This window comes from Uloborus diversus, chromosome 5 (assembly GCF_026930045.1).
Source record: "Uloborus diversus isolate 005 chromosome 5, Udiv.v.3.1, whole genome shotgun sequence".
NCBI lineage: Eukaryota > Metazoa > Arthropoda > Arachnida > Araneae > Uloboridae > Uloborus > Uloborus diversus.
Window position 1 is genome coordinate 142,129,508 of NC_072735.1, and position 72,089 is coordinate 142,201,596.

A 72,089-nucleotide genomic window follows, 5' to 3' on the forward strand; every position below is an offset into this window, starting at 1 on the left:
CCACCACTGTAGTGCATAGTTCTGCTGTGTTAAAACAAAAATTCAACCATATGTAACAAAATGTTAAAAATAAAGGAGGGGTGCGCCTACTTTCGGACCACTCTGTATATATTTAAATACGTTTAATACATATTTGAATTTTAAAACAAATGGAAAAATTTTGTGATCTGAACTTTTTCTGATTTTTGATAGTTTTCCGATGAGTATCGACCGTTTTTGGGAACTAAACTCTGAGGGTTCCGCGTTCGGCTGATCATCTAATCCAAACATCTGCCTTGCTCCCCAAAACCATAGGTCAGGAAAACTGAGATGGCCACAGTTTGAATTGAACTTTTTTTTTCTTCAGCAGAAACCAAACAAACAAGCTTGAGAAATTTAATAAAATTCAATAGATGACAAAAGTGCAAAAGAATGAGCATTGAAAAATTTTCATTTAGTGCCCTTTACCTCCCCCAGCAGTATATATCTCAATCTACCTTCATTTATCGAATATCCAAGAGTTAAGTGTCATAGATGCGTCTAGCATAGCTGCAGCTCAAATAGCTTCTTTATAACGACATCAACAAGGTAAATTGTTGAAATTTTACCGCAGTTATTGATAAGTAAACAAGTTTCCCTTAATATAAAGAGCCTGAAAACGTCGGAAATTGAATTTGTTAGTGGAAAATAACGACTTTTTACTTCGATAAGCGAAACAGGAAGAAGCAATAAGTAAGCGAGCTGATGTGTGCATCACATGACTTCCTTTTACACCAATTTAACGCTATTTCCTCCATTACTGGCAATTTTAATTTGATTCAATAGTAAACTCTCTAATAACACCAACAATGGCCAAATTAAAACCGGATTTAGAAAAAAAATTTGCCAAATTTGTCGCCAAGTTAGCGGCAAAACTCGGCGAACAAAAGACTAGTGATATATCACCAAGTGTCAGCCAAATTATAACACCTCTCGAGTTTTTATCGAAATTAACAATGATTTCCCCCTAAAAAAGTGCAGAAGAACCCTTTAAAACACCCGAATGCAACCAAAAGGTGAGGTGCACAACTAGACTCCTCTAGGAGGACCACTCCACTAGGATCTACCGTTCTTGAGTTAGGAGACATACATACGCACATAAGTACATACGCACATACATACGTACATACGGACGTCACGAGAAAACTCATTGTAATTAACTTGGGAATCGTCAAAATGGATATTTCGGGCGTCTATATGTTCTTAGGTATATTGCACGTGTGGTCGGGTCTAAAAAAAAACTCAACATTCATTCGAGGGTGAGCAAAATGGAAATTAAGGTCGATTTTTGAGTGAAATTTTTTTCGTGAATGCAATACTTCCTTTTTTGTAAAAGGAAGTAAAAAGTTGTTAGATGTAAATATACCATACAGGGTGACAAGAAATAACTTGAACACACACGTCGCATTATAGTTTTTATGCTAATGAAAATATTATGACTAAACTTTAAGATAAATATGAATACATTATGATCGTCTAATATATTGACAAATTTTCAAAGTGGCTACCTTTAGCCTCAATGCAGAGCTTTAAACATGTCACATAAATTTCGACTGTGGGCCGCAACTCATTTACTGATATTTTATCCAATTTCTTGCATTAGGGTTTCTTTAGAGATGCCAAAGTTTTATGAGGTTTAGCACACAACTTTGCCTCCTAAACCTTCTTGCCTTGTTGAGCGACATCAACCACCACAATCTGTTATAGTTTAGAGTGGGATATGTGCTGGTGGGAAAATACCACTTGTTTTTGTTGATCAAGAGATTAATCTTTACTAATAATAAAGCTGAAAGTCTCTCTGTCCGGATCTCTATCTGTCTGTCAGGATCTCTGCGACGCGCATAGCGCCTAGACCGTTCAGCTGATTTTCATGAAATTTGGCACAGAATTAGTTTGTAGCATGGGGGTGTGCACAACGTAGCGATTTTTCGAAAATTCCATTTTGTTCTTTTTCTATTCCAATTTTAAGAACATTTTCCCGAGAAAAATTATCGTAAGATGAACGAGTAAATTACCAAGTTATCATAACGTGGAACCGTAACATGGGCAAGCCAATTGGCGAGAAATTCACCATACTTTATTTATAAATATACAGGCGAACCAAATAACCTTTTAATTTTCTACTACGGGCAAAGCCGTGCGGGTGCCACTAGTCAAGAAATATAACGCAAACTCATTTTTGAAGATGTTGTCTTAACTTGGTTGCAAACGTTCTTTGGAAACAAAAGATGAAACTTCCAACAGAATTCCGCACCTACACATAGAGCTCAAGGCACTCAAGATTGGTTCAAGACACGTTTTCCGGACTTCATTGGAGATCAAGAATGGCCACCGTAATCCCCAGATTTTAGTCCAATGGATTATTCTGTTTGGTTCATCTTTCAGACAAGGATATCTGCAAAGTCTCATGAAACTTTGGCATCACTAAAGAAATTCTTATGCAAGAAATGGGATAAAACATCAGTTAGCGAGTTGCGGCCCATGGTCGAAAATTTTGTGACACTTTTAAAGCTTTGTATTACTGCTAACTGTAACCACTTTGAAAATTTGTAAATATATTTGAGGAAATATTATATTCATATTTGTTTTGAAGTTTGGTCGTAATATTTTCATTAGCATTCAAATTATAATGTATCATGTGTGTCCAAGTTATAGTGGTGGTAAAAAAAATTGCATCACCCGCGCCTCAAAAAAGATTAATATCATCCCGACTACATTCAACACACACTCAAGCATGCCGTATCCCAGAAAATTTGGGGATGCATTTCTAATCAAGGAGATGTGTGTACGCTTTTATGTACGTATATACAAAATGTATATACAAAAATGTACGCTTTTAACACTTTTATATTACGCGCATCTAGAAGATTTTAAAAAGTCAGAGATTCCTTTTGTGGAACATAAGGTCACCCCGCTAATAACGTCAATAATAACGACAAATTTGTTTTTGTCACATATAGATCGGAGTGAACGGGAATCAGATGGTGCAATGTCAGGTGATTATGGTGAGTGAAGCAGCCCACTACAACTTGTTTACTGTTAAGGGTTCGCCTTGATCAGTGTGGTCCTGCATTATCATGTTTCATTATCACCACTTTTTTTCTGATAACAGTGAAGATATTCTCGCCACAATCAAATCTGATTTCCTCGTAACCAAATCTGATTTTCCTTTCGTCCAAGAACACTTTCTATGAGACAAAAACTTAAAAATTTGGTTTGTATTCAACATGCCATTTTCAGGTATTTTGCTTCAAAAATTAACTGATTTTTATCTATCCGGTATTGAAAATTTGCGTACTAAATGACAAAAGGCTGTTGATAACTAGGGTAATTAAGTAGTTGATTTAAAATAAAAACTTTAAAAAAATTGTTTGAAAAAAACGACATTATTTTCCAGTCCCTCTAATATGATAATATTTTGAAAAAAAAAAACTACTTCTCGATGTCTGGATACAGTTTTCAATTACATTTTTCATGCTGATTCTGATGCTTCAATTAATTCATACCAAACTTAAAGCTACTCCACATTTAATATTATATTTAAAAGAAATTTAACTATTTATAAAGTAAATGTAATTTAAGTTAATTCCTAAAAATATCTTTCTCTCTTTAAATTAATTTTATCATTTTTTTTTTTGAAGTCTAAACGGAAGCTGCTCTCCCTAATTGAAACCAATTAATTAAAGCTCATTCTCTTAATTTTGACTGAAAACGAAGAGAATGTTTCCAATCTTAAAAATTTAACAAGCTTATTTTTTTCAACCCTTTCTTAAGAATTTATTACTTATATAGAATGATTAATTTCTTCCAAGAACTTAATTAAAATTGATTTTTTTTTAAATTTAAATCTCTAGCAACCATTTACTAAACCGTTCATCTTGCTTAAAACATGCGTTTAGGTTAAAAATTTGATTGAGTTGCAATTTCAATACCGTACTTAAATTCTTGCGTTTTTAAATAAAATCAAGTAAATAAGTAATTAGTTAGTGAGATTGAGTTAAAATAAAAACATGTACTGCAAGTTAAATTGTATTTAAACAACACTTTTTAAACATTCACTATTTTCTTTAAATTAATTACTATACTGAAGTAAAACTCTCACCTTTCTTTTTCGTTCTGTTGCACTATTTCTTAGCATCGTAATTAAATTTAGAGTTAATTAAGAGAGAAAAAATGACACTATTTAGGTAAAGTTTTACATTTATTTTACTTTACATTCACACCGTAATTCTATTTGTTGCCATGCAAAATCCCCAAGTTGCAAAAAAAAAAAAAGATTCAGAGATTTTATTTATTTTTTTTTTTTTTTCTTGTTCCACCCCACGATTAAGGTTGTAATTTTGACATTCATTATTTATTTTTTTTTGTTAAAATTTACTCATCTAAAGTCCATTTCACCGATCAAAGATGGAATTTTGTTCCCTTTTTGCTTATAGGTTGTTGTTTTGTAAATCATTGTTCTGAATATGCGTATTCCGAAACCCGCACGAAACAATTGTCCGTTTTTAATGAGAAGGCACTTCGCCACGCCTCCTTGAACGCAGAGTTCCTTTTTACACGGGGGTGATCGGTACGCAATCCACGCGCTTCTAAAGTTGACAACCAGACAGCCTTAACTTGGGCGTGCATTTTAATGTGCAAAAAAGTCATAGTGTTCATTACATCACTTGCTTCATTCGTCTGTTGTCATTTTATTTATTCTTACATTTAAAAAACCGTTGCTTTTACTACAAAATTTTATGATCCGAATATACCTTCTGCCGAAAATAGCAAAGTAGAATCATCGGATACCACGTGACGAGGGAGGAGTCAAGTGCCTCCTTGTGAAAAACGGACAATACTTCGCGTCATTGATTTCATTGAATTGACGTCATAACTCCTCCCTAAAACCGTCTCCACATAAAAAATCCACCAGTGGCGACAGTTTGAGGGAAGAATTGCGACATTAGTCCAAAGAGATTTCGATATGGTGAGTTTTGATTACTGTCATTTGTTTAGCGGCACTTCCAAGGTGAAGACAAATCGATTGACGTAAGAATCATCAAAATTGGTCGTGGTGTTTAGCCGCCACATAGGAACAAACGTACGTACATTGACTCATAAACGCATTACCCTCCTTTGCGTTGCGCACGCGCAGTCGGGTAACAATGTGCAATGTACAAAAGAGATTTTACCCTGCATTATTGCATTTTTAAGTTTAATTTAATGGTAGGATTGAATTCCTAAATTCATTGTATGGTTTTTTTTTAAATGTTAAGCACATGGTAACTGACTGAAAATTATGAAAGTAGTTGGTCCGTAAGTTACTGCAAAAAAAAAAAAAAAAAACTCGTGAAGAAAGGCAATTTGGAGACAGCAGAAGATTAATTCTAGCTTTAAACCTGTTTCCATTTACAAAATTATTACGAACATATGATGTTTTTAACTATATTAATATAATTAAAAACATTTATTCTGTAAAAGGACACACAAATAAGAAAGCAGTTAAAATTTAAGAAGATGCAATGTAGTAAACTTTATTGTTTAGTATGATGCTAAAAAGACAGTAAAAAACATACTTTGTTTCTTGACTTTAAACATAATACGCTTAATTGAAAAAGATATTACTTCATAAAAACAATACTTTACTTTCACATCCAATTGCTTTCAAAATTAATGGCATTTGACAAAATAGAATTATTTATTCTTCCAAAAATTTACTTGTTGGTTTGAAAAAAAACTGAAGTGATAGACTGATTTGTGTCAATTGTAAAAAAAAAAAGCTGTTTCCTGTGATTTTGAAGGATACCGTTTACATACCAAGAGTAAATATGATAAATAAAATTTCTGTAAACCGCCTAAGCGAGGTTCGAATGTTTGAGGTTATGCCGTACATAGGGGAGACTATTGTACCTTGGACCACTTTTAAACTTTTTGATTTTCAAAAAAGATAGTGTGATTTTTATGGTTTTTAGTTATTAAAACTTAATTTCAAGCTTTTTTGCATAAGTAAAAAAATATTTCGAATTATATAAAAATATTTTTTTTTTTTGTATATTTTTCACAAATTTTATGTAGTTTGGACCATGGTACATGATGCTCGTGTTCATTGAGACAGACCTCTTGTACTTGCCTAACTGCATAACTTACGTTGTATTCAAGTTTATTGGACCCACTTTCATTCAACTTTCTTAAATGCCTAGTAATGCTCACTTTGAATACTTTTTCGGTCTCTCTAAAAGTAATTTTTTTGTCAGGATCATTACTTCTTACTGCTTCAATAGCATTTTGCAATGCCTCAACCTCTACTGGAACCCTCTTGATTCCAGTTTTACTTCGAGGCATGATGAAATCCTACCTAAAAAAAGAAAAAACAATTACTACAACATATTGTACCAATAGGTACAATAGGTTGTAGTGATTGCTTGTACCTTGATCCAATGGTTCAAGGTACAAGAGGGTGCATGTTTATACAAAAGTGGCTACCCTAACCTAACAGCTACGTAAAACGTAAGGACTAAATGTTGAATACACTTACCGAGAGATAAGCAATAGTTATAATGGCCAATCAGTTAGGTAACACTAGTCTTTAAATGTCCAATTTCATTTAAGTAACTCTGGAATTATTTAATTTTGTTTGCACAAATCACAAAACAATCACTGTCCACATAAAAGCTGGAGTTTCAACCTACAACTCACCCTGCCAGGTGGAGAGACTGTCATGACTGACATAGTACCGTAATTCTTCACTATGTAAAAACGCTAGCTGATTAGAGTTCATGGCGCAAGGTACACCATGGTCAAGGTACAACAGTCTCCCCTATACAGGGTGTTCCGTTTTAACCTGCAAGACCTTTATTTTCGCAACCGTTAGCCATAGATGTATACTTCCAGTTGCAAAAATGTTCAAAATCAGATGCAGGGTGAAGATTATTCAAGTATGAAGTAAAAATAAAAAAGAGTCAAAAAATTCAAATTTTAACTTTTTATACTGACCCCAGGTCCCCTAACTAATATTTAGAGAAATATTCTCAATTGAAAATTTTGCTGACACAAAAACTTGACATTTGTGCAACCAAAACTCAAGGAGGTATTCCATTCAAAATTTTAGAAACCATATATCAGCGACAGCACCACTGGCAGTAACGACTCGTGCCACCCGGTCTGTAAACGTATAATGTTATGTAAACTTCACTTTATGTAACAAAATTTCCTTCTCTCTAACGGTTTTTGCGTTTTCCTGTGTCAATCTTTGAACCCACGTAGCGCGTCATGATTGCCCATGCAACCCTATGTTCCTATATGATTCTTGTTTATTACTATATGCCTGACCTCCATGCACATTTCTGACACATTGTTCCAAATCACCCCCTCTCTCTCTCTCTCTCTCTCTCTCTCTCTCTCTATATATATATATATATATATATATATATATATATATATATATATATATATATATATATATATATATATATATATATATATATATATATATATATATATATATATATTAATAAAAGTGAAAAATATTGAAAAGACTACACCAAGAGCCCATAGATGCGCAACGCAGCAAAACTAAAAAGTCAAGTAAATATAAGATTAAGCAAACAGAATTGCAAGCATTAAACAAATTATAAATAATTAATGATGAGAAAAAGGAAAATTGCAAACCGCTATTAAGTAGAAAAAGATAAAGTATGAATCCAGAGCTCATCAACCGTGGAGGATTCATTAAATATGGTCAAAAGACCAAAATTTTTTAACTAAGAACTAAAAGAGAATATTTAAGCTCCAGTACATGCAATATAGAGTAACAATGGGCAAAAGCACCACTTGTTAAACTAAAAACAATAAACTAGAGCTCAAACCTAAAACTAAAAGCAGGGGGTTTCGTCTCGACTAATTAGGAAAACAAGTTCCGATAATTAGCCTTCCACGGGACAGTACCTGCCTATAACAAAATTGTCTTACCTTGAAATCCACGTAAACTCAGCCTTAGCAAAACTATTTATCATAGTTCATTAACGCTCAAAAAGACCAGTTCTAATCAAAATAGCTTTAATTTCCTGGATATCAACATACAAATTGACTCAAATTGTTCCACTACAATCTATTAGTCGAGGAGCAAACGGTCAAATATTAGCTCCCGTGCGATTTTTGTGATACAATTATAGCAGTTAGTTTTTCTGAAAGGTATTTGCATGAGGAAAACGAATTCAGATGTTGCCACCCCCCAAAATGGTGCAGGGGGGCTGGGGGGCAGCTATAACTGCCGTGGGGGGCAAGTGATTTCCCGTTCAATTTTTGTGATACAAATGTGTGACTTAGCTTTTCTGAAAGGTATTGGTACGAGAAAACCAAATTTCGATAATGCCAACCCCGAAAATGGTTCAGGGGGCAGGGGGGCGGCTATAACTACATTTGGGGGGGGCAAGCTGTTTCCCGTTCAATTTTTGTGATACAATTATGGGAGTTAGTTTTTCTGAAAGGTATTGACACGAGGAAACCGAATTTGGATGATGCTACCCCCGTAAATGCTGCAGGGGGGCGGAGGGGGGAAGGGATTATAACTGCATTTGGGGGGCAAGCTGTTTCCCGTTCAAATTTTATGATATAATTATGCGAGTTAGTTCTCCTGGAACGTATTGGCACGAGGAAACCGAATTTCGATGCTGCTAACTCCGAAATTGGTGCTGGGGGGCAGGGGGGGGCGGTTATAACTGCGTTGGGGGCATGTAATTTTTCGTTTAATTTTTGTGATACAATTATGGGAGTTAGTTTTTCTGAAAGGTATTGTCACGAGGAAAACAAATTTGGATGTTGTCAACCCCGAAAATGGGGCAGGGGGGCGGGGGGCGGTTATAAATGTGCAGGGGGGCAAGAGGTATTCTGTTCAATTTTTGTGATGCAATCATGGGAGTTGGTTCTGCTGAAAGGTATTGGCACGAGAAAAACGAATTTGGATGTTGCTATCCCCTAAAATGCTGATGGGGGGCAGGGGGGGGGGTATGACTGCAAACATAACACACTTATATATTCAAAATTTCTCGGTTTACAATAAGTTTTCAAAGTTTAATATGCTTAAATCCACTAATAACAACATTAAATGCAAAAAACTCCGAATTAAATTGCTGACACGTGTTTCGAAGTTATTAAGAGCTCCTTTTTCATTGTAAAAGATGTGAGTTTATGAATGAAAATTCATCCGACTAAAGACGATCTTTCCATTGATAATGGGTTCCTGGTAACAAAGTTTATCATTTCAGTAAAAAATATTAGGAGGAAGGGGGGGTCCCCCCCCCCGTTGATTAAAAAAATGCAAAATTGTATTTGTGTACTTTATTATTCTTTGTATATATTTCCTCTTCCGAAATAAATTTGTACCTTTTACCCAGGCCTATCATTTTGGTGGGAGCGCTTGGATGAAATTTCCAACACCATGGTGGTCGTACATTAAAGAAACAAACATATGTCGAAGGAGGTCTTTTTTCTCCTTTCTCCTTTGTACTCATAGAAGCGGAGGACAAAGGCATTGTTACGAGAGCTTAACATGAGTTCCTTGCCGCCGCCTTTAATTTTGCTTATCTCTTCCTTCCCTTTGTATTGCTGCCTAGTGTATCTTCAATTCTTGGTTGGCGGTCAGTTTTTCCAAAAGCAACAATGTCAAAATCTGATCCAGTTCTCACGGAATCGGCATGTCCAGTTTTACAACCTATATGTCTCTAGTTATTCTACAAAGCAACTTGATGGGTCTCATTTTCCTAATCAGATCGTGATAGTATTGGTTTTTTACAATATCTCTTTTCTCTATGAAGCACACCGTATCTTTTTATTCTTCTGAAAGAAAATTCTCACGAACAAGTTTCAGAGAGGGAAGAGCAGATCTCTTTAAATGGTCAAAACAGAAATTTATTGCTGTCACCAGTATTATCTATTTTATTGGACACTTTAATTGGCCACTTTTTCTCTGGAGTCACATGAAATGGAAATTCGTCAACAAGGGAACGTTGTACCATTTATTTTTAAGAAAGAGAGGAGAAGGGATTCTTTTTTTAGTCTAGCTCATTTAAAATAAAAATATTGTATGCAGAAGTTTGACGCACGTCGTTTATTAGTTTAGTAAGCAATTAGTCACTTTCAGATGGATCTCACTGAACCAAATACAAAGCTAAAAATAGGAATTAATTATACATTATGTATTATATGTCAAGAGAAATCCACCGAAGGACTAATCATTAACCCTACCACACATGAAAAGGTTTTAAAGAGTGTGCTAGAAAATGCTAAATATGAAAACGTCAAAATCTAGACCAACTGCAGATCTCAGGGATGCTATATCCAACTTCGAGCTTTCGGTAGTGCCGCGTGCACTCTTCACACCTGAAGGTGACTTGCTTTTACCAAATAGCAAGAGTGGTCTTCTTGCCATTCTTGAATCCCTAATTCAGAATGAAGATTTCGAAGACCCAGAGACGCCCAACCATATGCGTGTTGCAATAATAGACGGAATGGCATTTCTTCAAAGCCTTGATAAGCCACAACATATTAACACATGTGAAGATTTGGCTAATCATTTCCTTAAAAAAGTAAAAGCATATTATAATTCGTACGATGAAGTGCAAGTAGTATTTGATAGATATGACATTCCTCTTTCACTGAAAAATGCAACTCGTCAAAAACGCTGCAATGGAAATGAGTCAATCATTTATCATATCACAGACCAAACAATTATAAAACACATCACAATGAGAAATTTGTTATCAAGTGTGCAAAATAAAGAAAAATTAACCGCCTATTTGGCAAATAAAATAATTTTTCGGTTTTCAGAGTTGAAACTACCAATCATTGTGGCATGGCGAAAAGAAGCGGCAGCAACCCACGTTTCGGTGGAGCATCTACGAAGCTCACACGAAGAAGCAGACACAAAGTTAATTTTACACGCTGCTGATGCAACTTTACGAGGTGCCTCTAGTATACACATTCATTCGCCAGATACGGATGTTGTTGTATTGGCTCTACGGCGATACCCCATGCTATGCTCCAGAACTTCGTGCATTGTAGGGAGCAGTAAAGGGAAGAGACATATTGCTCTCAAACCAATATACGAGGCTTTAGGGAAAGAAAAAGCAAACGCCTTACCTGGCTTTCATGCATTTACTGGATGTGACACTACTGGAGTGTTTGCTGGGAAGGGTAAACTATCTTGTTGGAAAGTCTTGCAGCAATGCGATTCAAATATTTTGCAAGCCTTTGCAAACTTAGGATTGCATTCTACACCCTCTGACGATACGTTTGCTGCATTAGAGCGGTATGTTTGTAAACTTTATATGCCAAACTGCTCTAAATCGGATGTTGGCTCTGTTCGGTTTATTTTATTTCAAAAGAAAATAGCCGAATCAGAGAAAATGCCCCCAACACAATCAGCTCTTCGCTATGCTATTATGAGAGCACACTATCAAGCTATGATTTGGCAAAATGATGTTATTGCGTGCCCAAACATTCCACAGCCAGATGCTGGTTATGGTTGGGAAAAGCACGACAACAGATTTGTTCCCCAGATGACAAACATGGAACCTGCCCCACAGGCGATTTTAGAACTGGTAAAATGCTCATGCAAAAAAAGTAAATGCTCCACACTTTTATGCAAATGCAGGCGCAGTGGATTTCCATGCACGGACATGTGCGAATGTTTAGATCTGGATGATGCAAATTACTGTTTTAACTGGAAAGGGGGAAGCAGTTCCGATGAATCTGACAGTGATACGGATTTTTAATTGCTGTTATTCATTAGTATTGCTTACTTATATATTGCTTACTTATATATTGCTTACTTTTTGTTCAAAATTCTTGATAGCTATATTTTTATGAAATGGTTAAGCATGTAAAAATTTTATTTTAATGGTTAATCTAAATGCATATTTTCTTTCAAACATTGTTAATTAAGTACCTATGCGTTGATATCTGCAAATATAATTCCATAATATTGTTTTTGTTTAACTCTTTTGGTTGCACATGATTGTACCGGAAAGTATGTTGATTTTCTGATCTTTTACCATAAATTTATGATGTTGGCATAGTAAAAAAAAAAGGAAGATCAAATATTCTCCTGAAATGGTTTTGTGTATAAAAAAACTTATTTTAATGGTTAATTTAAAATGTATCTTTTATTTCAAACGTTACCAAATGAGTGTCTATGTGTTGATCTCTGTAAATATAATTCTACATTCTTGTTTCGATTTAAATATTTTGGCAGCACATGATTGTTACGGAAAAAATGAAGTTTTTCTGTTATTTTACCTAAAATTTATAATGTTGGCATAATAAAACAAAAGTCACGGTTTCAATAAATGTTTTGTTTTGTTCAAAAATACTCTTTATATTCTGAAACCGAAAGAAACACCTGTACAAAATATTTGGGGGGGGACCCCCCCCCCTTCCTCCTAATATTTTTTACTGAAATGATAAACTTTGTTACCAGGAACCCATTATCAATGGAAAGATCGTCTTTAGTCGGATGAATTTTCATTCATAAACTCACATCTTTTACAATGAAAAAGGAGCTCTTAATAGCTTCGAAACACGTGTCAGCAATTTAATTCGGAGTTTTTTGCATTTAATGTTGTTATTAGTGGATTTAAGCATATTAAACTTTGAAAACTTGTTGTAAACCGAGAAATTTTGAATATATAAGTGTGTTATGTTTGCAGTCATACCCCCCCCTGCCCCCCCATCAGCATTTTAGGGGATAGCAACATCCAAATTCGTTTTTCTCGTGCCAATACCTTTCAGCAGAACCAACTCCCATGATTGCATCACAAAAATTGAACAGAATACCTCTTGCCCCCCCTGCACATTTATAACCGCCCCCCGCCCCCCTGCCCCATTTTCGGGGTTGACAACATCCAAATTTGTTTTCCTCGTGACAATACCTTTCAGAAAAACTAACTCCCATAATTGTATCACAAAAATTAAACGAAAAATTACATGCCCCCAACGCAGTTATAACCGCCCCCCCTGCCCCCCAGCACCAATTTCGGTGTTAGCAGCATCTAAATTCGGTTTCCTCGTGCCAATACGTTTCAGGAGAACTAACTCGCATAATTATATCATAAAATTTGAACGGGAAACAGCTTGCCCCCCAAATGCAGTTATAATCCCTTCCCCCCTCCGCCCCCCTGCAGCATTTACGGGGGTAGCATCATCCAAATTCGGTTTCCTCGTGTCAATACCTTTCAGAAAAACTAACTCCCATAATTGTATCACAAAAATTGAACGGGAAACAGCTTGCCCCCCCAAATGTAGTTATAGCCGCCCCCCTGCCCCCCTGAACCATTTTCGGGGTTGACGTTATCGAAATTTGGTTTTCTCGTACCAATACCTTTCAGAAAAGCTAAGTCACACAATTGTATCACAAAAATTGAACGGGAAATCACTTGCCCCCCACGGCAATTATAGCTGCCCCCCAGCCCCCCTGCACCATTTTGGGGGGTGGCAACATCTGAATTCGTTTTCCTCATGCAAATACCTTTCAGAAAAACTAACTGCTATAATTGTATCACAAAAATCGCACGGGAAACCATTTGCTCCCGGACTATATGATAAAAGACGCGAATTCAATTTCACAGTTAACAGCTTACAAGATTTTTCCTCCTGCTTAAGTAAAAAGGTTTTTATTGGCATTATTGTTTCGCAAGCTATCAGAATAAAAAGAATTTGCAATACCATTTCTGCATTTAAGCAAGAAATTTCAGTACTCAAAAACTTACTTTTTAATAATAACTTCCCTAAAAATCTAGTTGAAAACATTTGCTTAAGTATAGCCTTCGATGAGCATTTCGCTTCTTTTGAAACTGTTTAACTGTGTAAATGTATGATACAACCGTGACAAACCATTTTTTATGAATCACCGGGGTGGATGAATTTTTTACACGTGGGAAACAGGCGACTCGGTATGTTTATGGATTGATTTCTGGATATGTTTTTATGTTTTTAATGTTACGTTGACAACTGGAATGTATTTTTATCAGGTTGAACAATAGATTGGGCTGAGTTTACGTGGATTTCAAGGTAAGACAATTTTGTTATAGGCAGGTACTGTCCCGTGGAAGGCTAATTATCGAAACTTGTTTTCCTAATTAGTCGAGACGAAACCCCCTGCTTTTAGTTTTAGGTTTGAGCTCTAGTTTATTGTTTTTAGTTTAACAAGTGGTGCTTTTGCCCATTGTTACTCTATATTGCATGTACTGGAGCTTAAACATTCTTTTTTAGTTCTTAGTTAAAAAATTTTGGTCTTTTGACCATATTTAATGAATCCTCCACGGCTGATGTGCTCTGGATTCATACTTTATCTTTTTCTACTTAATAGCTGTTTGCAATTTTCCTTTTTCTCATCATTAATTATTTATAATTTGTTTAATATTTGCAATTCTGTTTGCTTAATCTTATATATATGCATATATATATATATATATATATATATATATATATATATATATATATATATATATATATATATATATATATATATATATACATATATATATATATATACATATATATACATATATATATATATATACAAAATAATAAAAATACCAAATGCCAAAAACTCCTTGATTTGTTCGTATTAAACGTTGTTCGTAACAATCGTAAATATATAAAATTATGGAAAAAAATTAATTAAAACACATCCTTATATTAAAATGAATTTCTGCTACTTTAGTAGTATTACTTTAGCGCACCTTGTAGTAAAATATTTGAATTACTTCTGAAAATTTAGTAATTGAAAATATCCTTTATATTTAGTTGTTTTTAGGTCTATTAAATTTCACCATTCAAACATCTCAGTTTAAAACAAGAAGAGTCATTGTCAAAGTGTATCGAAATTTCTGGCCGCAACTCATAAAATTGTACTAAAATTGTACTCCAGCCCAAAATGAAAGATGTACACTTTTACCTATAACCAAATTTAAATTCCCGCGATTTAAATATGTGCATGGTGTTTAGTCTCTATACAAAAAGATTTACTACACCCTTGTCGATGCCTGTTTGGCGTTCTGAAACCATTGAAAATACTGAATAATTTCGAAAACAACCCTTTTGGCTATCAATCATGAACGTTTTTAGCGACTAGCTCAAAAACTTTTATTCTTAGCCGGTACGTATTATGCGTTAAATTTTTAACTTAACTAAATAATAAACCATACATAGCGATCCAAATGCTCGTTTTAGCTGTGAATTCGTATTAACCGTGGTCATATTAAGAGAGTTCAAATGTATTTATATGTATATTTATTAATGCGCTTTTTTCTCTAAGTCCGAGAAAAAAAATTGAGCAGTTCTTTGAAAAAAGATTTCACTCGAATGTTGGGGCTCAATATAAATAATTTAAACATTATCGTCAGTTTTTCTCATTTAAGTTCAGTTTTTCTGGAACAAAAAAGTAAGAGTCTAAAGACATTTTTTCCAAAAACCTCTCATTATTTTTCTAAAACTTTCTTTAAAAATATTTTTATCCATTACTTTAAACGTGCCATTAATCATTAAGATAAATATGCTTCATCAAACGAATCAATTAACTTAATAACAGTTCTATCCAGCATGTGCTGAAACTTTAATGTCCATTGATTCGTGCAAAAACTTACTTTTTACAAACCTTTTTTTACGTGTGAAACACGTAAATTTTTTTTACTTCTAAAAAAGAAACTTAAAATAATTTCTCGTAAAAACTTTAAAAAAATCAAAAACTTTAATAAATCAAAAACTTTGATACAAAAAAAGTCTTATCTTATAGTGATACAATGATCAATTCTTTTTGAAACTCAAAACTGTTGGTTAAAAACATAATCTCTTTTTCTTTTTGATAGTATTTTTTTGTCATGTGTTATATTGTATTTAATAAATAATGACAATGTATAAATACTCACAGTTTAACATTAATTATGGACTGGGCACAAGATTAGAGAACTTTTTCATCCATTTAGAGAAAGTATTTTAAATGTATTATTACTGTAAAAACTTGAAGACAAAATTGTATATGCGGAGATTTTAAAAACGTCGATATCTTTACTTTTCAAATTTGATAATGTAGTCATAAGTAATTGATGTTTCTCTGTGATAATAAAATAAGATATTCACCAATTTAGAGCTCAAATTTGGAATGAAAATCGTAATCACTTATATTTTTTTATTATTATTATTATTTTTTTTTTTTTTTTTTTTTTGTGGCTACATTACTTTCAAATACCATTAACTTGCAGTCCACATTTTCTTTTTGCCATAACCAGCACTTTTGACTCCATGCAAGTTTTAAAATAAATTTTATAGTTAGAAAATAAGTATTTGTATGCGCTTCGGGCGTGACTTTAAGATCACATCCGCACACGTACAAATCATTACTTTTTAAATACAAGAAAACTTCCTAGAAAGTTGACACTTCGTATCGTGAAACATAATGCTACTTATATTAGAAGACAGTTGATAATATTAGAATACTTATATTAGAATACTCTCGCTACAACGCGATTCAACTTACGTGAAATTGCTATGACGCGAGTTTTTCAGCAGTGATGAATTTTAGAGCTAACGCGAATTCCTCATCCACAACGCAAAAATATTCGGCAAAATAATTTCGGCAGAAGATTAATTCATTACTCTTTCTTGTTCTTCCTCTTCTTCTAACCAGTTTCCTGACGTCCATGCGTTGCCAGAGGAAGACTGATAAAAATCTGACTGCACAGCATAAATCCTCATCATCCTCATATTTTAAGTTATAAATATACAGTCGGATCACGACTTACGCGAGGGATGCGTTCCAAGACCCCTCGCGTAAGTCGGAATTTCGCGTTGTGGAACAACGTACGTTTAGAACATTTTTATAAGCATACCCAATTATTTCAGACATGTGTTAACACCCCTCAAATTGTTTCAAACCATTTTTTAACTATATATTACCGTATCTTTTATAAAGAACTGATTTTTTACTGCATTTTAGAAAAATCGTTACTATTTAACATGATTACTGTTATAAAGCACAAAATCTATGATCAATAAGATACATGTCCTCAAAGAGTAGGTATTTACATTAAGTACATTACTGCATTATAATATCACTGATTAGTAGATATCGTAATTTTAATTATAATTTTTAAAATTATGAAAATGATGGTTTATGCAGTGTGGGAACACTCCTATTTCTGGCCTCGCTTCCATTTTCATGATGTTTGTATTTTGCTCAGACACTACTCTGCAAGCTTCACTGTTAAGACTAAAGTGCTCGTTTGGGAGCCATTCTGTTTTATCAACGTTCATAGTAGAAGGGGAAACAAACCGTTAAGAATTAAAGCGGTTATTTGTATAAACAAAAGCAAAGCGTTGTTTAGACTAATACAGAGCGTGAGCTTCCGCTGTCAATGATGATAAAGGGATGAAAGTCCATTCACGAAACCATAATTTAGTGTCAACGAAGCCCATTCTAACGATCCGCCGCTCCTTTCCAAAAAATTTCATGCTGCAAGCGAGCAATTTGCGCCAGCAATAAAAAATTCATTACTCATGAAAAACTCGCGTTATAGAAATTTCGCGCAAGTCGGATCGCGTTGTAGCGGGATCCGACTGTAATTACTATATCTACTGTACCGTATTTTTATAGTGCTGCCTTTTATTATTACTACGTACTGTACGTACCGTACTGTCTTTTTTCATGTCTCTATCTCCCATTGATCATGGACTTTGTGCATCGTAACCATATTTTATGTTGACTAATAAAATGTTTCATAAATACCGTAAATTTTTACTTCTTTATGTAAGAAATGGTAATGTATGGTTAAGGAATGGTATAAAACAGTCTCTGGTAGTATAAACAGAGAGGTGTTTACAAACGCCTGAAATGACTACGTATGTTTAAAAAAATTTCGTATACATACTATTTTCCACAACGCGAGGTTATTGGAACGCATCCCTCAAGTAAGTTGAGACTCGACTGTATTTTGAATTGAAGGCAGTAGTTTAAAATTCCGAAAATAAAGTGAAAATTTAAGTGTAAAAATGTCTTATTTGTGCAAAAGGATTGAGCACTGTAGAAACCTTCATTTTTATCAAAATTATCCAAAAAGATACAAGATCTTCTCCTAAAGGCTTTCAATCCTAAACAATTGAACCACTTGTTCACTTTATTTCAAGCTCTTTGATAATGTTTTGGTGCACTTACTAACATTTAGGAAGTTTAATGAACGCCAAAGTCCTCACAGAAAAGCGGTTGCCCAGTTATTTCTTACTAGTGGTACCAGCGGTAGTGGCTTTGCCCGTAATAGAAACTTAAAAGGTCTTTTGGTTCGCCTGTATATTTACAAATAATGTATGGTGCATTTCTCACCAATTAGCTTGCCCATGTTACAGTTCCACGTTATGATAACTTTGTAATTTTACTCGTCATTCTTATGATAATTTTGCTCGGGAAAATGTTCTTAAAATTGGAATAGACAAAGAACAAAATCAAATTTTCGAAAAATCGCTTCGAGGTGCACATCCTCATGCTACAAACTAACTTTGTGCCAAATTTCATGAAACTTGGCCTTATGGTCTAGACGCTAGGCGCGTCACAGAGATCCAGACATCATCCTGACAGAAAGACTTTGAGCTCTATTATTAGTAGAGATTTCAGGTTAAAACTAGATAAAACCACTGAAAATGGGTTTTTTAAACTGTCATGCAGTGCATCTACTATATTTCCTTTTTTTAAATCATGTATAAATGTACTTAGTCCCATTTCTATTCAGAGATGGTCATTAGAAATAAGTTGAAAAAATTGAAGTATTTCTGTTGGGCAACAATCAAAATATTTCTTTACATCATAAAATAGAAAAGACTTGCCTCACTGAAGTTTTAAATCATGAACATTTAAGATTGTTTGAAAACATCAAGTTGCATCTTGCAGCGGTTCAACGTACACTGCCTTGGAGTGACTCAAGATGTAATACAAAGTAGTGAAATGTAGAGAAAGTAAAATAGCGGGGCAAAGTGAAATGGTGAAAAAATTACTCCGCTTTTAGTGTCACTTACCTAGTAATATTTTAACTATGTAGTAACATATGTAGTCTGTTACAGTCAACAAAAAATTACCTCGGAAAATCAAAATATATGATAATACAAGCAATTTTCAAAAATTGATCCTCAAATTGTAATATTTTGTTGTAAGTCAAAAATTATTTTGATATTATCAAATGATAAAGTTCTTGTTATTAACATTTTAAATAATAATTGAGACCTTCCAGGATTATGTGCAGTATTTATTTAGTTAATATTTAGCTTATTAGTACTTTTAATAATTTTCACAATAAGTCAAATGCACGCGGCGCAAAGTGGATGGGGCACAGTGAAATAGTTCATTTTGCTTACTTATTCAACCATTTACTAAATCACTTATGTATTCATTTATTAATTAATTTTCTTACATTCCCTCATTTAATAATTCATTCTTTCACTTATTTTTTTATTCATTCGCCATTTAACTCACTCATTTATTTTTCCTCATGCATTAATTAAAAAATTTATTTATTTATTTGTTTATCGTTTCGTTATTTTTTTCATATATTAGTTTGTCCTTTTATTTACTCATTATTTTGTTCAAAAATATTTTTCCCAATGAAATAGAAAATATTTCATTCGAAAAATATTTCATTTTTGTATTTTGCCCCATGAAAAAAAAAAAAACTTTTCCACTTTTTTTTAAGACAAAATTTTACTGCCAAAAATTAAAATAATGTTTCAATGCAAGTTTTATTATAAAATACAATGTTCTTTCTTTATATACTGTAATTTTCGAAGCAAATTTCCAATTTGTCCATTTTGAAAAAGCTGAGGCATCTTAACTATTTTACTTTGCCCAATATTCCCATACATCAAAACAAAATGAGGTTTTATGCCTAATTTGTTCAAGTGTTTCAAACACTTAAAATACGTTGAGGAAGAAGCCTTTACCAAGGGTTCTAACTAAGGGGGGACGTAGCCCGCTTCATTGAAATTTTTGGAAGGATTGTTCTTAGGCATATTTTTCTCTTTTCTGGGAGGCTTATGTTCTTAGGGGATTCTATGCAGTATTTCGGGCCATTGCCATTTCTCTTGGAACTATAGTCACCTTTTACTTAATTCATTTTTTGATAACTTCCAAACGCATTAATGAAACTGTTAAAAGTGATAGGGATAAAAAAAATACTTTAAGCATTTTTTTCACCCTATCGAAGTTTTAAAATATAAATTCATTTGAGACTTTGCAATCAATGAAAAGTAAATATACTGTCACCTGATACCGATAGCAAACACAGAAATAAATCTCATGGGGGAGTCACAAGAAAAGATGGCCGAAGGTACACCACCTTCCCTTACATATGGGCAATTCCATGAAACTAGAGACATCAGAGTAAAAAAAATCTTCATTGTATCAGTACATTTTTTCTTTTATATGAGGAGGAAAATACTGTATTTTTATAAACCTATGCAAAAAAAGTTATAAACACATATTTTGCAAGTTTTATAGGCGAATTTGAACAACACTACTCAGTGCTCATGTGTCGTTGTATGAGCGGCTCTAAAAGTTAATCCTTTTTTTCACTTAGCAGGGGTCTGGCCAGAGGATATTTGGGTCCGTTAACGGACCCTTCACAAAAATCCGATCAACCAAAACGGACCTTTCACAAAATCCCGATCAAACAGAACGGACCTTTCACAAAATCCCGATCAAACAAAACAGACCCTTCACAAAATTCTGATAAACAAGATCGGATCTGTCACAAATTGTTTATTGAAAGAGCAAATCTGAAAGCAAAATAACGCATATTTCTGTGTATAAACCGCATATTTCTCTGTATAAACCGATAATTTTTGGAACCTTTTTTTAAGTCAAATTAGAGGGATCAGCTTATACAAAATCGGCTAATTTTGAAACAAAAAAGAAAAAATCGGCACTCTTGCGATGCTTCGATGCTCCTGCAAGAGATAAATAATTGCTACTGCCAAATAAATATAATGGTTGTTTGTTTTATCACAGCTAATTAGCAGCGGTGTTGTTGTAAACTTTTCTGAAAAGGCATTGGTAAGCACTTTTCTCCGCTCATGATTTAATAAACAATAATAATATATATCTGCGAAATGAACTTAGAACTGCAAAGGGATAGTAAGGGTGAGGAAAAAATATGATCGCTTCAGATAGGGTTACCAACTTCAAAACTATCACCACTTAGCGTCTGGCGTTGAACCTTTATAATGAGATTAGAAAATATTCTCATCATTTTGTCGGCTTGTCAATATTTGCGTTTTTACGGTGCGGTGCGATGTTTAATTGTTATTTTGGGAGAAAATTATATGGGTTTTGATTTTTCGATGCTAACAAGGATGATTAACTTCAAGTAAACTCTTTTAATTACCGTTTTTTTTTCTTTAGATGTCTACATTTTGAAAAATGCAATCTTTTAACATCCGATATGAGAATCATATTTCGTTCTTTTTTCAAGCTAACTTCGCTTTATTAGGATTCAAATAAATAAAAAGTCTCTTTATTTCTGTTAGAACTCTCATTTCAAGTTTTTAAAGCAAAATTCCATAAATTCTGCTATGATTCAAAAATTAAAATGCTGAATAGATGGTTTATTTTATTATTATTTATTTATTTATTTTTGGAGGTCAACTGTGTTCACAGATATTAATGATATGTTATCATAGCACTCTAAAATGCAATTTAAAAAAAATTTTATCAAAAATATTTCTTTTACAATCCGTTTTTATACTTTTGATGCCTTCACTTTGAGAATTGCGATCTCTTTGCATCCGCTATGGGAATCCGATTTTTCGAAATTTTGATGATTATTACGCTTTGTTAAGAGGTAAACAATTGAAATTTCTTTTTATTTTTGTTAAAATCACGGAATTTATAAGTTAGAAACGAAATTTCATGCTTTTTAAGAGTGTCTTGGGTCAAAAAGTTGAATGCTGAACCCTATTCTGAATTTTGTTTTATTTATTTATATTTTTGTTATAATTATTTTAAATACTGTTCAGAAATATATCTAGTATAATTTAACATAATGCAGAATGGTAGATAAATATTGATACTTGAAAGAGCGATGCCCCCCCCCCCACGCCAAATATCAGAAAAAAAAAATCCAGAATGATTTTCTCGTCATAGAAGAAGAAAACACTCAACTTTAAGTTTAATTGATGCAGTTTGTGCCATCTCTAAATTCTAAAATTTCGTTTTAACAAAAAAAATTTATTTGATTTTTCACAAAAAACGGACCCTGTGAAAAAACCTGGACAGACCCCTGCTTAGGAAATTAATTGTTATGTCTGCAATCTTATTTTTTATTGACATTTTGTTTACACAGGAAGAGATTAGACCAACAAAGAACCTTTTAACTGTTATAATTGTATTTTAACATTTTGTTAAAACTAGACCTCATACTAATGTAACATCAGTCACAAAATTGTATAAAAATTTGCATTGCTTAAACAAAAACAAACCCAAGTTAATAAAAAGTCATATTCTCTTCATTTATGATGATATCTTTAATATTAATCCCTTAAATATTTAGAAATAGTTTGAATTTAATTATTTAAAACTTATTTAAAATATGTAACATCAGTCACAGTAAAATCAGACACATTTCTCTTTTTGGTAATAAACCTCAAACAAATTGCACAAATGCCACTGATTGCTTCAGAAAGGCAAAAAAATAGGCGATATAATTAAGAAATGAAGGACAACATAAAAATTACAAAAAGTAAAACAAAGTAGAAGCTAAAAAGAGCGGACTATAAAAAATAAATAAAATAATTTTAAAAATCCTAGCATAATTACCAAAGTTAGTTCAGATTGGAACTAAAAAGAGAAATTAAATGATGAAGTAGAGTAAGAGTAGAACGAATTTAAAGTATTGAAGTCCCAGGTTTAAATTGTTAGCTGCATTAAGTCTCTTCAAAATAATGAAACCTTGGTAAAAACTGTTAGTTATTAAAAGCACTCTTTGTTATATCTTCACAAAAGAACACTGCAGCCGTAAAAAAATTTCCAATATGAAATTTGACAAACAGATGCAACTAATTCTGAATGTAATGCATTTGGAAAAAAAAGTGCTATATCATCGATACAGAAACATTTCTAAATATCACAGCTTCATGCAAAATTCAGAGTTATCACCATCCGACTTGCAGCCATGTTGTAAAGAGTTATATTTGAGTAATACTTTTTTTTTAAATTTGTAAGCTGCATCAGGTGTTTAGCAACAACACTTTTTTTCCAGTAAAGGAGAGAATCACTTTCAACAGAACATGTTCAAAAATTGTTGACTGCAACTGGAGAACGGGTTCTTGAAGAATTTGACAAACAATTGTATCACGAGAAGTTAAATGCGTTGAACTTGAAAACTAGGAGTATTTAGTAACTGTCAGTATTTAAGCAGTAAAACATTGGAAATAGCCTGTCAATGTAAATGAAATTTATTATTCACATGAGAAAGGAATAAAATATTTAACGCACTAGATGTAATAAATGCAAGATAGCTTTTTGTTTTATGAAATACATCAAAAATAATATCTTTTAAAACTTTATAAATGTACTTTTCTTGCAATTTAAATACAATTTTAAACAAATATGTGCTAATTTTATTTTTAAGAAGAAATAATTTATAGTTGTAGCAATTTATTGTAAATGTAACATCAGTCACAAAATCTTTGTATCATCAGTCACGGGTGTTAAATAACTTTTATACTCTCAGTTTTCAAGTTTTTCCAATAAAACAAAGTGTTTTCATCAAGTCTAAAATCTCTACTTTAAGGGGGTCCGGGACACATTTTGAAAAATTTTTTATTATGTACTTTAGAGTTTTGAATTTTTTTGAACTGATTCATCATTTATTTAATAAGCAAAATCATAACATAAATATGAAAAAAATATATATTTTTATTTAAATTTAATTAGTTTTTTCCAAAAAAATGGGGTTGCTTTAAATTGCTATAACTCAAAATATTGTTGGTCAATTTTCAATTTTTTTTCAAAAAAGTATGCACAAATATCTAGGCTTTAATTTTTATTCGGCGATTTTAAAAATATTGATTCAATAAAAAATAAAAAATATTTGAAGAAAAATTTCGAAAATTTCGAAGATACTTTTTTTTTAAAAAATCATAATTTTTGCAGTAAACATTTTTTTCAAATTCGCCGAATAAAAATTAAAGTAAATTGATTGAAAAAGATATGCTCCAAGTTTCATTACTTTATCTCTATCGGTTCCTGACTTATAAGAGTTTGAATGCAAGAAATCGGGAAAAATTGCATCATGGAGAAAAACGCGTTTAAAGTTTTAAAGTTATGTACACAGTCGTTAGATGCATGCAACAAAAATAACTATAACTTTCGTTCTATTTAAGGTAGAAACAAGATTCAAACGTCCTCTTAAGCAGAAAAAAACGGAGCAATTTTTCAAATTATAAAAAAAAATTGCAAAATTTGAGGATTTTTGTGTCCCGGACCCCCTTAAGGAAAAAAAATTGTTTAGATTTTACGTTATTAGTTTGAAGAGAATTATAAATCGTATATAAGTCAATTTTCTCAATGTCTCTTCTGTGTAACATCAGTCACTTTTTTCATTCCCTTCAATTTCACACAAAAAAAATTTCTCAAGTCCGAAAACACGTGTGGGGGCAGTGAAGTACCATATCATGATATTTTAGATCAATTTCAGAAGAAACAAAATTTAATTTCAAGACAGTGCTGAATTTGTAAGTTAAAAATAGAGTCAAATTGTAACGTCAGTCACCGTGGACAGACCCATATGTATCTGTGTGGTGTGTGTGTATTGACGCAAGAAAGCTTTGTACACAAAATTGAAAAGTTTTCAATAGCTAGTAGTGTAACTCTTTCTCTAAAAGTATTCGAGCAATCGTAAAAACTCCTCGCGGAAGCTCTAATTCAGCGTAAAATAACATTTTGAGCCCATTTTGGAAACATCACTCATGGGTTGGAAATTGTTCACTAAAAAATCTTTGAAATACTTTCGAAAATTAATTACCTCGTGGTGCAAGAAAATTGACTTTTAAATAACTGAACCTTTGACCTGCGAACGTATAAGAAAACATTCTACATTAACAACTGAGAACTTTTCCAGAAAGTTCCGTCAAAGTAGATCTTGAATCCTATTATCTTGAGGAAATTTTACCTACCACCAGTTACCCTGCGTTTTTCTTAATTAGGCGTTCACCATTTGGTGCTTTTCCCTGAACACTACTAAGGCCATTCGGTGGAATTTATAGCGCATCTGTGCTAAACAATCTTTCATTTTCTTTTAGCACTTGCTCACGCAAACCTTAGAAAAGAGGTAAAACTTCCCTAATGAGTTTCGTTACAACATTCATTACCTTTTGCAGTTTATATGAAGAGATAGTAAAAGAGATGTTTAGTCATTATAACGTTATTCTTTTGTACAACAAGAACTTTGTGGCAGTTTTCAAGGAATTCTTTTGATACTGTTATACGTTTAAACTGGCTTTTAGAAAATATGTTCTGAAAAACTTCACAATGTTATATACCTATTGAATACATTGAGATAAGTATTCAAAACTTTGTTTATTCTTTGAATAGTTACTGAAAGAATTTATCCAAACTGCGGAACTCATTTTTGAAAAGCGTAGTATATTTCACAACACTTTTTTTTCAATTCACAGCTATTGAATCTCTCGATAAATATTCCATGAATGCACACACACATATTTTATATACATAAAAAAATCATATAACAATTTGGGGTCAGAAATGCTTTCTTAAAGCGATGGTGTACACAGAAGCACCATAAAAAAAGGAGGCCGTAAGTGAAAAATCTTTTTAATAATACATATAAAAATGCAAAAGGCACATGTAGTCATGAATAAGAGCTCGAAGTTTTTTCAACCGGCTTCAATGCACACCTCATATCTTCGGCACATGGAACTCCGAACAGTCAGGAATACTCCCGGCATATCTCATATTTCATGGGTCGGAAAAGCAATTTCGACCCCGCTTTTCCATGTGATTTCGAGTCGTCAGGATGCACTCTACCCCTCTTAGGAGTTCTGAAACGATTAACTGAAACACCCTGTATTCATACATATATATATATATATATATGTGTGTGTGTGTGTGTGTGTGTAGGATGTTCCAAGAATAACGATCATCGCTTCCTGGCAGTGTTAAGAGAGTTTTCATGGGAAGGGAGCGGGATTATATGAAATGTTTCAAAATTCCTGGCAGATAAGTGCAATTTTAGACCCTTGTATGAGTGTGTTCACTCATATGATGTTGTTGCTTCTTGGTGGGTATGACCCCCTTATCTCCCCCTGACTACGCTACTGACTTCTTGGAAACTGGATGGTAAAACATATAAAGATGTGCGCCAGCTGTATCGGCGAAACTACGGAAAACAGTCACCAATCTAACGAATCCATCAGTACAATGCTTTTGAACTTCTTCTCTTAAGGTTACATCGGGACTAAAGTGGCTCGTGGACTGTTCAAAACTTGTAAAAACCGTAACGTTCAACATTTTTCGATAAAAACTGCTTTTGAATGTTTTTTCCCCTCTAGCTCAGATAAGTAGTGTTTTGGGTCGCAGCAAAAGTATATCCATGAAAAATAAAAATTTAAATATTGTAATTTTGACTTTTGTCGCATGTACAGGTAAGAATGAGAATGGTGTAAGAGTCATTCTAAAATACAATGTGTCCTGAAATAGGTTGACTGTTTTCAAAAATTTATAACAGGAAAACAGTTAATATTTTTTTTTTAAAAAAATCTTGCATAAAATTTATGTGATGAGTCGTAAATTTTTCCCCATGAGTTCCAAATGTCAGATCAATTTTTTTCAGCAGATGGCGCTTCAGATAGTAAGGCGGTAAATTAAAAAAGAAGAATTGAAATTTACCGATTTTTTTTACCTGTTTGCGACATGTGATTGTAGCCGACCGTAGACATTTTGAAAGAATTGTTATGTGATTCTACAATTTTTTTCAAAAAAGTATGATGTTATTTTCTATCTTTCTTTGACTTAAAGGCTTACTATCAGCAGCACCATCTGTAGGAAAATTTTTGAATTAAAATGAGCAACTCAAAGGAGCAAAAAATTACAGCCCACCACAGTGTTGCCAGATTGGGGGGAATTTCCCCCATTTTGAGGAAATCTGGGGCTCTCTGGGGAAGTTTTGGGGAAATGGGTTTTGAGGGGACTTCTTTGGGGAAAAAAAAAATTCTTGGGGAAAACCTGGGAAAAAAAATTTTGGGAAAAAAAATTGTAATCAAATTTGCCTCTTGACATCTGGTAGTTACATTATTTGTATCAAACAGCGTTGGTTTAGATTTGTTCAACTTTATGGAATTCGCATTTCGTATTATGTGGAATATTATGCTACGGAATTTGCATTAATAGTTCTGCGTGAGTTACTAGTTGATACGTGAAACAGGCAAAAAGAAGTGTGATGAAGAATGTTCTTGGATAAAATATATACAAAAATCATGATTTAAATATACATACAGAAGCAGAGTAGTAAATGCAAGTAGATAAAAAAATATTTGGCTATTTCTTATCTTTCGGTCAGGCACTTGTACTTATGACTAGTGGCACCCGCACGGCTTTGCCCGTAGTATAAAATTAAAAGGTATTTTGGTTCCCCTGTATATTTACAAATAATGCATGATGAATTTCTCGCCAATTGGCTTGCCCACGTTACGGTTCCACATTATGATAACTTGGTAATTTAGTCGTCCATCTTATGATAATTTTGCTCGTGAAAATGTTCTTAAAATTGGAATAGAAAAAGAACAAAATTAAATATTCGAAAAATCGCTTAAAGGTGCACACCCCCATGCTACAAACTGATTCTTTGCTAAATTTCATGAAAATCAGTCGAACGGTCTAGGTGCTATGCGCATCACAGAGATCCTGACAGAGAGAGAGATCCGGAACGAGAGACTTTCAGCTTTATTATTAGTTAGTGAAGATAAAAATAGATAAAGACAAAAAAAAAAAAGCGAAAACGGGAAGAAAAAAAAAGTTGTAGAATTTTATAAGAAAATTAGGTTATTTGGGGGGGGGGGGAATTTATTCAAGAGACAAAAATATCAGAGGAAGTCGATTCATTTTATAAAAATATTAGTGGAAAAATAATTTTTGGATTTGGGGAATTTTGATAGAAAACATCGCTTTTTGGGGAAAAGTTGGAAGGGAATTGGGGAAATCTGGATTTGACCATCTGGCAACACTGGCCCACCATATGAATTTTCTGCGGGAATTATTTTTTTACCATTCACCGTTTTCCTGTTATAAATTTTTGAAAACAGTCAGTCTATTTAAGAAAACCCTGTAGCTTCGAGAAAATGGAGGCTTTGGAAAAACGTCTGAAAAAATTTCCTCACTGCATAAATTTTAACAAAACGAACAGGATTTGTATTCGAAGTCAGTTATTAAGTTTAGTTAATATTTAAGTTTAGTGGTACTTTTAGTAAAAGCCACTTGTAGCAAAACAACTGGCTTTGAAATAATTTTAAATAACTTACACCACTGTTATTCTGCATTTACTATGGGACTACTAAAAGTCAAAAAGGTGTAGATTTGCAAAATAAAAATTTGCACAAAGTCTCAACTGGAGATCAAATCAATGGCGTGCAAACTGACTTACACCTCTTTCTTTCTCACTCGAACAGCAGTTCAAGTTAGCAGACTCATTTTGTGCGCTCCTACTCGAAAATATATTTTAGCATTTTATGTGAAAGTTGTGCACTTAATAGAGAAACTGAAGATGAACTCAAATACAGTAAAACCTGTAAAGTTGACCACCCACGTAAGTTGACCAGTGACCACCTGTCTAAGTTGAGTGCTACTTTCAGGCACAGAATTAGATCTATATCATTTTATTCAACCTCTATAAGTTGACCACCTGTTTAAGTTGACCACTAAAGTAATGCACCGAAAGTGGCCAACTTATACAGGTTTCACTGTATATCATTAATTCAAAATTTAAAATTTTTTTACTTGTATCACTATTAGTCTATTCCGTCTATTTGTTAATTTTATTTCGAAGTAAGGATACTATTAAACTTAGAAATCCAATCAAGTAGCATATGATAGAACATGGAATTTTCATAAAACTTATTTTTGAAATCATACGAATTTTAAAGGTTAAATTTTGTATACTTTTTATCTACTTATTTACTTTTCTTGATATGTCCGAGTAAACCATAGATTGTCTTTAGAACAATGTAAAGTTTTTTACAGACATAAAGTGCCGGTTTTAGTTAAAAACTTAACTGATCTCGTTTTTAGCGATTTGCAGCATATGGTATTGCTAACAAAAGCTTCTTATATACCATATATATATTATACATAAGAAAATAAGTCTTAAATGAATGCCATTTTCATATACTAACTGCTGTTTTCGCACAATTAGTCAGTATTTAACTTACCTTAGAGATTTACAAATCTGATGGCCCAAAAAAGACTAATTTTCTTTAAATTAAACTGCTTTTAATGAAAGTTTTGATTTTAAACCCCAGCGATTATAGTGATATAGTTGCGAAAATAGTAAAAACTAAATATGTCATAGTTTTTAGGCACATATAATGACTATGAAAAAGGTTAAATTTATTTAAAACACAGATCTCAATGCATACACTCTAAACTTCATTTTCAAATTCCAACGGCTGTATTTAATGAATAAATTTCTAGTCCTTCCGTTTTCCTGCAAAAGAAATAGCAATTTTTTTATTAGCAATACGTCACATTACAAAACGTATCGTTTGTATGACAAAAAAACTATTCCTTGAAACGGTTTTGGAAGAATGATTCACACATACTTAGTGGAAAAACTAAATTCTTTCTGATAAAGGAAATGTAATTAACTCTGCCAGCAGTATTTGTCTCCTCATTTGCACACGTAAAAAGGAAAAAAACCCTCAAACGGCTAATTCATTTTTCTTCATAAGAAAAAAGATCTTCATAAATTAGCTGCAGGATGTGACCAAGCATATATATTCGAAAATGTGCTCCAGATGCAAAAGGTGAAATAGATTTTAGATGCTTGTCTTGGCAACAAGTTCTTTAAAAAATAATGTAAGTTACAATGTGAAAGAAAAACAAAATTATCTATGTTTATGTTCGGAGACAAATTTATGATGCAAAAACATTTTATAGTCAGTGGCACCCAGGTTTTGATAATAAGTGGGAGTGCTCAAATACAGAGTCCGAATGTTGCAGGGGTATCCAAGTTAGAGCAAATTTTCAAATTCTTTTATTTAAAAGAATTATAAATAAATATTTCAAACCATACAAAGACAAATTTCTATTGATATTTTTAAACAACAAAAGACTATGAATTCTTTTAAACACTAGTTACCAAGATTAATATTTTTGTAGGGGGAAAATACATTGAATATCTCTAAAACACCATGAAAATAAAGCATTTACAGAAATGCAGGAACAAAATATCACAACTTGTTTTCCATCTCAGACTGCTTAACACAATCTTAACAGGTACGTAAAGAATAAGCTTGAATGACCGAATGCACGTTTGAATTTTCTTCATATGTTTCTTTTTCCACATAAGATTCTTTGGTTTTTATTTCTTCCCCCCCCCCTCACCCCATTGACGTAAATAATGCAAATTACCAAAAAGAACTGCCCAATTGAAATTTAGAAGGTAAGGTTATAAAAAAAGGGAGGTTTTTTTTTTTTTTTTTAAAGGTTTTGAATGGTGTTTTGAAGCAAAATAATTCAGAAATTAAAAATTGAAAGCGAAGAAATAATATAGTATGTGAGAATAAAATAAACATTTCTTGGGAATTCTAGGATTGTTTTCCAAAATCGGTGTTTAAAATTAATATTAAATGAGGTGACCTAGTGACTTTCGACCATTTTTGCATGCGTGAAAAAAAATACATAAAATACAAATGCAGCACATAAATGAGCCAAAAAAAAACTCATTTTAATCAGCATTTTTGCATAAATTTTCTATTATGAGGGCAACGTTTGGCATTAATGTCCCGGTTGATGGAAATGATAGCGCTGAAGTACTGTCCACCTCCGAAAAGATGAGCTATGGCTTTGAGGAAGTCCATTTCTTTCAAGGGAGAGCAATCAGTAAAAAGAGGAATTCTTAGGCACAGAGGTTGGATTACCATTGCAATCCTTTTATTGGCGAGAAAATCCTGTACCGCTTGCTACTTCTTCACCTGAATTATATTGTTCGGCAAATGGACTATAACACTGCTAACTAAATCCTCAAGTTTTATGCCGTTTTTCCTCAGCCCTATTTCAACAAATGGAGTCGTTTAATCGGTCGGGCAACGGAACTCAGCTTGCCAGATGTGGACAATTCTAGTACATACATGCAAACAAAGATACGATTGTAAACCCCTTATGGGATTTAGAGTACAGCCCTTAAAAAACTTCATAGAAATGGAGCCCATGGCGCAAATGTCATTAGGGTTGAACTTTTTAATGCCTACACTGTAAAAAAAACTGTAAATTTTGAAGAAGTTATCCGTATTTTTTACAGAAAAAAACTGTTCGTAATAAAATACAGGATTTCTCTGTTTTTTTGAATCTGTAACCGGTTATACTTTGTTTTTCTTCGAATCTTCGAAATTTCGCCCGCGTGTTTGGATTTTGGTTCTCGTACTCGAGTTTTTGATCTTATATTTGTTTAAAGCGAGTAAGCCTTAAATCGTTTGCAACTTCCATTTCATTGCATCCTAATCAATATTTTATTATTATGTTTTTTTGTCATCTGTTACAGAGGCATATTCGGAAATTTACCTTTGTATACATGTATTTCGTAGTAGTATAGTAAATATTGAAATGGATTTATGAAAGTATAGTTTCATTTTTTAATCTTCATAAAATAATAAATCAGCTTGAATAAATAATAAAAATACGGAAGATTTCTGTAAAATAAACGGAAGAAAACTGGCGTCCTGGCTGACAGTTTTTTTCTGTAAATTTTACGGATTTTTTTTACAGTGTATGCACCGGAGTTGAACAATGAGCTTTTAAAGATCATTAGTAATGTGTGGAACAAAGAACAGATCCCATTGAATGAGAAGAGGGGTTTGATTTTCAACATCTCCCAAAACGAAGATAAGCTGGACCGTCGCAACTATCGGGGTATTACACTTCTTAATGAGACTTATAAGATTTTATCCATCTTCCTATTTCATACACTTTCTTCCTTTACGCTACAAAAATTGTGGGAAACAACCAATGTGGCTTTCTGGAGGGCAAAAATGGCCGCGCTAAGCACAAAAATCGTGTCTGCACTTTTTTAATCAAAATTGAGTTACGGTCACCAGGTGGTTCTTCATAACATATTTTACCTATATGCAATGTTTTAAGATCATTTGTGAATGGAAGTAATTTTTAAACAAATCTTAAAAATTATTTTCTGAATGAAATATATGGCAGCGTAAAAATTTAATTAGCAGTTTCTCATTTTGAGCTCAGATGCAGATACGACTTTTGAGCTTCGCACAGCAGCATAGACTAAAAACAAAAGAATGAAGAATTGACACTTTCCATGATTTGTCGATATAGCTTAACGATTGTATTAACAGGAATAAACAGCCTGAGGCGGTGTATGAATTCGGAATCCCGCCTAAGCTTACCAATTTTGTCAAAATAACATTACGAAATTTAAATTGTGGAATTAGGCACAAGTCTAAGCTATCGGAAGTTTTTTATATAGAGAGATGATTCAGACAAAGAGACTCTCTGTCTTGCATTTTATTTAATAAAGCCTTGAAAAAGTTATACGAGATTCCAGTACGAACACTAGAAACACAAATCGACATAGTTGGGCTAAGAAAACGGGATGTGATAGAGGCATTTATTGCCCTTGAAAGTGCTTTCAAGTAATAAAGGAGGAAAGAACGAAGTTTTTTGTGATAAGCAGTACGATTCGGGCTGTAGTGCTGCTAAAGAAGAAGAATGTTATTAACTAACCATTAATTATTAGTTGATTCAAATATTTATCAAAATTTATAATAATATTGTTTGTTTCTTGATACACCACAATACAGGATAATTATGAACAAACATAATATAACCTGAAATAGGTTTTCTATCTTGCGAATCAGCACCACAATCTTCATCAACATAAACATGAACTACAAAAATATCATTATCAACTTTTTCAAAACTTAATTGCAGTTCAGATGTCTCTTTCAGATATCGAAGGACTCTTCTCGCTTCAGCCCAAGCTGTATCAGTGGGTTGCACTTGCAAATGGTTAAGAAACTTCACTGAGTATAAAATATAAGGTGAGAAGTCATCGCCGGATGAAAAAAGGAACATCCAAGTTCTCAGTAGGGTCCATTAAATCTTTCGCAGTTCGTAAAACTTGATGCATATGATTTTGGTACTAGCAGAGTGTCAGTGAACTTACATTCTGATATCTTGAACTTATTCAATACATTTTCAAAATCCTTTTTCAGGCCTGAAGTAGACTTGTTTTAAAAGACTTCTAAGCTTATTCCTAGGAATTCAGTGGCGATTTCCGCCTTGGACGTTTCAAACTCATCTCCGTGTAGCTGTATTACTATTTTTACCTCCAAGTTGTCGGTACCAGCTATGAGCAGGTCAGCCACCTAGAGCACAATTCAAATTTCATTTTGCTTGGACCTTCTTACAGAAGACATGCTTCATGATCCAGCTGCTGAAAACTCAAATGGATAAAGAAATCTGAGAGTTTCTGTAATTATTGCCTTGGTGCTTGTTTGAGACCATACAAACATTTAAGAAGCTTACATACCTGACCACTATTGCCATCATAGCCAATTGATTGTTCCATAAAAATGGTTTCCACCAGTTCAATATTTAGAAAGGCGCCTTACATCTAACTCATATACGTATTTGATAATTTCTTTCGAAGCTGATTGCCAAGACAAGTTGAAGTGACGAACAATCTATACTGGAGCACAGATCTCGAGGTAGTCAATGAATGGTTTTCGCTCAAAATAACGAAAAGTAAAGCCTAGTGAAAATAGGTGCTTTTACAGTGTTAAATACATACAAGGTACTTCGCTATCAGTGCGACGAACTTATAAATGGTGCAAAAGAATATATTTTTGTATTGCTATGTGATCTCGAACAGTCCTTATACACCTCCTTTGCAAGTTTGTCTCAATGGTAACGAACCAACAGACATTTTTTCACCGTAAGAAACATGCCTGCCCTAAAATATGCAAAACATTTAAGGTATTTAAGATCATGATTCTTAGTTAAAGATAAAATATATTTTCTGTTTCAATTTAAAGTTTTTAATGTTTTGGAGCCAAGAAGTTAAATTTTCTTCTAATTTGAATGACATTTACCTTATACGACTCTCAAAAGAGCCATTTTTCTATGAAACATATTTCATTCCGCACGCGTGCTTCGCATGCCAGTAAAAAAGTGCCATCTCTCAATTCTTAGCTGTCACATTTACCAAGTTATTTTTTTAAATTTTTCATAATTTCGTTTCCCTGCTTGACAAGGCAGTTTTTCAGCGGCAGATGAACATGGCGCTTATCTCAGACACAAGACAAAAAAAATAAATATATAAAACAAATTTTCAAAACCATCTGAGTTGAAACATGCAGAAGAAAAAGAAGAAATATTTCGGATAAGGGGAATGTAATTAACTGACAGACGATTTTTTTTCCTCCCGTTGCAGTCAAAAAAAATATCGTTCTAGCAAATTAATTTAACTGTGTATAGAAGCGTTTCATTCTGTAGTAAAGGATTTTTACATAAATTGTTTGGATTAATTGTATACTTACGCCTTAAAAAAAGTTTCTACATTTCTTTGCTAAAGCACGAACTTTTACATTCCCTAACTTGTGTCTATTTCGTTTTTTTTTTTGAAAAAGAAGAAGATATGGGATAAGATATATTAATTCCCAGTGTAAAAAAGAACTTTTTTCACATTTTTCGATTTTTTAAACAACACAAAATGAATTTAAATAATCAAAAAATATTGTATCATATATATGTAGACCATGAAACAAAGTGCCGGTGTGCATACTTTATAACCGTGCGTTTTTAGGAAGGAGAAGAAAGGGGCGGGGGGGATTTTTCTTTCAAACGCCAAACCACGTCATATGTGTGTATACAAATACTTAATAAAGTTCTAAGGGAAAAAAACTCTACTCATGAGATAAATGCAATGCATTTCATATAAAACATGTGAAGTAACTTTTTATGTCGCAACCGCAACTTGTACAAATCATTATTTTTGAAGTGAAACTTTTTAGGCTTTCAAATTCTGACCCGAAACCTTTTTGTGTGACAGAAGTGACGTAATTAATTTTTAATTTTTGCCAAAATGTGTAAATATAAAAGTAATTATAAAGTTAAAATACTTTCGCTTTTTTATTGCTGCCAAAAACAACGAAAAGTAATAGCAATTATAAAGTTTGTTTTGTTAATGTATCTAACAAACTAGAAAGTCCTCCGTCAATGAATGACGGGTGAAAATTGTTTCTTTTCTTCTACATTTCAACGAAGCAATTTCCTGTTTGGTGATATTTTGATAGTTGAAATTTTAACCTAACTCCAGTGGATTTAACCTCAACTCTAATAGATAACTTTCATAGTTGACCGCTTTTTCGTTTCTTCATTCCCCTGAAATGACACAGTCTTACCAGTAAAACAGTTAAGTTACCGGATCGAGTTCAGCCTTGTCATCATAAAGCCTTTCGCTGCATTTTAAACATTATCAAAGCATGTTATCAAACTGTCATGCCGTGGCGCGAGTTTCATTGTTGAAACACGTGGGTTACTCGATCATCGGCTTACATCGGATTTACATGTGGATGATTATTTTAAGACGAAAGCAAGCAAATATTTGAATTTTGACCATTTTAAATTTTTTATATATTGCAGGCTTTCGAAGATTTTTTTGATTAAGTCGTCATCATTTCAAAAGAATAATGCACATAGCTCAAATTCAGCCTTGAATTTAGTTCGTTAACTTTTATTAACAATATTAATTTTATAATTACTAGTTTTTTCATTGTTTTTGACAACCAGTAAAGAGCGAATTTCGAATATTGTTTAGTTTTCTCGTTGTTTATAGTCTATTTTCTTCATTAAAATGTACAATGTTGTTGTGAATTCGCCTAAGTCAGACGCATAAAGAACAAGAGCGTGGCGTGAGAGAAAACGTAAGGCTGAAGTGACAGTTTAGAATATTAAAAAGAAAGAAAGAAAACAACACACATATTTTTTTCAATGCAAATAATTTTTCATAGAAGTTGACGCTTTATATTTCGGTTTCAAATGGGAACATACGTTCAAGTTTAAAAATTACTTAATTAAAGTTAAAAATATGTGCAAAAAATGTCACAACAATGGCTTGAGCAATATCTCGATTGTACTCTTTGTATTTTAGGCCACATATCGAGACCGGAATTCCTCTCACACTCGAAACCATCATTGAAGACCTGAAAGTATGCATGAAATAATGACTTAGCTGGCAGTGTATATATATATATATACTTCATGTATTTCTGCCTTAGCCCTGCCTATAGGGCGGTTAACGTACTAAAAGTATAATTTGAATTTCTACGTACTACTATTTGATCTTAAAAGGACTAAACCTCAAAATCATTCTCCCCAATGTCAAGAAATTGTTCTCTGATATTAAAGTACAGTGGGGTTGTTTCCTTCAGTCAAAAGTACCTACTACTTTTAATCACTGAAATTGATAGAATAAGCAAAAAAATAATAGAACGACAAAAACTTTAATTTTCAAAATCGCTTAGTTTTTAATAGATTTTTTTTAAATGTCTAATTTTGAAAATAAGTCGTGATCTTTATGACATCACAAATGATATACTTTGTCGCTTCTGTGTACTGCGTTCCCACGTTATGATAATCAAGAAGCGAATTAAATGTTGATCTCTACGCTTGCTATCATCCATATCGTTGCCAGTACACGTGAGTAAAGATACAAATTAAATATTGCACTCTGTGAATGGCATTTCATCATTTGTGATGTTATGTGTAAAAGCGTAAACAATGAAAGAGCACCGATTAAAATAGTGTTCTTAAAAATATTAAACTTAGTCAAATTATTTTTTTTAAATAGTCAGATCCTATGTTTTTAAGCATGCTCTTTCAGAAAAAAAATACTTTTAAAATTTCGGAAACTACTCCATTTTTGATACTTCAAACGTTTTCCTGTAATTAAAAAACAACTTTCAAGTTCTGAAACTATTTTACGTAGTTCAAACGTCAAAAAACTCATCATATTTCTGAAAATGTAATCTACTAAAAGATTTGCCAACAGTTAAAAATCTCATTTCATTGCGAAATGATACTCATTGACTAAAATTAGAGTATGATTATCAAAACCATCTTTTGAATTTCGAAAAAAAAATTCTTTGAAGGTCAGAAGCATTAGTTATTCTATGAGTTTTGAATAGACCTAAGCGCCAAAAAATATAACCTGAAATTAAAAAACTTCTTCTAGACGTCTGGAATTTTCACTAATAAAGCAGAAAGTCTCTCTGTCCGGATCTCTCTCTCTTTCTCTGCCTGTCAAAATCTCTGTGACGCGCATAGCGCTTAGACCGTTTGGCCGATTTTAATGAAATTTCGCACAAAATTAATTTGTAGCATGGGGGTGTGCACCTCGAAGCGATTTTTCGAAAATTCGATGTGGTTCTTTTCTATTCCAATTTTAAGAACATTTTCCCGAGCAAAATTATCATAAGCTGTACGAGTAAATTACGAAATTTTCATAACGTGGAACCGTAACATGGGCACAATCCAACTGGCGAGAAAATTCACCATACATTATTTGTAAATATACAGGCGAAACAAAAGATCTTTTAATTTTCTATTACGGGCAAAGCCGTGCGGGTACCACTAGTATATAATATAACTCTTTAAAGTTAATATTTTTTGATCACTGAAAATGTCTCCTAAATTCAAAAACGACGTCCAATACCAGAATACATTCTCGGAAAATTACAATTATTAATGTAAGGATAAAATGTTCAAAAATATTCCGAAGGCTGGAAAAATAATTTTAAATTAAAAATGTTTTTGCATTTGAAGGTAGTTTTGAAATTTCAGAACATAATTCAACATATGAAAGTATTCACTAAATTTAATACATATTGCTATTTTTTCCGTAAAACTTTAGTTTAAAGGGGTCGCTTTAAATGTCTTTTAGGAAAAAGAAAATCGAGTTTTGATAGGGAAAGTTCTTTAGAAAAGACAATATGTATGGTCCGTTTGGGTAAAAGGAAATAGAGATTTTCAGTTTTTCAAATTTAGATTCTTCTCTTTCTTTTGGATAATGTAGGATATAAAATTTTGGGCTAGACTACACTCTTTAAGAGCAACTAGATATGAAATTTTTTTCTATATGACTATTTGTTAGCGAATGAAATCATGTTTCCTTTTACCTCAGCGAGTTCCCCAGAGATGATGATCGAGACACCCTATTTACTTCTTAGTAAGAACTTCTAGCTTAAGAAATTTTACCCCAACATTACTCAATCTGTGGCCCATAGATTGCATGCGGCCAGCTGAACCCTCGTAATGTATTTTGAAATCATTAAAAACTAAAAATGGGAAAAAAATATAAACTGTGCACTGAATTTATTTAAAATGTGCACAAAAAATTTTATTTACATCGCAAATTTAATCATCCAAAGTAAAAGAAAAATGCAAAACTTCGTTGTTTGCAACTAGCCTGAAGTACAGTATTTATCGGGTAAATGAAAACACCTTAATTGCACATCAAGAATAAATGGCTAAGTGGAATTCATAAGTAAATGTTTTTAGTAATCTCCCACATGGTGAGTAAAACTAGTTGAAACCAGTTGTTTCACATTTGTAAACCTTCCAGAACGGAAAATGTAAGATCACTAAACTTTTATAAAAAAATTTTCATTGTCAACATCAAATGATGTTGCCTACACCAGCGATTCTCAACCGGTAGTCTACCCACCGGTCCGCAAAAATATTTTGCTGAACCTCAAAGATTTCGCTCATGCATCTTCGCTCAAAATAAATAAATAAATGAATAAACGGAATCTAATTTAAAAAAGAAAAAAATAAACATCGTAATAATAATAATACCTATGCGATTTTTTTTTACGTGAGTTTTGTGATTTAATCCTCGTAATTTTCCATCATTTCTCACAAATGATTATTTAAATAAGTATGATAATAACAATAATTACTTGTCTTTACATTTGAATATATTCGTGACAGTTCTTCAATACCAAGTAAAGTGTTATTCATTTGTTGTTTATTTATTATCAGCAGCGTTTGCCGATATATATCAGTCGATATATATCACGGTATGTAGCCTAGATTTATTTCGAAAATATCATGATATTTTGATATTTTCTATATTTATTTTTTCAACCACGATATTTTCAATATAAAATATATATTTATTATAGTAATATCGATCATTTATTTTTGAAAATAGTCAAAAAGTTATTTACTATATTTTTATGATGTATTAATAAATCATTAATATAACAAAGTAATATAGTATTCCTTTTTTATATTAATAAAATTAATAGTAATGTAACAATTTGAATTCAGATTAAAAGTGCCTAATTTAACATTAAACATTGGTCAGAAAAAAAGAAAATGTCTTATGACTATGCACCGGCTAATACATATTTTTGTTTCTGAATCATATCATTGTGCTAACAGTACAAAAATGAGTAAAACCATTCCATTAAAATTGATTAAAATTTGATATAAGTTTAAAAAATAAAAGAAGCCTTAATTTTAAGTCTACATGCTGCAATAACAATATAAGAAAACGAAGACTGTTTTGTAGAGGCATTTACTATTTTGAAGTTTGTGCTGATTGAAAATATCGGATATACATCAAAATATGCGATATACTATATCAAAATATCGGATATTTTCGAAAATATCATGATATTTTCGAAACCTGATTTTTAGTATATTATTTGTAAAAAGGAGAAAAAAAAACATCTCATTTGTCCACAGAACTTTTTCACGATTTTCAACAATCCCATTTTTTTTTCTTTTTGCTTTTTTAAAGAAAAATATTAAAATTTCCCCGATCCGCGAGATTTTTCAAAAACTTTTCCGAGGTTTTTTCAAAAGTTTGATTTCAAAAATCAAAACAAATGTGAAAATAAAATTTGTTTCCTTTTATTCCAACTGAATCTAACTCAGAAAAAAAAAATTTTTAGTCATTCACTATATTTTGATAAATGACTACCTTTCTGAAGATAATAAACTCTTGCTCACTTATAGGCCATTCCACCGTCACGTGCGGGACATTCCGATTCGATAATGTCACTAACATTTTGTCACTAATCTTAATGTTTTAATAAAACAGAAGGAAGTACGTTTCTTAATATTTACATTTGATACAAAGATACTCCTGACACAGTTTAATTTTTATTGAATAACTTTTTTTACTTAAAATTTAATTTATTTGCATGCGTCACGTGCGGGTCATCTAAGTCAACCTATTGTCGTTTCTGTATGCATTACTCAATATTTTGACTCAATAAAACAGCAATAGCGAAACAAGTTGTCGGTTTTGAAAGCTAAGGTTTCAACGTAAAGGGAAACATATTTCATTTTTTCGGATATAAAAGTTTAAACCGTTGAAAAATAAATAGGTATATGGTCATTCTACTGAAAACGATCAATTTGTTCCACTTGTGATGGTTCCTATATACTTCATAAAAAAAAAATTCGGTAATTGCGAAATTTATTTTTTGCTGAAAACGTCACGTATAGGGATTTTTTTTTTTGTTTAAAAGTTAAGCTTTTTTGTTAAATTCTGTTTATTAAACCTTTTAAATCGTTATTTCTGGTGAAATGTATGAAGCGTCAAGTGCGGCACAAAATTTCCGTTTTCGGTGAAATGACCCCTATTATTATACCAACTCTTACACCCTTTTGATTTTCTGACTATATCTTATAAAAAAATAAAACAAATTCTAATTTTTCGTCCCCCAATATAAATGCCAGTTTTTCAACAACACATGCTACACTTGTAACAAAAGAAGAGAATTTTTTGGAAGTATAGTTACATAGAACTAAATTAGCCAGAAAAAAATGTAAATAAAAAATAGAAACGTAATTAACGGCTGGTTGCTTCTTTTCAACTTTCAGATCAAAAAATTATCGTTACAGCAAATTAAATTAGCCACGTGTTAAGCCTTTTTTTCTGACTTATAAACAAGAAGTTCTCAAACGTGGCTAAATTAATTACGAGACCCTGAGTTACTTGAAGTGCACATATGTTTTATGTGACATTTCTTACTGCAGTATACCACCAAGTGACAGATAAATTTTTGTCGTTTTTTTTTTTCTTACTGACAAATAAAATATCTGTTGCGAGAAACATTTTTCAATTTTATCTTTGCACTTTAAAATATTTAAGACAATTTTATTAATATTTCATGAAAGTGGTGGTAAGTATGTTCATTAAAATAAAATGTGATGTATGTGTTCAGTCGTATATTCTATAGAATACATTTTGTTTTCTCATTTTGCAGGAAGTGAAATTTTTGTCTGATTTTTAAATAATATGATGAACAGCCCGTAAATGCACAGAAAAAAATTGTGTGTGTGAGTGCATTTATAAATATTTATATTCATTTATTTACAGAAAACTGCCGATTATCCGCAAAATAGGATACCACGGTAACCACGGATGAGCGGAAACGGCGGATAATCCGAATAATAGGAAAAAAACGATACTGACTATACCGTAGCTAAAAAATATTAATAACACTCACACACACATTTAAATTATAACTAAAAGCATTGCTACATTACATAGGGGAAGGTTGCCGTCGATAAACCGGTTCCATGACCAGACCGCGAAGATATTTTCCGTACCAGAGTTTGTGCAGACGCGTAATTAATTTTAGTACCTTGTCTGAAATTCTGAATGTTTTGTATTGTCTGAAAACAGTCTACTGCAGAGTCGTCAAATACCTAAAATTATTTAATCATATTGTTAACCGGCCAGAAAAGATTTCTACCATTACCTTACTAATTATTGAGATTGTCATTTAGTTATAACATGCTTTAATATCACTGATCATCTAAACGGGAACATTGACTTAAAAGAGTGCCTTTTCAAGTACAATTCCCCATACTTCATGTTTCATCATTATTCGTCACAGCAGTAACACATATAAGAATATTCAAAATGACGCAGTTGCTATAATTGGGTCACTAGGTGTTTCCATGAATGGACCACCTGAAAAAGTGTTCCATTCATGGAAAATTTCAAATATTGCTGTACCTTCAGCTCAATTACCTTTGAAAATTGCTCAATTGTTTTAAAATGAATATGACAATGAAAAAAATCTCAGTAATTCATGAAAACTTTTATACATGATTATAATTTCAAGGAAAAATTTTTTATAAAATTGATTAAAAATTTAGAACATAATAATACAGTTTCAAATACTTTTGCTGTTCCAAAAAATGCAAAGATTGGTAAAATATGGATGCCTCAATTGCTAAATCGATTCAATTTTTTTTTTTTTTTAAATCCTCATTTTTTCTTTAATAGTGCTTTATCATTGCTTAGCATGTGAATTTATATTAAAATTTTGGTTCAGTACATTTCTGACCATGTGATGGCAGAAAATGTAACACGAGGGCACTCCTATACTGCCGTGTGCAGGTAAACGGCAGTATCTGCAGAAATGCGTTTTCGAGATATTTGGAGAAACGCGTCTTGGATTCAATACAAACAATAGGGAAATGTTGGAATGAGACTTCTTTTTTGCGCCTTTTTTCAGCGGAAACCAAATCAGCGAGCTTGTACAATAAAGATAACGTACAATAGATGACAAAAATGCAAAAAACTGAAAAATGAAAAATTTGAAGTTACTGCCCTTTACCTGCACACAACAGTATAGATAACACCATCTTCTTCTTCACTTTTCTCTACTTTTTGTTTTATGGAGTTAATCGTTTTGGCAAATGAGGCATCCATATGGTCAGTGGACAAGTGAGAGCATGCAACGTGCTACAGTAGCTTACAGGAATTGTGGCATGGACCTTAACGAAATCTGTCGTCAATATAAAGTCCTGAAAGCAACTTTAAACAGTCGCATGGAAGATAAAAACAGGTTTATTGTTACCTTAGTCACTTATTAAAAATTTAGGAGATAAGCCCTCCGAAATAGGAATATGATTAGTGAATCATATTTTGAACATAGAGAAGAAGTTTTTGGAATTACATCCGAAAAATTGGGGGAATTGGCCTTTCAAGAGGCTGAGAAAAATAACATGTCACACAGATTTAATTAAGACGAAGAGTCTGTAAGTACTATAGTAAGTACTTGAGTCTTAAGCTTCTGTTTTCAGTAATAAAATGGTCAAAAATGTTCTCTGACAATCGATTTAACAAAATTCTCAACAGTTCAAAAGGGGTTGAAAAGATATTAGCTAAGAACAGTGTTGCACAGGTTTGGAAAATATCACGTGGTGAACAAGGTATGATGACAACAGCTGTGTGTTGTGTGAGTGCTGGGGTATTTTTTACGTTTCTCTTATCGTGAAGATAAAACATTTTAGAAAATAAATCTATTTTTTTTATAACTTATTGTTAATTATTGTGTTTATTGATTACCTGTTATAAATATTTGTAAGTTACGCATTGGTTTTTAAGTTTGAGAATGTGGTCCATCGATGGAAACTCGATGATCCATATATAACAACCGGTAGCCATGAATGGACCACATGCTAAACTATTTATTTTTAAATTTCATTATTTGTTTTGTATATTTATCATAAAAATTAATATTATTATAAGAGAGAAATGTACTGAGAAATTGTTCCTATAATTAACGTGAAATTTGAGTTGGATTTCCTTTGTAAAAAAATCGAAAACTGTTATGTGGTTCATTGACGGCAACCTTCCCTTATATTAACATTGGATATAAAAAATATGCGTTAAATGTAAAAGCGAACATTAACAAATTTAAAAAAAAGTGTGAAAAGACCCGCGGATAATCCAACCGCCGATAATCTGGAGTTTACTGTTCTTATTTTTTTTTATTTTTAGCAAACATGTTAGAATAAATGAATGAAATTTTATGCTGAAAAGTAGCTTTTTTTGCCTTAACGAAAATAAGTGAATGAATTAAGTTAAAAAGTTACAAGAACATTGAAGTCGGCAATAAGAGCAGCAGACAAGTTACGGGATTACAAAGAACCTTTTTTTCAAAGCCATTTTTCAATGCCTTTATCATCTTTATCAGTTGATAAAGAGATCTGATAAAGATCGAAACAAGATTTTTGTCAGTTATCTTTTCTTCCGTAAGGCTCATTTTTTACACTGAAAAAAAAAGGATTCTTGAAGCTCTGAAACACGCGTCTGAAATCTAGGGTGTAGCCAGACTGCCACTTTCCTGTTTATGTCTAGGTGGAACTTTTTTCTTCCGGCTTCACTCTAGCTTCTTTTTTCTAAACTCAATTTTTCATTATTCGTAGAAATGCCCTTTTTTCTCATTCATTTCCGTCTACTTCTCATGTTCCACTAAAGTTTACAAGAAATACAAAGTAATAGAGAAGAGTGTAATGTCTTAGAATGCGTAATTAGTTGCAAAATTATCTTCACATGGGTTGTTACCTGCGGCTTTGAATTTTCAGCAACTCATGGCGCTGGTCTTAAGAAAAAAACGATTCTCATTTTTTATTGCTTCTACGGACACAAAATATTACTTTGCCTCTATACGTGTGTACTTTTTGTTTCCTTTTCGTAGCAATTACGTGCACTTTCTGCAAAGTGTGACGTAATTTGTGGACATCCCCTTTCCAAGTTTTGTTGCAAGTTAGAAATGCAATCCTTCTTGTGCCCCCAAAAATGGTTTGTTCGAAATTAGAGCATCTGTTTTTAAAAAGACATTAAAGTATTGATGTCAAGAATATCAGAAAGCGTCAATATGATGTGAAGAACTAGAAATGTTGAGAGAGTTAGAAGGAAAAAATAACGTTTTGGTTGTATTAATGAAGAAAGTTCAAAGACGATTTTCACTTCAAGGTTCAGTTAGTCATACATAATAAATTTCAGAGGTAACTATTTTCTGACTGGTTTCAGCTACATGTTTAATAATGTAGTTCAAGTATTTCCGGATTAGTGGCGATACAGTAAAATATTATGCTATTCTACTTTGCCCCGCTATTTCCCTCCACCACACATTTCCTTACTTAAATATTAGGATCAAGTAATTCTTGAAATGTAACTTCATGTCAGTGTTTATTGAAGATAGCTTTAAGGGCAAAAAAAAATCGTTTACAAGTATCAAGAATATCCTTACAAAGAGTATTTTTTGTCGACTTTCTTGTTCTAAATAAAATAATTAACTAAAGAATTAGAACATTTCAATTTATGCTTATGAAACAGAACAACAAAAGCATTAGAATTTGTAGAACTTTCACTGTAATTAAAAGATGTTGTTATACAAATGACTGTCAGCTTTCATCTATAATTAGAAAAAATATTTAGATGCTTAACTGGTATGGATGGATTTTTTTTACATTTTTTTTCTTTACCTGTTAATATTTATGCGTCGGGTTTCAGAAGTAGATGCATGTGTGAGTCATCGCGATGAAAAATATACTGAAATATTGCATTAAATAAATTCAAAGCAAGTTTCGTAAGAAGACAAAATTACATTTAAAAAAAATCCCATCAATTGGATTTTTTATTTTTCTAAGACGTGATAAATTGCTTCCAAGAAACTTTGTCGTGCCTGAGGATTTTTCTATAAAAAATGGAAAGTTTTAACTTCCCTTTGTTCATTTAAATTAGTTTAAAAACTTTTAACCGCTGAAAAGTAACTTTCTTTGTATTAGCTACTTGTTCAAAACTTAAAATGTACTCAGTACTAATAATAAGGTAGTATTTTATTGGCGCATAAAACCTGTCTTAAGCAAACAGAGCGTTATTTTTGCAAGATTACTTAGTTAAAAAGTTATGTTCTTAGCAAAGAAGTTTTACGTGTTGTTGAAACGTGGTCATTAGTTCAAAAATAGGAAACATTTTATTCCGTTGCTATTTCACTTTCTCAAAATGTATCGTCACGTTATCAAACATAATAAATTAAAATTCATCTTTGGCATATTTAATTTTACATTATAATTACATACCTTCATTTTTTCAATTTTTTTTGGGAAGTTGGCCGTCAATAGAACAACTAACAGCTTTTTATTTTTTTAAAACGCAGTTAACAAAAACGTTACATTGACTACAGGAACAATTACTCAGTATATTTCTCTTTAAAAAGAATAATCACTTTTATGCTATATATATTCAATAAAGAATTTAAAAAAAAAAGATTTTAGCATGGGGTCCATTCATGGCAACCGGTTGCTATGGATGAACCACCGAGTTTCTTCCGAACTGTGGGGCCCGATTTTGACCTTCTGCCCCACATCCCCTTCCTGGCATGTGGGGCAGTAGGTCAAAATCGGGCCCCACAATCACACCCGCAGATAGAGGAAAATGCCCTTCTGAATTCCAAGTGTCGTTTACTCAAAACAAGCGATGGGAAAACTTTCCCGCCAAAATGTGTTTACTTCTAACTCTCTATTTTATGAGATGCAACTGTTAGCAGAGTGGGGGAGGATGTCCCTTTCCTGGCATGTGGGGCAGAAGGTCGAAATCGGGCCCCGCAGAACGACAACATTCTCAAATAAGAAAATCAATGCATAAAATAGAGGAAATCAATAAGCACTACGAATAATAATTAGTTTCAAAAGAGATATATTTTTTCTCTAAAATTATTTTTTCTACAAATAATAATTAGTTTCAAAAGAGATATTTTTTCTCTAAAATTATTTTTTCGCTTAATTGGAACTGAAATTCCTCCAGTACACACTGCTATTGTCATCACATCTTGATATTTTACCATCCTGTGACTTACCCTTCTTAGATATATCGTATTGATTTCCCTTGAATTGTTGGGGGCAATGTTTCATCCATTTTGAAGATTATTGGGTCCACCAAAACTGTATTTGTCGGCAAGGCTCTCTACAATTTCAATGTACTTATGGCAATTTCTTTACTGAAATATAAGACTAGAGACACTAGTTTTCTCTGGTTCGTCTGCAGTCGCATGAAATTATAATACCATTTTTAGCCTACTTTCCCAGTAAAAGTCAGAAAAAGAAGAAAAAAGCATGAAAGAAGTCTTAATGCATCTTAAAAATATCCCGAAAAACAAAAAAAAGTCAAAAATAAATAAAATAATTAAATAAATATCGAAAAATTAAAAATTGGAAAGTAGGGTATTGAGATGGGGAAAAATGTTTGTCGGTCTGTCTGTCTGTCTGTCGGCTGTCTGTCTGTCGGTCTGTCTGTCTGTCGGTCTGTCTGTCTGTCCCCCCCCCCCTAATAACTTTTGAATGAATAGTCCGATTCGAACAAACTTTTTTTTGTTCGAAAGATCTCGGCAAGGACACCTCATTCCCATATTTCGCTTTTTGGTTTGAACTATTTTTTGTTCAATTTTGAACAGTTCAAAAAAAATTAACATTAGCTCCTACGGGGAAATTCAAGGCAATTCCGAACTGTGAGGCGAATTTGCTTCAAACAAACTTTGTAGGAAAAAGCTTTTGATGAAAAACTTGTATATAAAATATCTTTTTGATTTGAACAATTTTCTGTTCAATTTTGAACAGTTCAAATCCCTTAACATTAGCGCCTACGGGGAAACTGAAAGTCAATGTAGATTCCGTACTTGAAGGCGGATTTACTTCAAACAAATTTTGTTGGAAATAGCTCTTGACGCCGAACTCCAGACTCCGACTCCGAGAATTTAGGGGCACCTGAATCCGAATCCGACTCCTGTGCCCAATAATTAATCGGACTCCGACTCCCCGACTTCGACTATGATTTCCTAGCTTTGGCAAAAATTTATACACGGATAAATGACTGACTCCGATTCTTGGATATTCGACTCCGACTCCTTCATCCCAAAATTAGATTGACTCCGACTCCGACGCTATGGTTTTAACTGTGAAATAATTATTGTTGATGTGATTTGTTTTTATTTTAACGCTAAAGTTTTTATTTAGGTATTCAGTTTTCGGTGAATAAACTCGAAGTCATTTATGTTTCTACATAAAGATACGAGCAGACGATTTTTTTTTTTTTTTTTGACAATGAAAAGTATTGCTTTACGTTGATATTTTATTGTTTTTATTTATCTTGATAAGTGCATTAATTCATTTAAAAAATTATTTTTGGCAACAGGGGAAAAGGAAACGATTTTTTTTTTGATAGGATGTATTTATTTTAATGAGCTTATTAATTTTTATTATTTTTTTTCGTTTTGAAAGCTGTTGAAGAATTTTTTTTTAATGGAAAAAAGTGTATTAGCTGCTTTGTTTAAAAGTTGCTGCTATTTTATTTGTTCGTTTTGTTTTTTTTTTCTTTTTTTTACGCATCTAATTTTTTAGATGAGTGAGGAATATTTTATTCCTAGAAAGTAGCTTAAAATATTGGAAAAATATGTTTGAAACAATTTGCGATTTTAGCTATTTTGAGAACATTGATCAGGTACTAGAAAGTAGTATGGGTATACGGGAAAGTAGGCTCGTCTAGTTCTAGACAGAACTTCTTGTTCATAGAAGAGTTGAGAAAGACAATGTGAAACTAATTTATGTGAACTATTTTGCCAAAAATGAATTTGAGACTGAAAATATGCAACTAAATTTCTTCAAAGTGGAAATTTAGAAAACAAGAATACTTGTTGCATTTGGTTCAGGATATTAAGTCACCGGTTTTCCTATCATTTGAATTATTTTTGACAAAGCTGCCAAAACAATAAATAAAAACAATTTAACCCACTCTCATAAATTACTCTTTACTATCAATTTTATCATTTTAAAAAATAATTCCTAAGAGTATTCTTGAGAACTGTTTATTTTCCGAGTGTCCAAACCTGAAGATCGTGTAATCAGATAATAGTTGGGTTATTTTTATAGGAATCCCTATTATACTACCTAATACCAACATAATGGAAATGTAAGTCTTTAAATGCAACAAGGATTTTCAGCAGACTTAACAGCCTACTTTATCTTCATTAGCCGTCAAATGCGTGGATTTATTTGTCTATACAAAGTAAAGAGTCAAGACTGCGCACCCTATTTTCGAGCTTAATAAGATTATGCTTTGTAACCTGCTAGGTAATAAGTTGTAGCTTTGAGAATCATCTTATCGTTTACGTTATTCAGTTCTCATGTTTACCTAATTACTACGGAAATTTGTTGCCAAAGTAGGGGTTAGTGTCCACGAGATTTAGAGGTGTCTTGGAATTTATAGTAAGGAGATTTTTGAGGAAGCAAAATGTGAAATACCCTGCAGAAATGATCAGAGCCGCAGAGAGCCAAGGCTGGCCCCTTGTCAGTTAATGTCACCGGGCCCCTCCCGCCGCCCAAAAAAAGAAAAGAAAAGGGAGAAAAAAGGAAAATAAGGGTGAGAAAGGAAAAAAAAGTGGAGAATAAAAGAAAAGGGGGAGAAATAAATAATAATGTGGGGAAAAAGAAAACAAATCAAATCTTCTTACTAGAAAACAATTTACTCTATTTTAAGTGCCAGAACAGTAAATACCAAAAGAGTAAATTTTACCTTTTCCATACGTTTTCTTTCATTCGGAGTCCCCCCCCCCCTTTTTCGTCAGTGTCGCAGGGCCGCCCCCTCCCCTCCCAAGACCCGAGCCCCTAGCTTCCCACCAGGCTGTCATGGCCTCTCGTCGGACCTGAAAATGATCTGTAATCAGGGCTCATTTTTCGACAAAAAAAAATAAATAAATAAAATACGGGAGCACTAAAGCCTTTATTAATAACTAGCTGCATTACCCGGCGTTGCACGGTCTACCTCAAAAATAAACGTTGTGTCAAGTAGGACTCGACCGATGCATCGGCCATCGGCGCCGATGGTTCAACAATTTAGCCATCGGCATCGGCATCGGCGACCGATGCTAATTTGCAGGAAACATCGGCCCAAAGGCCTAAAAAAACATCGAAAAGCCGATGGAATTGGCCGATGTTTTTGAAAAAAAAAAGGCCTTTGCTGCTTTAAATTTTTATACACAGTAAAGGGAGTTATTGTTTTTATATAAAATTGTTTAATTAAATTTCAGTATGAATTTCCATTTTAGTCACCCCTGAAAGTGTTTTTAATACTGAATTCAGGTACCAAACAAGTTAATTATTGCGTTGTTTCTTGCAACTGGATGTACGTATGTATCTCTCATAAGTCATACACACAAAAATGGTAAGCTGTAGAAGGATAAATTTTCGCATGTGGGGTGTGCGTACGTTCCAGTCCCTTTTTGTTTTCGATAGGGTGTTCTGAAAATCCTGTTTATTCATTTTTTGTGGCTATTAATTACTTATTACAATGCAAAACTAATTAGCGTCTCATACTGACGATCATTTGGTGATATATTGCCGAATTGGAGACTATGGAAACAAATATGATATGGCGAAACCGGTTTTTGTGTCATTTTATTATATTCTCGTTGAACCGACGGTTATTTTTAATTTTTCGATATTTGTAATATGAATCACAGTAATGAAGTCTTCTCTGTATCGCTTCGGCGGAGTTACAAGTTTGAGGTCCGTCGAAATACATTTTGGGACCCTATTTCTCTATCACAGAAGTTGTAAAACATTTATCAGAAGCATTTTTGTAACTCCTACGGTGCCCCTATGGTTATGGGGCCTCTCGCGCAATTGCAACATTTGCTATATTTTAAATACGCCACTGCACGTCAAAACAAACTCGGGTGCAAATTTTGAAAGGTTTTTTCTGCTGAATGTTTATGATTATTTTGAACACTTGCGAGACCTCTCCTCCAACTCCCTCAATTTCTGAAATCAAACTCTAGTTATACTTCTGAGTTGTTTAAAACTAACATCATTCATAAAATTAGAAAAAAAAATTTCAAACTTTATCTATTGTTTAGAAAAAATTTAGAGCATTAATGTAAGAAATTGATTAAAGACGTTTTGAATGATTACATAATTCGGAAATCAAAGGGACTTTTGAATTTTTTCTTCGGAAGTGTTGAAGTAGATTCAGAAACTCTTCCGAGGCGTTGGTGGTAGCTGCGGATAATTTTTAACTAAAACTAGTTTAATGTTTGCTTTGCTTTTTGTATCATAGTTTATGACAACAGGAGCTGAAAGTGTTGGTATTTTTAAATGATAAATGGATGCTCTCGAAGGAATTTTTTCGTTTTTGACAAAACAAATTTTTAACAAAAATGGTTTTATTGCACCAAAATATGAGTTTATTTTATCATTATTATTATTATTATTATTATTATTATTATTTCCGATCTTTATATTACATTTTACTCTTTCACACTTAAAAATTTTATTACTGTATTGATTAAAGGTGTTTCTTTGTTTAAATTTTGTTTTCATATTTTTGTAATTAATATCTTTGTTCCCACCAGTTTATTTTTAATACTGATGATTGTCAGCTTGTTTCTTTCGTTTTGTTTTTGCAACTCGGTATTTCATTAAATCCCTTGAATACTTCAAAAGTACTGTTAGTTTATTTTTGAGACGGTTTTAAATCAAAAGTACTGTTAGTTTACATGAAATACACCGCCAGCTCAGTCAATTCCGGCCGAGGACTGCAGTTTCGTGCTTATTAGCACTCATCAGCCCGGCATAGGACTAACTGAGCTGGAGGTGGAAAACCTCTTAAGGAAGCCAAGAGTGCCAACTGAATGTACTGTTAGTTTATTTTACATCAGAAATAAAATTTACGCTAAATTTGTTTCCTCTTGATGCGTGTGTAGTCCTATCTCTTCCTATCTTTTCCTACTTTTTAAAGTAATTTTTTCCTACTTTTTTAATTTTTGATTCCTTATTTCCTACTCCCCCCCCCCCCCCCCAAAAAAAAAAACCACTTTTGGGTCTGTACTACGTACGTATGAGTTTTCAAATTACTATTTCATAACGTTTTTGAGTGACGCAAATTTACGCGCATGAAGACATCACAAGAGAATTTGCGATAATTAACTGAGGAGGCGTTCAAAATGGATATTTCGGTCATCTATATGTTCTTAGGTACATATGCATGTACAGATATGCGAAAAAAAATTTTGAATTATAAATTGGGTGATCGTAAAATAGACATTTAGGTCGAAATCTGATTTTTTTCTTTCTTTTTTTTTTCTTTTGTGATTACAATTCCTTATTCGTAGAAAGGAAGTAAAGTGAAATGAATCAATGATCCTTTAAATCCCTGACAATCTTATCAATTTATTTCTGTTTAATTTTTTTTTTTTTTTTTTTTTTTTTGCCATCGGCCAACGATATCGGCCATTTGGAGGAAAATAATCGGCCATCGGCCTTCTTTGAACAATCGGCATCGGCCCATCGGCCAAAAAATGCCATCGGTCGAGCCCTAGTGTCAATTGACGCATGTTCAGAAATCAGGCAAAAAAAGAAGTGCAAAATTTCTTGTCAATGTGTCGAAAAGAGCAATTTTCTGACTCAAAATTTAAATTTACACTTCTTAGGATTTTTTTTAAACCCCTAAACTTCAGTCATTTTTATATACTAACCAGCATTAGGTGCCATCTTTCCACGTTAACATGGACGTTAGAATGATGATTGTTAGTTAAATGAATTCGCATGAATTCATAAATTAGGTTCTGAAAATTTAGAAAAATAATTAAATACTTAGACCAAAAGTAATTCTAAAACTTTCGTACATCAACCGAACAGAATTTTACTAATCTATTGTGTTCCATAAAAGCTGTTAAAACTGGCAGAAAACACGATCGATATTTTGAAGAGAGAAAAAACATGAAAACTAAACCCATTATTCTTTTTGAATAAAAAAAATGCTTTTACTCGTTTTTCAGCAAATAACTATAACTACAAAACAGTAGATATTTTATTAAGAAAGATAACTTTTTTTTTAATTCTTCATATTGTGCACCTTTTTAAGGTAAAATTCAGAAAAATTAAGCAAATATCGTCGTCTCAGACCAATACTAAGACATCTAATCCCAGGAATAACACTAAGGTATCCTATTGTTGCTCTGAGGTGACGATATGACTTATTTCTATGAGATACTCGCAAATTAAGGATTTTCTTTAAAATTCTAATAAAAATATTCTTGGTTTTTTGTTTTTTTTTTGTTTTTTTTTTTTTTTTTTTTTTTGATGAAACGTAGCCTATGTTCTGTTCTGCACCCCTGATAACATGTATGCAATTTTTCATAATGATCGGTTGAGTATTTAAGTCTTGAAAGAATTGCAAGCAAACAAATTAAGTCACTTTCGCATTTATAATATTAGTAAGGATTTTCATGTGTCAACAGTCTGATTTTCTTTGAATACATGAAAATCCACTTGAAATTGAAAATAAGAACGAGAGATAAGCACCCACATGCTAATCAATCCCTTGCTGCTACAGTCAGAAAAAAAAATGTATTACTGTGTATACCAAGAACTAATAGTAAATTAAAAACTTTAAAAATCTCCGACCCTGGTTACTCACCTCATATTAAGATAAAGCTCTTAGTTTTTTTTTTTTTTTTTTTTTCAAAGTTTACGTGGGGAAAATCGGAAAATAACAGAAAATTTTAACTATAAAAAATTGCTAGTCGCTAAAGCTAAATAAAAAGAGAACAATCGAAATGCTTTTAAAAACATTTCTTGCATACTGAAATAAAAATATACAAGTAAATTTTCACTACCAAAATAGCAAAATGAGCTCATTTTTACTAAAAACGACGCTTTTATATTTTCTTTTGACACATAGAAACTTATCCCGAAAATAATGGAGTTGTCCAGAGTTAAATTTTTATCTCTTACAGTGACCAAGTTATTAATGCAAATTTCCTTTTTCTATTTTGAAACTCTTAAAATATTTATTTTTGATTTAGAACAATATTTTTTCCTTTGACTGCTATTTCAAACTCCTTTGTTTTCACAAAAAAAAGCATAAATTCTTGATATTTATTCGATATTACATAAATAAGCAATAATAAATTAGTCTTGAAAAAATACTCAATGAATGAAGTAAAGGTAGTAACAGTTTGTATTGACCGATTTAGAAAGCTCGTGTAATTAGGCACCCATTTGCCCACGATCCGGAAAATGCCTTAATCTCTCTTTTATAGTACCATTACTTTGTTTACTATCATTCCAGACTGTGTTTCTTTCCCACTAATGTTTTCCGTTATTAATGTTTAACACATCCTTTGTGGTACAAGTTTTTAATTTGGGTTTTTGAGCAGTAGGAAGTTTTGCCTTGTGTGGCTGTTTTTCATACTTTGGAGGAAACATAAGAGGTGACAACAGAAAGAACATGCGTGCAGAATATCATGACGTCACTGCTATTCTGTTAAATGTACCCGTAGAGCGCAAAGTATCATGGTTAAGTCTAAAATAGGATGTTCAGAACATTACGGCTTGACTTCGAATTTTTCTTCATTCGTGGGCAAAACTGAAGAACATTAAAAATAAATGAATCAGACAGTGTTCTTGTATTTAACAGTTTGATTCATATTTCAAATGCGGAAGTATTTTTAAAGATTTAAAGTTCACTTATTTGTGACTGCAAACACACTATCACAACAAACAGTGTAGCATATTCTTGGAACCAATAACAATTAAAATAACTTTTTCAGGTAACCAAGAACAATAAATTGTACAGTACCAACAGAACCATTGGAAAGTATTAGCCTTAGTTAGGCTGTTACGTTTTTTGTCTCTTTCTGTATGCCATACGCTCTCGCTGACTTAACACATTGCAGTGTAGTAGTGTTTGAAATCAACTTCCGAAAAAAAGTTTCAAAGGAATCTTAGCGTGCACGTCACATTTCCTTCTCTGTCTTCAAATCTTTTGTCAGAACTTCGAACAAAAAACAAAAACATCGATGAGTTGCAGCAGTGCCTTAAATCATCATGGCATACCCTGCCACTTTTTGTCTCTTTTTATGTTCTCAAAATTCAGCTTGCAGGTGAATGTGCGAGTGTATGTGAATTTAAGATCAAGAATTGAGAAGCTGACAAGGGGAAAACATCACAAACTTCGAGTTTTCCGGGGAGGTTTTCATGGAAAAAACAGAAAACGCTCAACAAATGGCATGGAATAAACAGTGAGCCAATCGGCAAAATGGCTTAGTTCCTATGAGTGACGGAATATGGCATTTGAGTGTACTGCCGTGTGCAGGTAAGTGGCAGTATCTGCAGAAATAATTTTTCGAGATATTTGAAGAAATGCGTTTTAGATTCAGTACTAAAAATAAGGAAATGTTGAAATTAGACATCTTTTTCGCGCCTTTTTTTCAGCGGAAACCAAATAAATGAGCTTGTACAGTAAAAATAAACGTAGAATCGATGGCTAAAAGAGTGAAAAAATTAGTTTACTGCCCTTTACTTGCACACGGCAGTGTAATCCACAATACTTGGCCTGGCGTTTTTCATTTCGCCTGTAAAATTTACTTTTTGTGAATTATTCTCTTCCTAATGTCAGCCCCTCAACTTTTCATGAATTTCATTAGGTATTAGTACATATAGAATAGATAGATGATAGAACATGCCGTATATTGAGGTTTAAAAATATATTCCAAATTCAGCTGCTCTTTCAACAAGAAAGCGATTTGGTTTTGTGCGCTGAATGCTACAAGTAAGTAACTACAATTCAGTTTTTTTCTTTTCTTTTTTTTTTTTTCATGGCGCTACGAAGAAAATTCAACAGTTAATGTTTTTGCGCGTTTTTTGTGGAATGTGGAAAATTTGATTTAAATATTATTAAACTACCATTTCTAAATTTTATTAAACTAAAAGTATATTTAATTCGAACAAAAATTTTGAACAAAAGTTAAACATTCTATTTTTTACTCAACCGACTAATGTAATCACACAGGCAGAAACGGTTGATTGGAACATCAATGTCCTGTAAAACTCATCATGATCAATAATTATTTTGTGTTTGAGTCCTATACCATTTTTGTATCTTTTGGATTAATCTCAATTTGAAAATGCAGAAAAATCAAATAATTTTAAAGTTTTGGAAATTTTTTGGACACAACTCCTTTTTTCAAACTTTAAATTTTAAAACTATTTACATTTTTTTTTTAAATTTTGTAACACCCAAATTAAACCCAGTCAGGTTTTTGTTTCCTTTTTTCAAATCATAAATTTAAGGCTTTTTGCAAGCATTCGTTTTCTGCGACCGAAAGTATATTTCGCACTCACTTTTATTACACCTCTTAAAAACGTGCCCATGAAATTTTCCAAACTTATGAAAAACCCCGCTTCCACTATAAAAACTATTGTTTGTTAATTGGACCAGACGTGGATATGGAACACATGTCTTGCTATTCCTATATACTGCCTTCATCACCGGAAAAGAAGCTTTTAAGCTTAATATTCCAAGCAACGCCATATTTGTCTACTAAAAAAGAGTAATAAAAAAAAGCCAAAGAAAGTTCTAACGTTCTTTCTCGTTATGGAACAAAAATTGCTTACTTCAGCACCCATTTTCTTAACAAACAAGCGGTTGTTCCATAAACGATCATTTTATGTGAATATGAGCTCTAATACAGAAAATTTTTTGCTCAACTGCGCACGGCATTCTATTCTTTCTTCACAACTCGGGGCGCGCGTGTTTAATTAAACTTGCTTCCAACTTCGCCGTTTCTTTTTCAAGCTGCGTAAACCATGAGCTATATTTTCTCCTTCTTATGTTATAACTTTGTATGTTTTTATTCCTCAGTCTCATAAATTTGAAAATAGAAAGAACTTTCTCCTCTTTGAAGTATATTTTATTTTTCTCTTTCTGAGATAAGGGAAGTTATTATTCTCTTAAATCTTTGCTTTAAGGGCTTTATCTCTAACAAAACAAGCTTTTTTATTAGTATCTAGTGAGATTTATCAGCTTAGAACTTGAAATTTTACAGATAGTTTAAGATATACTGCTACATCTCCAACTATTTTTTTCTTAGAAAGAAATCTTTGCTTTTAGGGAATTGAGCTGTATTAACTCAACTGCTGATGCGTTTAGTCTTAAGCCCTTTCTCGTCCAATTTCATTTTCTAATTATTTTTCAAACGTGACGAAAGTTTTATTTTCCTAGAAAAACACTCTAAATTAAAAAAAAAAAAAAATCTAATGCCATGTTCTGTAAAATGAGTAGTCGCGAAACCTATAAAGAGAATAATCACTTTAATAGCTTCGTTTTTTAACAGAGCTAACAGAAAAAATTACCTTTCAGTGGTATTTCTTTAAAATTTCGATGCACAGCTGCATAGAAACTATTCGCAACTCCAGATCTCGAATACTACCTTGCGGTGGTTAACAATACTAAAAAAAAGGGTAAAACATTCCATTCCACGTGTTTTCTTTGGGGCAAATTACAGGCTTCAAACAGTTTGTACTGTAATGTAATTTTAGAAGAATAGAAAAGAAAGCTTCCCACAAACACAATGAAAAATTACTACCATTCACGAAGCGTAGATGCAAGTTATAAGTTACGGCATTTGTTTGTTTTACCTTTTCAGCCGCCATTAAACAGTGGCTGAAACGCCCCCTATAGCGAATACATCTAGGGCTAACGGTTGTGAAAATATAAGTCTTGTAGGTTAAAGCGGAACACCGCTACACCGCTTATATATAAAATATATATATATATATATATATATATATATATATATATATATATATATATATATATATATATATATTCATATATAAAACAAGAGATACAATTTAAGACAAATTTAAAATAGAAATTCAAAGAAATTGAAAAATCAACGACATTAAAAAAACTGAAAGAATAAATACAAAAGTGTACCGTAATGCCAGCGGAAAGCTGCTAGAAACAAAAACAGTGCAAACATATTCACACTAACAGTCAAAATACAAATGAAAAAACCCTTATCCATTCCTAGGGCTTTCAGATACGTCGATGGCTTTATTATTTTCAATTATCACAACTTTTTTAATGATTCCAAAAGTATTTATCCTCCCGAATTAGAACTTATCCATACCAATAATAATATCAATCAATCTGATTTCCTGGATCTTAACATTTCTCTTTCGGATAATTCTGTGCATATTGATTTTTTTGATAAACGAATGTCCTTTCAATTCCATGTTAATCGTTTGATTTCATGGGATTCAAATATTTCTATTAAAGTTTTTCGAAATACCTTGATTAATGAAATTAACAGAATTAAAACTATATGCAACAGAAATGATTTTGTTTCTAAAAATCTTAATTTAATGAAAAGCACTTTAGAACTATAATCAAGTCCCTCAATCTTTTTCTGGGTAAGGTTTCATGCAGCTTGTCCCGCGAACTTTTGGATCGTACTACGTACAATCTTTTTAGGGTGTAGATATCCTTCTCCTTTTTTGCCTGCTGTATGATAGAAGACAAAAAACAAGAGCCAAAAAAAAAAGAAAGAAAGAAAAGAAAGAAAGAAAGGAAAAAAAGGAAGGAAAAGAAAGAGTTTAATAACCAATTGATTTGTTTTGTTTTTTTTTAATTGAACATATAACTAAAATTTCAGTAATATTGTAATAATGTATGGATTTAGGTACAGTAAACATAGTTAAAAAACATTAAATTATGTTGTTTAATCTTTCAAAAAAAATTAAGGATAAAACTATTAAACCCTCAACAAATTACGCAATTAAAGTGGAAAGATTGTACGAAGACATTTTTTAGTCATCAAATTAAACACAAAAGGTGACAGATAAATTACAATATTAAATCGTAATAGGAATATTTTTATACTTATTTAAAATTCATGAATAGGGAAGTTTGCATTTTTCATAAAAGTTATAACAGTGACATAAATTTTGCGTAAATAGGAAATAGCGATGAAAGGAGCGAGGATCTTAACGCAGTTACAACAAAAAAACTCAATATTTACAAAAAAAAAAAATAATAACTGAATACATATACTACTTGATCTGATGTTTGCAAACGTAATTTTGAACAATTTGATTGTTTAATCTTTTATGAAGCACTACAAACTAGTTCAAATTAAAGTTTTCAATTTAACAATAATTTTCCGAATTTTTTTTTTCTTTTTTTTAATGCATAATAGAAAATCCTTGGAACTTTGCTATAGCATATTATTAAAAATATGATGAAAACGAAAATAACTTATTCACCGATTTTATATAAATACATTAAAAATAGTTACTTACATCAGAAAAAAAAAATCGATCGCTATTAATGATGCAAAAAAGACGGCGCATTACGAAATATAGGTGAAACAAGTATAAGAAATACGCAAAATGACTTTTCTTGACCAAAATAAATAATCGCTAAATATTTAAGAAATGCTTGAAACGACGAGGGTGGATTAGGGGGGGGGGGGGGGTCACCCTCTGATTTTGGAGTAACTCACAACATTAAACTTCGGCCTCATTTTTTAGTACAGAACCGCTACCACCAACGCCTCGGAAGAATTTCTGAATCTACTTCAGGTCTTCATATTCAAAAGTCCCTTCGATTTCCGAATTATGTCACCATTCAAAACGTCTTTAATCAATTTCTTACATTAATGCTCTAAATTCTTCCTAAACAATAGATAAAGCTTGAAAAAAAAATCTCTAATTTTATGAATGGTGTTAGTTTTAAACAACTAAGAAGTATAGCTAGAGTTTAATTTCAGAAATTGAGGGTGTGGGAGGAGGGGTACGCAAGTGTTCTCGGAAATACAAAACATAGTCGTAAAAAATAGAGTTCAAAATAATCATAGGACATTGAGCAGAAAAATCCTTTCAAAACTTGCACCCGAGTTTGTTTTGACGTGCAGTGACGGATTTAAAATTATAGCAAATGTTGCAATTGCGCGAGAGGCCCCATAACCATACGGGCACCGTAAAAGTTACAAAAATGCTTATGATAAATGTTTTTCAACTTCTGTGATAGAGAAATAGAGCTTTAAAATGTATTTCGACGGGCCACCAAAACTTGTAACTCTGCCAAAGCGATACAGAAAAGACTGCATTACTGTGATTCATATTACAAATATCGAAAAATTCAAAATTACCGTAGGTTTAACGGGAATCTAGCAAAATGAAAACAAAACCGGTTTTCACCATCTCATATTAGTTTCCGTGGTCTCCAATTCGGCAATCATATCACCAAATGATCGTCAGTCTGAGACGCCTATATTAGTTTTTCATTGAAATAAGTAATTAATAGCCACCAAAAATGAATAAATTGGCTTTTTTAGAACACCCGATCGGAAACAAAAAAGGGAAGTGCACAACTGGAACGTACTCACACCCCACATGAGAAAATTTAGCCATCTACAGTTTAGCATTTTTGAGTTACAACTTATGAGAGATACATACGTATATCCAGTCGCAAGAAACAACGCAATAATTAACTTGTTTGGTACCTGAATGCAGTATTAAAAAGCTCTTTCAACGGGTGACTAAAATAGAAATTCATACCGAAATTTAAGTAAAAATTTTTATATGAAAACAATAACTCCCTTTACTTTGTATTAAAAAGTAAAACGACAGAGGTCATTTTTTTTTTTTTTTTTTCAAAAACATCGGCCAATTCCATCGGCTTTTCGATGTTTTTTAAGGACGATGGGCCGATGTTTCCTGCAAATTAGCATCGGCCGCCGATGCCGATGGCTAAAATTGTTGAACCATCGGCGCCGATGCATCGGTCGAGTCCTATAGCTTAGTGTATATCGAAAACGAATTCCATTATCAAATTCTTTACCTGTGTTTTATAAGTTATGTGTCAATTTAAAAAAAAAAGCTCTAAGCAAAAACTTTAAATTAGTTTGTATAAAAAAGTTGTTTGAAAAGGGTTTAACGGAAGATCTTTGAAACTTTTTTTAATAATATCGCTTTTATAAAAAATTTTACTTTGCTAAACTCAGAAAATCGTATGTCATTAAACTTGATCATTTCAAATACATAATTTCCTAAAAGTTCCTTTTTAAAAAAATAATTACTGTGTTTTATTTACTTTATTGACGCCAAATTAGAAGATTGATTTTTCGCTGCAATCGTGTTTAAAATAACTTTCCGTTGCCCAACTTCAAAACAACCTTACATTAATGCCTAATCAATTTCAATCAAAAGTTTTCAGAAAAGTATAAAAAATAAATATTTAAATACGACAGACATTTAACACCAGATATCAAAGACTTTAATTTAAATATTGACAGCAATCATAAAATCCCTAGAATTTTGAAGAAATAGCAAAATAGTTTATGAGAATAAAAAAGTAGGAAGTTTTGAAATTTATTCGGAAAACTGTAATTGACCTTGATCTAAGCAATAAAATTATTTGCCTTTGGTATACTCCAAGCATTATTTCATTATAAAGAACGTTTTGGGCATTGGTATCTAGGAAAATTTGTGTGTATGTGAACATGTATTAAAATTTCTCGTTTTATAATTGTGTGAACTTTTAAGCAATGTTGAACTCATTAGTGATAAAAACAAATGTTTTTAGCGCACAAAATTTGCAAACTTGCAGCTTACACGTAAACCATTATTAAAAAACGTAAGAATTTCACGAAAGTTATAAATAAATTAATTATCTTAAATTAAGTTGAGATTTATTTTAAAAAGCTCTTAGCCTACAAAGTGACCAATAAGTTCTCATGCAATTTATTTGGGTACTAGCATACTACCCGGCATTGTCCGAATGCTTTTCAATTCATAATATCTTATAGATCAGGGGTTCCCATCCTGTGGGTCTCGACCACCAGGGGGAAAGCGTTTCTTATGAGGTCGCGACATTATGCCTACATTTAAAAATATATCATTCGCATAGTTAAAAAATATTACATAGGGGAAGAATTGTATCATTTTAGAGTAGCATCAATACTTATTTTATTAGCTGGTTCAATTTTGCCACTATTGCTGATATTAAGAGAGTTATCCATAGAATAACGTTTAAAATTGTCGATATTGGGAAAATCAATCTCTGTATAACGCTTTTTGCATCGGTTCGTGATAAACTTTAGGGTGAAAATATTTAAAGTGTTTCTTTGCTTACTCCAAGGTACTATATTATTATTAAACTGGTATAAAAGGAAGTCATGTGATGAACATATCAGCTCGTTCTAATGAAGTTAACTTATAAACTAATTGATTTTTTTAAAAAATATATCTACCAATGAATGGCTATTTTGAACCTGAAATAATGAGTAAAAATAATAAAATAATATTTAAAAGTTTAAATTTATTGTTAATATAAACATTGTATTAAGTTTTATAAATTATTCTTAAATGAATGGAATCTTGCAAAACGCACCTACTTTATTGGGAATTTTAGTCATTATTTCAAGTTCAAAATCGCCATTTATTGTTGAATTATTTTATTAAAATTATTTCCTCTTGCTCGCAAACTTCAGAGATATTAGTTTATATGTTGCTTTTATTTATAAAAACCGTCAGCTGATTGTACACCGGTGGAAAGGTCGTCAGTTGAAGCAGCAAATATGATCGAAATGGTGCTTCGCATAGAAAGTTTCACTAAGTCAGCTGCCGATCTTTCCACCGGAGTACAGCCAGCTGACGGTCTTTTTTCATAAAAAATAACCTTATCACGGGACGCGGGAGGCGTTCCGCCCCGCCAAGGAAACCAAACGTCAGCAGTCAACAGAAGCAAAGCCACCGCCAAAAAACGAAAGAAAATAAAAGCGACCAAGAACAAGATTACACGACAGAACAAATTGGGGTTTTTTGGGGTTTCCCCCACCCCCTCTGTACCTCAGCCCCATGAAGACCTCCGGAGTTGGTTTTTGGTACACTCAATCTTTAGTGGTCCCTGACGCCGTCAACCGAAATACAATCCCCTGGACCATCAGGGGGGAGGAGGTATTAAAGTTATAAAATCTCTGTTCAAAAAAGTTTTCGTCTTTGACAGGGCTACAGCAGACGAAAAGAGGAATCAAGCTAAAATTTCGCACACACATTCCTTGTGCCCTACTGATGTGCCTTTTGTGCCATTTGACCCCCCTTCCCTTCTCCCCTCGTTTTTACCCCCCAAATTGTACCTTCCCGGGGTTCTATCACAGCCCCCCCCCCGGGGGGCTACGGTAATGATTTTTTGTATACATATTCTTGGGGGGCCATTGAGTACATATACAAAAATTCAACATCATGGGCCGGAGTAATTGAAGTTTGAAAATCACTAATTTTCTCTAAATTCTTATCTACTTACTCTCAGCTCATAGGGTTTGTTTATCTCGGACTGCAATTGCAAGGTTAGAACAGATCTAACAGTTATTCCAAAGTTGTCTTAGGAAATGAAATTCAATCAAGACTAAAACATATCCAACAGTTGCAACTAGACGTTAAATCGCGGATATCACAAATTTGCCACAGCGACTGCGCATGAGCGCAGACTTAGCTCATTGAGCTTTCTGTTTTCAGATTCTATGTTGTTTGTTTATACTTAAGCAGAGAAACAAATTAATGAATGAGATTAGAATGCTGTACTCCCCACCCCCCAAAGTTTTGCCGATATGAAATTTCCTTCCCCCTGTTTTTCAGTTTTGATACATTTATGGAGGGAAGAAATTTTAAATGTCGGCGCGAAACTGGGGTTAAACGATTACAATATTTTACGTTACAAATTATATGAAACTGTACGCATATGAATACGGCACATATAACTTTTTAATTGAAAGCGAAAAATAGCACTTTTTTATTGGTTTCCTTATTTTCTAAATTAATGGATTTTTCAAACAACACATAATGACTTGAAAATATATGAAATACGTGTGTGGATATCCGTGCTTTGCAGTAATTTGTTAGCTGCAAAAATTTTTGCAATTAATTTAAGCAAGACTTTTAATGAGCTTAGTCCGCGCGCAACATGCGAATTCGCTATGGCAAATTTGGGATATCCACGATTTACATCTAGTAAAGTTGTATAGATCTTCTGACACATTCAAATTTAAAATATTTAATGGCTTGGCTTTTTTTTTTTTTTTTTTTTTTTTTTGCTTGGTGATAACATGCGTTATTTCGTTTTTAAATGAATTTTTAAACAAAACTAGGTATTAAACAAAACAAAGACTTCTATCAAGAAAAAGATAAATCACCAAACAATTAAAATTATCCCATAAAACGTAAAATAATCCACGATTTGTAATAATCCACGAAAAAATGTAATTAAACAAAAAGTGAAAAGCTAGATTAAAATAGCCCTCAAGCTGTAAAACATTTAAAGAAACCTTCATGAAAATGTTGAATAATCTGTCAAATAAAGAAACTGTAATAGAATTTATTGTGAAGTTGTAAAATACTCGAAAACAATGTAATTTAAATTATAGTATTTTATTATCCAAGAAGTTTTCTTTGCAACAGAGAGAATACAAGGATTGCAATAAAATTTAAACCGTCCAATTCTCGCAAAATGAACATAGAATCTTAATAGTCAGAAAATAACTTGACGTAAAATTAGGCTATCCATTATTGTTCCTTAAAAACACAAAACAACGTTGTTTCAATTGAAAATTTTCTGACTTGAAGTTCTCAATTCTAAAAATACAGACAAAGTAATAATATCAATGCAAAAAGATGTGATATCTCACTAAAAACAACCCTGTTGTAAAAATTTCCCCGCCAAGAAAACCTTTAACTTTTCCGCACAAAAAAGAAAATCAGCATCCTAAACCCAAAAACCCTCAGCCATAAAAAGTTATGATATCTAGTTTGCTCGCCAAGTATCTGCCAAACTATCATCCTCCCTCTTCTCCTTTTTCATCACAGCTACTTCCATTAGAACCTCCTCCCACCTTCAACTCCTCAGAAATATGGATAGATCTTTTAAATTGTTTATCTTGTTTGGCGGGAAGCTTTTCAAAGTGAAGTGGTTGCTTGGTGAGCAAAAAGCTTCCCGCCAAACAAGATAAACAGTTTTCTTTTTTGTGCGGAAAAGTTAAATGTTTTCTTGGCGGGGAAATTTTTACAACAAGGTTGTTCTTAATGAGATAAATTAATATCACTTTAAGTTTCCGAACGAGAGGAAATAATTTTTAAAAAACAAATTATAAGTTCATGTGGCCAGCTGACAAATAATCCACCACGATGCAGCCAGCTGACTTTTGTTTTTTGTTTTAGTTTCTACGTTAACTACTTACTGACAAATTTTCAGGCGGGAGTAAATGATTTTTTTTTTTTTTTGTTTTTTTCACATGTTTGCCCTTAAACCGCTACTTTACCCACCCATGGCACCGCAGCTGATGTTCACTAGCTTCTTTTTCGTGTTTAAAGGAAGCATTTTGGAAGTTTTCAGCCGAGAGTAAATTCACAAAAAAATATCGCTGGATCTCGGATTATTGTGTCATTTGCGTTTTATTATTAGCTGAGTCTGAATCTAATCACGAAATTTTTGTCAGTTTCACGGAAAGTTTGCACAATTTCACGAAAATATCAATCGAGCTTTTTTACGAAGCCATTTCGTCAAATACGAAGAAAATTTCATAATCATTGAGTATGCTTTTCTGGGAATGAATGCATAACATTATTGTTGCATATTTTCTGCCCTATAAAATAGTGCATATTATTATCCTTATTTTGTTGCTAAAAAAGTTGCTTTAAACTATGGTATTTCCCAACCTGCGAGTCTTACCTCAGGTGAGGTCCATCATTATTCCTTTGTTTTCCTTTTAGATGTATCATGTTTAATACAGTAATGTTTCAAAGTTACGCACTGGTAGGACCAAGATGGGAGAGTGTAATTTGTGTTCGTGTATGTTGGGGGCATTATTTTCCATTCCATAATTATCGATAGTAAAATTATTTTTGATTTTTCATTCATTTAGTTGCTCATATTATGATTTGCATTTTAATTTGCCTCAATTTGCATTTATTTAGTCAATTTTAAATACTTTTTGCTTATTATAGGGTCATTCCATCGTGACCCTATAATAAGAAAACGAGCGTAACATTCAGAGACTCATTTTGTTGCATAACTTGAGTTTTAAACGTCTAATAATCATTTACTTGTGGTTTTGCAGATTTTGTGAAATAATAAAACTTTTGCGTAATATTCGTACAATGAAACGGTATCACATAAATTGTTTTTTAAACTAAATTACTATAGTGTGACGAACGTAAAATTTTTGCAACCTTGTATTAGCAACATGAAATTCAGCTCTCATTTTCTCTGAAGTTTATTTAAAATATTATTTATAGTCATGGGCGTCGCGGCCGGGGGGGTCCAAGGGGTCCGGACCCCCCCAATATTTGAGGACCGAACCCTCTCAATATTTGAAAATCGGACCCCCTCGATAATTGTCAAGATGAAACTCATTATTTTGGGGAAATTATTTTTGCTTTGAAGACTTTAAACAGTTGCGTAATATATAATTTACCATGTTTAATTCATATCAAATAAAACGAAATGAACATCGAAAAAAAAAATGAACTAAAAAAAACAAAATATGTGATGTGTATAGTGAACGGAAAGTCGGAAAGTGAACTTCATTGACAAATTATTGCTCTGCTCTACGCACACTAGCTTTAGTGAAGGATGCTAGAAAGGGGATACCTTCTCCCGAGTGCAATGTCAACCATCCATAGTCGAGTCTCCAGCGTATATGCACCCCCCCCCCTTTTTTACGACTCTCGTGCTAATAAGTCAACAGACGTCAGACGGGGATCTGAGCTTCTGCCCCTTTCTTTCTTATCTCGTTTCTCGGCGCTTCCAGGTTTCTGTTTCAAGTTTTGCAGTGTTTGTTTCGTCGATTCGGTTCAATTTATAGCGACTCCGATGTTTCCCAAACAAAATGAGACACCAGACTTCTTTGGCGGTTTTTTGCAGCTGGTAACAACACCCTGGTCAAAGGATGCACAAAAATTTAGAAGACCACTTAGCTGGTCAAAGGTTAAGTTTGGGGTAGAAAGGGAAAGGAGACGTGTCATTGTTTGACATTATTCAACACGTGGCTTCAAAGTACCTTACCGAAGCGCGGTTTCTCAAATGTGTTTGCGGCATCTCAAATTTGACCAAAAAAGCGTTACGTTACAGAAAAAAAAGAGGAGGAGTCTAAAAATTAACGTGCAATTTCAAAAGCAAATCGTAAGCCAGCATAACGATGGATACTGTGATGTCACTTCCGATAGACCAACGAAAAAAGAAGCGCAAGATGACCAGAAAAAAAAAGACAGAAATAAAAGGACGTTCCGACAAAAATAAAGATAATTTCATGTGGTCTTTTGGTCTCCTTGAGAGTAGGTGACCTGAAGAGCGCTCCTATTTTGGTAAAAAGGCTTTTTTGTTACATATTCGATTACGAATATGGAGAGGTGGCTTGAAATGGGAAAATGTAGCAAACCTTCTACATCAAATGAACCTTAGCAATTTTTAACAACTGAATCATCATCAACATCCACGGAACCATCTTCAAAAAATCAAAAGATCGTGATAGGTAAGTACCATTCTGTTGAGTGTAATACATGCAGGGGCTCCCCGATTTTATACTATTCAGGTGGGGTTACTTCTCGATTTTCCGAATGAAATTCCTAATTACCCACATCACTACATCAAATGAGAATATCTTTTTAATGCAATATTTCGCAAAAAACTACTCGAAATTTGAAGATTCGTCAGAAAAAATTTTCTAGGAAAGGAAAGTTTATGGAAGTTCACAGTGACCTCTTATCGAGTAGCCCCTGAATGCCTGCTAATCAGGTATGCTTTACAGTCAATATTTTGACATTATGAGTCCTATGGGAGCTAATGCGTTCAACTTTCTCTTTTTTTTTTTTTTTTTTTTTTTGAAATGTTTCAACTTTTATAAATTTTAATGGAATAAATAATGCTCCTTTTAGTTATTAAAGCTTAACAGAAAATTATCCATTAATAATCCTGCTTTACTGAACAAATTTTATTGAAATAACCATTTTAAAACTTATTGTCACGTGTCAGAAAAAAGCAGTTCATTTCTCTATCTCTTCCTCATCGTCCGCTGATCAGAATTCAATTATACACCAAATGCTGTTTGTTCTCTGTGTAGGCCAGTACTTTTCAATCTGTGAGGTGTGCTGTCACTTAAAGAGGATCAGGAGGGGCACTTTCCCTGCTGACTTTGAGAAATTAGAAATTAATGAAATAACATGGGCATGGTTTTTGTTGTTTTTTGGTTTCATATGCATTGAGTGTATGGAGGATTCAACAAAAAAGCAAAATTCTGGTGCATTTGTTACAAAAATCCTGAAAAAATTATGAAAATACTTTAAAAGGTAGCATTATTAAAATATGATATTATGAGAGCTTAATTATTTGTGTCTTATTTTATTTTTGTAGTTGTGTTTTTCGTAGGTTCGTGAATGTCATAACGGTGAATTATATACTTTAATTTTTTAATTAAAAAACATCAAATTAAACTCCTTCGAATCCAACTTGTGCCAAGAACTTAGAGCTGCAGGGTTTATCACTATGTAATATAAAAATTTAATTATACAGTTGTCGCGGTTTATATGAGTCACATTTTGTTCTGAACAGCTTTGATTCCATAAAGCGGCTGATTCAATAGAGCTGGATTTCGTTTTTGCTGATTTCATTCATTAAGAACGGTTGATTCAATTGTCTACTGTTTCAAAATGTTGAAAATGTGGTGCGGCTACTCTTGGTGTGCCGCCCTTCGTCGTGTAAAGCTGAAAGAAGCTTCAGTGCGCTGAGAAAGCTGAAATTGTATCTAAGGTCGACACAAAGCGGTTGAATCATGTTGCTTTATGCTACATTCACAAAAACATCTTGGACGAAATTGATCACAAAAAAAAAATAGCACGGATATTCGTATCCCATGTGCAGTCTAGAAAAAATGTATTTGTTGGTATTTAATTTTTTTTTCTTATTGTGTAATTATGTGAATCAAGATGTACCAGTTTAAAATATTGTATTAAATGTAAACCCTATATATATATATATATATATATATATATATATATATATATATATATATATATATATATATATATATATATATATATATATATATATATATACACGAGTTTTTCTTAATGCAACTTAAAAATGATAGTCAGAATGGTCCCCCCCCCCCAATAAATTTCAGCTGACGACGCCAATGTTTATAGTTATTGGAAAAACAATGTAATGCGTTATTTTCTTTCTTTAACCTAACTTTTCATGCAGAATAATACTCATTTCTTCTTATAATGTGTCAGAAATGAATATTTCTTCAAAATATGAAGTGTGAGGAACGTAACCGTGAAGAACGTAACTCTGACGTTCGTCACGATTACTGAAGTCCATTTTAGAAATCGACTCGTTTACTTTTTTAGACCGTTACGTGTCTAAATATTAATTAATACAGTGGTAGAAAAAATTTCATCATCCGCGCCGCAAAGGAGAGGAATTTCATCCCGACTGCATTCAACACACAGTCAAGCATTCCGTATCCCGTGATTTGAGGGTGTATTTCTGATCAAGGAGTTGGTGAGCTTCACTTTGTGCAACGAACAGTAAACGCTCCAGGTGTATATGGCGTTTTGGAGGAAAAGTTGCTTCCTACTATCCGGAATCACTTTATTTCAGTTCCAAACGTCATTTTCTAGGATGATTCTGCTCCGTGCCATAGGGCAAAGCTGGTAAGTAACAATTTAAAAACCTTTATCCTGCCATTAGACTTAAATTGACATGGGGGTAAGTAATTTTTTTTCTCTAAACTCACACGCAGGTTCAGAAATGAAAAATGAGCATGGGGGTCAGCAGTTTGCCTTGGCCCAGAAACAGCTCCGATCTACGTAAACAATTATCGGATTCCTGCTGTTAAATGTTTATTTCATAAGTTTTGCAGAATTTCACATACATTCATCGTTAATCGGTCGACCAAAACTTCTCACATAATCCCATTGTTGTAAAATGCGAGGGTGATGTTTTTTTTTTTTTTTTTTTTTTTACCAGCACTATAAGTATAAGCACTGATACTTTGTTCTATCATCAAATTTTCACCATGAATGAAATAAATGCTTTATCATTGACTTTGAGCACAATTTATTTTTTTCTAATCTGTTTCGATGTGAAACTTTTCGTGTGAGAGCTTTGAATTTCTGATCTCCCGCCTTTTGTGTGACAGAAGTGACGTAGTTGTTTTTTAATTGCTGCCAAAAATAATGAAAAGTGATAGTATTTATAAATTAAGTTTTTTTAATAATATTAACAATTTAATTTCAAGGGTAAACTTAAGAAAGCATATTTTTGGGTTTTGTCACTTGAAACGTTTCAAATAATGCAGGTTTTCGAGGATTACTTTGATTTAAGTCAAGTCATCAGAGTTCACATAGCTAAGTTTTGTCTTGAACTTAGTTTGTTAACTTTTATTATCAAAATTAACTTCATTGTTACTTTTTTTTTTTTGGAAATAGTTAAAAGGCAGATTTCGGGTAATTTTTTGTTTCCTCAATGTTTATAGCCGTTCAGCTGGTTATAGCCATTCTTCAGAAAAAGAAGAATCATTCCGATCACGCTTAGTAACCGAAACCCAGTCGTGACCTTTTTGCTAAACCAAAAAAAGATAAACGGAGAAAAATAAATAAATAAATAACTTATCGACAAAAAAGCATTATGTCACAAATGATGGCTGCCCTCCGCTTGTCGCGTCTTGCAGGGATAGTGAGTTTCAGAAACTGGTTCAGCAGCTTGAGCCCTGGGGACATCCAGGGCTTTTGGAGGACCGGGAGAATGACGGATCCCCCCCCCTAAAGGGGTTCCCCCAACCTGAGACGTGCTGTGCACCAGGCGCAGAAAGAACAAGAGCTTGGCGTGAGAGAAAACGTACCGGTGAAATGACAGTTTAGAGTAAAAAGGAAGAAAATATCGTGGGTCTTTACAGCATGCTTTTTTTTCAGTCACTTACAAGCGAGCTCCTTTTTCCAGAAAACAATCAAAAAATATAACACTGGGGAACAATTTGTAAAATAATTACTGTTGAGTTTGGATTTTGAGCTGTTTTATAGTTAATTATGCATGCTGATTTTAAAACTGTGTTTAGTTTTCTTCTACCACGTCAAGCTTTTCTCTACAACTTAAGAGAATGTGATTACTCTCAGCAGAATTGAGCATGAAATGAGGCCCGGATCTATAAATTTTGGACCATCCTGCAACAAAATCTGTTGGGATGGAGGGATCTATGAGGAGGGGGGCCCCTCCTCATAGGCCAGCAGTGTATATTTGCAACGTTAATAAGTCTTAGTGCTGTTTTTTTTTTTTTTTGAGCAATCACGATTGCTAATTGTTTTCACTTGACCATCCTTGATGTCCGGTTCCTTTTTCAACCCCACCGCCCTCTGCAGGCGCGGATCCTCTGGTCCTGACTGAGCACTCTCCCCCAGTAGCCGCTGCTCCTGGTCGGTGGCGTCCATGTCCTAGACACATGCACGCTCATACCCACACGCGCCTTTACACACATACACACGTGCCAACGTGCACACACACAAGCCTACACATACACAACTATACACACGTAACCGTCCAAGAAGAGGGACAGGAACCGTTTCTAGAAACAAGCGAGTGGGGTAGTAACCAATGAGTAGGGTCCTGTCGCAACTCGTGATTGCAAAAAACATAATTTGAATTCAAAATTTCAAAACTCAAATTAATTTTGAAAATGCGAAAGGGTTTTTTCATTTTTTAACTTTTTTGTCAGTTTTTTTTTTTTTTTTTTTTGGGCCCTTTTAGGCTGCCCCCCCCCTGCACTGCAGGGGTCCGCGAGTACGCTGATCCACGCCTGCATGGGTCATAGGAAGCACTGTTGTTCTTCTAAGTATCTCATTTCTGCATTTCCTAGCCTGTCATTTGAAAAGATATAGGCCGGTGTTTTTGACGGTCCACAGATTCGGCAGCTTATTAAAGATGAAACTTTCCTCGGAACAATGTTAGAAATTCAAAAGAATGCTTGGTTGGTATTCAAAAACATTGTTAAAAGTTTTCTTGGAAATATACGAGCCCAGAATTACGCCGAAATTGTCCAACAACTTGTGGAAAGCTTCCAAATCCTTGGTTCCCACATGAGCATCAAATTGC